We start from the raw sequence: 72089 nt of genomic DNA on the forward strand, positions 1-72089 counted from the left end.
CATTATGAGTCTAATCTGGTCTTCTTCAATATGGTAGCCTCATCATGAGTCTAATCTGGTTCTCCTTCGAAATTGTTAGCCTCATTATGAGTCTAATCTGGTCTCCTTCGACATGGTTAGCCTCATTATGAGTCTAATCGACATTGTTAGCCTCATTATGAGTCTAATCTGGTCTCCTTCAACATGGTTAGCCTCATTGAGTCTAATCTGGTCTCCTTCGACATGGTTAGCCTCATTATGAGTCTAATCTGGTCTCCTTCAACATGGTTAGCCTCATTGAGTCTAATCTGGTCTCCTTCGACATGGTTAGCCTCATTATGAGTCTAATCTGGTCTCCTTCAACATGGTTAGCCTCATTGAGTCTAATCTGGTCTCCTTTGACATGGTTAGCCTCAATGAGTCTAATCTGGTCTCCTTCGACATGGTTAGCCTCATTATGAGTCTAATCTGGTCTCCTTCAACATGGTTAGCCTCATTGAGTCTAATCTGGTCTCCTTCAACATGGTTAGCCTCATTGAGTCTAATCTGGTCTCCTTCAACATGGTTAGCCTCATTGAGTCTAATCTGGTCTCCTTCAACATGGTTAGCCTCATTATGAGTCTAATCTGGTCTTCTTCAATATGGTAGCCTCATCATGAGTCTAATCTGATTCTTCTTCAATATGGTAGCCTCATCATGAGTCTAATCTGGCTCTCCTTCGAAATTGTTAGCCTCATTATGAGTCTAATCTGGTCTCCTTCAACATGGTTAGCCTCATTGAGTCTAATCTGGTCTCCTTCGACATGGTTAGCCTCATTATGAGTCTAATCTGGTCTCCTTCGACATGGTTAGCCTCATTGAGTCTAATCTAGTCTAATCTGGTCTCCCTTCAACATGGTTAGCCTCATTATGAGTCTAATCTGGTCTTCTTCAATATGGTAGCCTCATCATGAGTCTAATCTGGTTCTCCTTCGAAATTGTTAGCCTCATTATGAGTCTAATCTGGTCTCCTTCGACATGGTTAGCCTCATTATGAGTCTAATCTGGTCTCCTTCAACATGGTTAGCCTCATTGAGTCTAATCTGGTCTCCTTCGACATTGTTAGCCTCATTATGAGTCTAATCTGGTCTCCTTCAACATGGTTAGCCTCATTGAGTCTAATCTGGTCTCCTTCGACATGGTTAGCCTCATTATGAGTCTAATCTGGTCTCCTTCAACATGGTTAGCCTCATTGAGTCTAATCTGGTCTCCTTCAACATGGTTAGCCTCATTGAGTCTAATCTGGTCTCCTTCAACATGGTTAGCCTCATTGAGTCTAATCTGGTCTCCTTCAACATGGTTAGCCTCATTATGAGTCTAATCGACATTGTTAGCCTCATTATGAGTCTAATCTGGTCTTCTTCAATATGGTAGCCTCATCATGAGTCTAATCTGGTTCTCCTTCGAAATTGTTAGCCTCATTATGAGTCTAATCTGGTCTCCTTCGACATGGTTAGCCTCATTGTGAGTCTAATCGACATTGTTAGCCTCATTATGAGTCTAATCTGGTCTCCTTCAACATGGTTAGCCTCATTGAGTCTAATCTGGTCTCCTTCGACATGGTTAGCCTCATTATGAGTCTAATCTGGTCTCCTTCAACATGGTGAGCCTCATTGAGTCTAATCTGGTCTCCTTCAACATGGTTAGCCTCATTATGAGTCTAATCCTTCAACATGGTGAGCCTCATTATGAGTCTAATCCTTCAACATGGTTAGCCTCATTATGAGTCTAATCCTTCAACATGGTTAGCCTCATTATGAGTCTAATCGACATTGTTAGCCTCATTGAGTCTAATCTGGTCTCCTTCAACATGGTCAGCCTCATTATGAGTCTAATCTGGTCTCTTTCAACATGGTCAGCCTCATTATGAGTCTAATCTGGTCTTCTTCAACATGGTGAGCCTCATTAATTGTCTGATGAAAAAGAAAACCCACACACTGCTCAGTATCAATCAGCCTTTTGTTTTCTTTCAAGTTATTAACTAATGATTAACACACACAAGTTCTCAGATGTGTGAGTGCTTTACCTATTTCTAACAGTATCATTTCAAATGGAGAAAACATCTCAGCAAAATGTAAACAATGTGGAGGATTAGCAAATGTCTGCATTGGACACGCCTATGGGCCAGCAGGTAGCCTAGTGGTTAGAGCATTGGGCCAGAAACCAAAAGGTTGGTGGATCGAATCCCGAGCTAACAAGGTAAAAATCTGTCGTTCTGCCCCTGAACAAGGCAGTTAACCCACTGTTCCCCAGTAGGCCGTCATTGTAAATAAGAATTTGTTCTTAACTGTCTTGCCTAGTTAAATAAAGCTTAAATGAATACAATAATTTTTAAATGTAGCAGAATTAAATACCCACAGTTGACTCAGTTCACAGACTGTCAGCTAGACAGTGATTGTGCAATACCATCAGACTAAATTAGAGTAACAACCAAATAAAACAGACAAACAGGGAATGCTCAATGACCCAAAAAGACACTATAGTTCATTGTGTGAATCCCCACTTTATTTCCTATCATAAAGAACACCTGTGGAAATGGGCCGTGGTTTTAGACATCCATCTGACTCCACAACAAGACATGACTGAATAGTTGAATAGTGTCTAATCCAAATAATCAGCACAATGTCAGGTGTTAGTGCAGGGCTGGAACAGAAACCTGCACACCCAGTAGCTAGATCTCTAGAAGCAAGGTTGGCCATGCAATTTCTAGGTCTATGCATCGTTGCTTTAACAGTATTGGTGTAGTCATACAACTTATTCTAACAGTAAACCAATAGCATATTTAGAGCATTTAGAAAGTATTTAGACCCCTTGACTTTTCTCACATTTTGTTACGTTACAGCCTTATTCTAAAATGTATTAAATAATATTGTTTTCCTCATCAATCTACACACAATACCCCATAATGACATCACAATACCCCATAATGACAAAGTGAAAAACAGAAATACCTTATTTACATAAGTATTTAGACCCTTTGCTATGAGACTCAAAATTGAGCTCAGGTGCATCCTGTTTCCATTAATCATCCTTGAGATGTTTCTACAACTTGATTGGAGTCTACCTGCCATAAATTCATGTCAGAGCAAAAACCAAGCCATGCGGTCGAAGGAATTGTCCGTAGAACTTCGAGACAGGATTGTGTCAAGGCACAGATCTGAGGAAGGGTGACACATTTTTTTGCAGTATTGAAGATCCCCCAAGAAGACAGTGGTCACCATCATTCTAAAATGGAAGACGTTTGGAACCACCAAGACTCATCCTAGAGCTGGCCTCCCGTTCAAACAGAACAATCAGGAGAGAAGGGCCTTGGTCAGGGAGGTGACCAAAAACCTGATGGTCACTATGACAGAGCTCAAGAGTTCCTCTGTGGAGATGGGAGAACCTTCCAGAAGGACAACCATCTAAACAGCACTCCATCAATCAGGCCTTTATGATAGAGTGGCCAGACGAAAGCCACTCCACAATAAAAGGCACATGACAGCCCACTTGGAGTTCGCATAAAGGCTTCTTAGACCATGAGAAACAAGATTCTCTGGTCTGATGAAACCAAGATTGAACTCTTGGCCTGAATGCCAAGCGTCACGTCTGGAGGATACCAGGCACCATCCCTACGGTAAAGCATAGTGTTGGCAGCATCATGCAGTGGAGATGTTTTTCAGTGGCAGGGACTGGCAGACTATTCAAGATTGAGGGAAAGATGAACGGAGCAAAGTACAAAACAATTTCCACTGATGAGGCTAATATCCATATCATGCTGAAATAATAGAACAGGAAGCAAACAATTAGGGTTCTACATTGTGACATTAAAATACTCCTACTACAATGTTAAAAAATTCTACATTGTGACATCATTAAAATACTCCTTCTACAATGTTAAAACATTCAACATTGTGACATTATTTCATTGATATCATGAAACAACTCCTTCATGTATGTATTTTCTGATGTTTGAGATACTCTGATTTTATCAGAGTATCTCTTGTCACATTGATCACAGCTATGGGATTTCTCTCCTGTGTGTGTTCTCTGGTGTATAGTCAGATGGTGAGATGTAAGAAAACTCTCCCCACATTGATTACAGCTATAAGATTTCTCTCCTGTGTGTTTTCTCTGGTATGACAACAGGTTGCTTGACTGAGTAAAACTCCTCCCACATTGAGTACAGCTATAAGATTTCTCTCCTGTGTGTGTTCTCTGGTGTACAATCCAATGGCTTGATGTCTAAAACTTTCCACATTGATCACAGCTAAAAGGTTTCTCTCCTGTGTGAATTCTCATGTGTACTTTTAGTGAATTTGATCTTAAGTAGCTCTTCCCACAATCAAAACAGTGGTGAGATTTCTCTCCTGTGTGTACTCGCTGGTGTATTTTAAGTTCTGATGAAGATTTGCATCCTTTCCCACAGTCAGATCAGCGGTGAGATTTCTTCCCTGTGGGTCTCTGCTGGTGTTTCTTGAGGTGTTCTGATCTGGAGGGACTCTTCTCTGCCTCGTCAGCATCATGATGTTGTTGAGGCTCCCCAGGGGATCCACGATAGTCACGTCTCTCTCCTGCGTGAACAACATGCCAGACAGATGGTTAAAGGCCCACAACAGCAGAAATCCACTGTGAAAGGTGATGCCAATAGCGTAGCCATGATGTTGTACAACAATTGACATCTGTAATGAATGTTAAAATTATTTGACTTAAGACAGTCAAGTGAGCAACAGTCATATTTTGTCTTGTTTTCACATTAGTAGTAACATCGATGATTGCAGGGAAGAAATAAGTTATTAAAGTTGTTGAACCCCTAAGCAGTGTGCCAGACAACTTTTGGTCTCCAATATAGGCCCCTTTCTGTGTTTACTAAAAGTGGCGCATGAGGGCGATGCGCATGCAATTTGGTTGCAGAAACTCCTCCATGCTAATGAGGAAACCACTAGTTATACCAATACCATAGACCTACTATAGGACCCATAACGTCACCTAACAATAACCTAGACCTAGGACTATAAATCATGTAATATTTCAGGTGAAACAAGGAAACTACAATGTCTTTGTCATGACATTTCACAACCTAATCATCAGATAATTTTGTCAATAATCTCACTAGGCTACTCTGTAATGTGTTGTCATTCTAAATGTCCTGAATAAAGGAAAATAGCTCTGTGTGTTGAACAATAGCCTATCCATCAAGGAACATTTCTCTACACATTATGAGGTAAGTATCTCTGTCCAAACAGACTAACGAGACCCTACTGTAAATCAATCAGACAATAACACACTATAAACATCAATTTGTTAGGGATGTTGGAGCCAACGTGGAGCATGGCATAACTGTCTTTACCAGAGTAACGAATGAAGAAGCACTTTGGTTGTTGTTGCATGTCGTGGTGTTTGTCATGTGACTGTCATTCAGAAAAGGATTTCCTGGATCAGCTCATGATAGTTGAACATGTGACTGTAACTAAACATCTACAGTATTAAGTATTATGTGTAATTATTGAAGAACCGTGTAAATGACAGTATCCATTTGGGTGTTGTCAATAAAGTTAAGGTGACTCTCGGTTAGAACCATTGGATTTAGCAAACTCTGAAATGCTTTAGGATTTCTGTGCCCATGAAAACTGTTTCCCCAGCATAACATAAGGAGACACTAAATGTTACATAGATAGAGTGCATTTCAGAGATCTGAATACAAAAAACCTGTACTAACAGGACAATAACCTAAACCACAAGGCCAAATCTACACTGGAGGAGCTTACCAAGACGACATTGAATGTTCCTGAGTGGCCTAGTTACAGTTTGGACTTAAATCTTCTTGAAAGTCTATGGCAAGACTAGAAAATGGCTTTCTAGCAATGATCAACAACCAACTTGACAGAACATGAAGGATTTTAAAAATAATAATGAATATTCACATGAAGATCTGTCGCCTATTAGATGACATCACGACTTCCCATCAAGCCAACTCCTTGAATGCTCTACTACTTGAAGTGTCGATGACATCACCACTTCCTATCAAACTAACTAATTGAATGCTCTACTACTTGACAGTTGCAGTTGTTTATTAAACACTATTTTCAAAATAATATTTGTTTCCCTTTAGTATGTTTATACATTACTGTATTTATACATCGCTTTTCAACAGGAATTTTTTTTTTTTTTAAATCACTGGAGGACTTCATGAAGAATTCCGAATGTACAAAAACATATTCAAGTGTAGAATGTCCTTTAAAAATCACACACTAGCTCAACAACTGCAGAGTTTGTGTCCCTGTTTTATAAGATAGTACTCACTGTATTTACTGGTGTTAATCAGTTCTCCAGGCTTCTCTTCTTCGTCCTCCTCTAATGTGACAGTAATCTCACCCTCTTCATCCTTCATTCCAAAAACGTCTTCATCTTCTTTCACTTCATCCTCCACTCCAAAAACTGCATCTCCCTCCTTTTCTTTCACAGTAACATCCTCCTCCTCTTTCACTCTGAAGGAGTCTTTCTCTGTAACGTCTTTCTCTTCTTCTTTCACGGTAACGGCCTCACCCTCTACTTGTTTTTGTATTGTTACAGCCTCCTCTTCCTCCTCTTTCACGAGAGCTTCTTTCTCCGTCCAGCAGAGCTCTTCTTTAGCAGGAGAGTAGCTTAGTGAGCTCATGGTCGGGGATAATAGCTAGTTAGCATTAGCGACTAGACTGCTAACTTAACCAGCCAGCTAGCTGACTTACAACGTAAATATTAAATTAAATGGGGTAGCTAGTTGTTTCCACATAAGTATATTTAAATCATAGTGGCAATTAAACCACGAAATCGTATAAAGAACTTGAATGTTCCCACTTTGATGGCTAGCGAGCTGCTAGCGAGCTGCTGAGGTGGCTGCTAGCGAGCTGCTGAGGTGGCTGCAGTTGTTACACACACACACACACACACACACACACCGACAACACACACACTGCAGTTGTTGCAGAAGCGTTCCGTCCACTAGATTATACGTCACACTAGAAACATCGCCTGAAAGACACATATCGCCATCTGCTGTCTGGAGTGAGTAAACGCAGTTGAGGAGGGAAAACTTTTTTTATTCTTCATTGAATTATAATATTATAAAGCAGTTTAGGGAACGTTTTTTTCCTCTCCATTAAATAAGAATATTATTATTAACATGTACAAAGAGCAACAAGTGTTGTTCAGTTTTTACACTGGGAGCAGTGGTAAGGCTTTTCTCCTGTGTCCCCCCACTCATTCTCATTCAGGCTTCCCAACTGAATAAAACTCCACAGTGGGAACAGTGATAAGTCTGATCCCTCTCCTACCAAAGACAGAGTATTTAGTTAAATACGAAAAAGAGAACTGAATTAAACCTCCATAAAATAAAACTTTCTTCCTGCGAGGCTAGATTCCTCAAAAACCTGAAGTCAGTTTTCAGAACATACCATAATTTTCATAACTTGGTGGCTGCCCTAATAATAATAATAATGTAGAACATTAAATATAACCTTGCTTTCATGTTTATAGGCTGAGCAGAGCTCTATAATAGGGAATGGGAAAGGAGGATACCTTGTCAGTTGTACAACTGAATGCATTCAAATGAAATGTGTCTTCTGCATTTAACTCAACCCCTCTGAATCATAGAGGTGCGGGGTCTGCCTTAATTGCCATCCACGTCTTCGGTGCTCGGCTTTTCTTCAGTGTGTTTTCTCTCATGCCTTTTCAGGGTAGCTAACACGGTAAAACTCTTTCTACACTGGGAACATTGGAAAGGCTTTTCTCCTGTGTGTGTCCTCTCATGAGCTTTTAGGTCCCCTACTCTGGAAAATCTATTTTTACACTGGGAGCAGTGGTAAGGCTTTTCTCCTGTGTGTATTCTCTCATGCTCTTTTAGGTGCCCTCTCTGAGTAAAACTGTTTCCACAATGGGAACATTGGAATGGCTTTACTCCTGTGTGTATTCTCTCATGCCTTTTTAGGTTACTTAACACGATAAAACTCTTTCCACACTGGGAACATTGGAAAGGCTTTTCTCCTGTGTGTGTCCACTCATGCTCCTTCAGGCTCCTTGACTGAATAAAACTCATTCCACAATGGGAACAGTGATGAGGCTTTTCTCCTGTGTGTATTCTCTCATGCCTTTTCAGGTTAGCTAACACAGTAAAACGCTTTCTACACTGGGAACAATGGAAAGGTTCTTCTCCTGTGTGTGTCCACTCATGAGCTTTTAGGTCCCCTGATCGGGAAAATCTCTTTTCACACTGGAAGCAGTGGTAAGGCTTTTCTCCTCTGTGTATTCTCTCATGCCTTTTCAGATTAGCTAACAGGGTAAAAATCTTTCTACACTGGGAACACTGGAAAGGCTTTTCTTCTGTGTGTGTCCACTCATGTGCCTTCAGGCTCGCTAACTGAATAAAACTCATTCCACAGTGGGAACAGTGATAAGGACTTTCTCCTGTGTGTATTCTCTCATGCCTTTTCAGATTAGCTAACAGGGTAAAACTCTTTCCACACTGGGAACATTGGAAAGGCTTTTCTCCTGTGTGGGTCCTCTCATGAGCTTTTAGGTCCCCTGATCGGGAAAATCTCTTTTCACATAAGAAGCAGTGGTAAGGCTTTAATCCTGTGTGTGTACTCTCATGAGCTTTTAGGTCCCCTACTCGTGAAAAACTATTTTTACACTGGGAGCAGTGGTAAGGCTTTTCTCCTGTGTGTATTCTCTCATGCTCTTGTAGGTGCCCTCTCTGAATAAAACTCTTTCCACAATGGGAACACTGGAATGGCTTTTCTCCTGTGTGTATTCTCTCATGCCTTTTCAGGTTATTTAACACAGTAAAACTCTTTCCACACTGGGAACAGTGATAAGGCTTTTCTCCTGTGTGCGTCCACTCATGCTCCTTCAGGCTTCCTAACTGAATAAAACTCTTTCCACATTGGGAACATTGGAAAGGCTTTTCTCCTGTGTGTGTCCTCTCATGAGCTTTTAAGTCCCCTGATCCGGAAAATCTCTTTTCACATTGGAAGCAGTGGTATGGCTTTTCTCCTGTGTGTGTCCTCTCATGGCGTTTTAGGTTCCCTAACCAGCGAAAACTCTTTTCACAGTGGGAGCAGTGGTGTTGTCTCACTGGTTTGGATGTCTCTGGGTCTGGTTCCCCTGAAGGACTCTTCCTGCTGTCATAGCGAGAGTCTGCTCTTTCTCCTGTCAAAGACAAACAATATCTAGTTATACAGAGACCTAAATGAAACCTCCACATGATAAAACTGTCTTCCTATGAGGTTTAATCTAGACTAGATCCCTCAATAAATGAGCAGAACTGGTCATCACAGAGTGGCTGTAGTGCTTTGTAGGCTGGGTAAATCCATTTGAATTCAATACATTTTTGACAGCATCCCTTTTGATTTAAAAAAAAAAGCTTTCCTTACATGTTTGCCTATGGAAGAAGTGGTAAAAAAGTGACTTTTTGTAACAATGCAAAAACATTCATGAGATATACACTATCAGTCAAAAGTTTGGACACACCTAGTCATTCATGGGTTTTTCTTTATTTTTACTATTTTCTACATTGTAGAATAATAGTGAAGACATGACAACTATGAAATAACACATATGGAATCATGTAGTAACCAAAAAAGTGGTAAACAAATCAAAATATATTTTAGATTCTTCAAAGTAGCCACCCTTTGCCTTGATGACAGCTTTGCACACTCTTGGCAGTGTCTCAACCAGCTTCACCTGGAATGCTTTTCCAACAGTCTTGAAGGAGTACCCACATACGCTGAGCACTTGTTGCCTGCTTTTCCTTCACTTTGCGGTCCAACTCATCCCAAACCATTTCAATTGGGTTGAGGTCGGGTGATTGTGGAGGCCAGGTCATCTGATGCAGCACTCCATCACTCTCCTTTTTGGTCGAATAGCCCTTACAGCCTGGAGGTGTGTGGGGTCATTGTCCTGTTGAAAAACAAATGATAGTGGGACTAAGCGCAAACCAGATGGGATGGCGTATCGCTTCAGAATGCAGTGGTAGCCAGACAGGTGTGTGCCTTTCCAAATCATGTCCGATCAATTGAATTTACCACAGGTGGACTCCAATCAAGTTGTAGAAACATCTCAATGATGATCAATGGAAACAGTATGCACCTGAACTCAATTTCAAGTCTCATAGCAAACGGTCTGAATACTTATGTAAATTAAGGTATCTGTTTTTTCTTTTTAATAAATGTGACATGTTTTCTACAAACCTATTTTAGCTTTTTCATTATGAGGTATTGTGTGTACAGTCGTGGACAAAAGTTTTGATAATGACACAAATATTAATTTTCAAAGTCTGCTGCCTCAGTTTGTATGATGGCAATTTGCATATACTCCAGAATGTTATGAAGAGTGATCAGATGAATTGCAAAGTCCCTCTTTGCCATGCAAATGAACTGAATCCCCCAAAAACATTTCCACTGCATTTCAGCCCTGCCACAAAAGGACCAGCTGACATCATGTCAGTGATTCTCTCGTTAACACAGGTGTGAGTGTTGACGAGGACAAGGCTGGAGATCACTCTGTCATGCTGATTGAGTTTGAATAACAGATGAAGTTTCAAAAGGAGGGTGGTGCTTGGAATCATTGTTCTTCCTCTGTCATCCATGGTTACCTGCAAAGAAACACGTGCTGTAATCATTGCTTTGCACAAAAAGGGCTTCACAGGCAAGGATATTGCTGCCGGTAAGATTGCACCTAAATCAACCATTTATCGGATCATCAAGAACTTCAAGGAGAGCGGTTCAATTGTTGTGAAGGCTTCAGGGTGTCCAAGAAAGTCCAGCAAGTGCCAGGACCGTCTCCTAAAGTTGATTCAGCTGCGGGATCGGGGCACCACCAATACAGAGCTTGCTCAGGAATGGCAGCAGGCAGGTGTGAGTGCATCTGCACACACAGTGACGCGAAGACTTTTGGAGGATGGCCTGGTGTCAAGAAGGGCAGCAAAGAAGCCACTTCTCTTCAGGAAAAACATCAGGGACAGACTGATATTCTGCAAAAGGTACAGGGATTGGACTGCTGAGGACTGGGGTAAAGTCCTTTTCTCTGATGAATCCCAATTCCGACTGTTTGGGGCATCCGGAAAAAAGCTTGTCCGGAGAAGACAAGGTGAGCACTACCATCAGTCCTGTGTCATGCCAACAGTAAAGCATTCTGAGACCATTCATGTGTGGGGTTGCTTCTCAGCCAAGGGAGTGGGCTCACTCACAATTTTGCCTAAGAACACAGCCATGAATAAAGAATGGTACCAACACATCCTCCGAGAGCAACTTCTCCCAACCATCCAGGAACAGTTTGGTGACGAACAATGCCTTATCCAGCATGATGCTCCATAAGGCAAAAGTGATAACCAAGTGGCTCGGGGAACAAAACATCGATATTTTGGTTCCCTTGCCAGGAAACTCCCCAGACCTTAATCCCATTGAGAACTTGTGGTCAATCCTCAAGAGGCGGGTGGACAAACAAAAACCCACAAATTCTGACAAACTCCAAGCATTGATTATGCAAGAATGGGCTGCCATCAGTCAGGATGGGGCACAGAAGTTAATTGATAGCATGCCAGGGCGGATTGCAAAGGTCTTGAAAAAGAAGGGTCAACACTGGAAATATTGACTCTTTGCATCAACTTCATGTAATTGTCAATAAAAGCCTTTGACACTTATGAAAGGCTTGTAATTATACTTCAGTATTCCATAGTAACATCTGACAAAAATATCTAAAGACACTGAAGCAGCAAACTTTGTGGAAATTAATATTTGTGTAATTCTCAAAACGTAATTGATGAGGATTGTTATTTATTTAATCCATAGTAGAATAAGGCTGTAACGTAACAAAATGTGGAAAGACAGTGACATAAATAAGGGGTTAAAGACACATTTTATTTTGTATATATCTCAGATACATTTTATCTCTTAGATACAGGTCAGACACTTCAGAACAAACTTCCTTTAGATTTTTTGGGGGAAACAATGTTACTATGGTTACTGTTGTTCCATGTTGTGAATGTTATCCAATGTGTTACTATGGTTACTGTTCCATGTTGTGAATGTTATCCATTGTGTTACTGTGGTTACTGTTGTTCCATGTTGTGAATGTTATCCAATGTGTTACTATGGTTACTCTTGTTCCATGTTGTGAATGTTATCCAATGTGTTACTATGGTTACTGTTGTTCCATGTTGTGAATGTTATCCAATGTGTTACTATAGTTAGTGTTGTTCCATGTGTTTCTACAGTACTATACTGGGGAAGCCCTTCATGTTGGAGGGTGTTTTATCTTTGACACTTCAGCAACTGGTTACAGTGTGTTATTACAAGGCGTGGAGATGGTTGCATGGAAGTTCCTTTATATAATGTGGAACTGGAATCTGACCTTTTGTCTCATTCCGTTGTCGTTGGAGTGAGGCCTAGCCTACCGGTGAAATATTGGGAAATTATTTGGCTGGAGGGAAGGTTGTGCCAAATCCTGTTGTTTGTAAGGAACTCAGAATTGAGGAACCTGATGGGTTATCAGAAAAGTACCCTACAGTGTTCCCAGCATGTGCCATTACACGTGCTCTGTCTAAGAAAGTCACCGGGAGCAAGTCTAGTGTTGAGGATGTCAGCGATCCCACCATGGTCCATCTGTCTGAGACGTTTATGGGTGATCCTGATTTCGGTAAACCTCCTGAGTTGACCTCTCCTTTGAAAACCCCAAAGGTGAGAGTTCATAGAACCTCTGAATGAAGAGAGGATCCCTACAGATGACATATGGATGTTTCTAGGAAGCAGCTGATTGCTGAACAGAGTAAAGATGTTTCTAGGAAGCAGCAGATTGCTGGAGAGAGTAAAGATGTTTCCCTCTCCCCTCTTTTTGCTGAGATACATCCAGGGGAGGAGTTTAATGAAGTTTGTGTTGGTAATTTTGACAGAAATGGCGCTCCAACGAGGAAATGGAGCTCTAACGAGGAAACGGCATTCTAATGAGGAAATGGCGTTCTCGCGCCACTTCTGGACAAGACGATTGGCCCAGTTTATATCAAATTGTTGTTCCAGTTGCGCTTCGACAAGAGATACTGAGGTTGGCTCACGATGGTAGTATGGCAGGCCACCTTGGGGTCAACAAGACGTCTGAAACAGGATGTTGTGGCTCACGATGGTAGTATGGCAGGCCATTTTGGGGTCAACAAGATGTCTGAAACAGGATGTTGTGGCTCACGATGGTAGTATGGCAGGCCATCTTGGGGTCAACAAGACGTCTGAAACAGGATGTTGTAGCTCACTGTAAATCCCGTGGCGTTTGCCAGCGGACAGGTAAACCGAACCAAGCTGTACCGGTTGCACCTTTGCAGCCTATTCCTGCTTTTGACAAACCTTTCAGCAGGGTTCTGGTGGACTGTGTTGGTCCTTTGCCCAAAGCCAAGAGTGGTAAGTATTTCAGTTAACTAGTGATAGACTATTTACAATGCAGACATGATATAGTAGTTCATATGTATCTGGTTGAGTGTACTCTTCTGTTTGAGAGATATTTTTGGCATTCTTGCCGGGGAACGTCACAATGGATGTTAAAAAAAAACACTTTCCTACATTTCCGCGCATCAGGCCAAGTAGTTCTATGCTCAGTTGGGTGCTCCCTCAACATGATCAGGACAGAGAAACCAGACATGCTCATTGCTCACATGGAGTACTCCAAACAAAAAGACAATGAAAAAATGGACAAATGTTGTAAATGATGGTTCTGAAATAAACCAAAACTGGTTTCTCACAAGCGTAGCAGGTTTTGAACAGACGTTTCCACTCCGAGAATGACAATGGTAAATGACTGTAAGGAAATTCTGAAGAGAGACTCACCTATATCTTCACCACACAACCCTCCCCTTCTTCTCAATAATCAGCGAGGCCAATTGCCACACGCGCTGCCCAAATAGGCATAAGCCTCCAAGCTTGTGATTTGAAACCAAACACAGGTATTTTTTTAAAGACGCTAATGATTCCTGATTCCTCAGTGGCAACGTCATGCTTTCTGGTGAAGTATTTTATTGATTTCTGTATAGACAGGAGTAATTATATCATTTGGGACAATTTATTTAACCTGTTTAGGATAGAGGGCAGTATTTTCACGGCCGGATAAAAAACGTACCCGATTTAATCTGGTTATTACTCCTGCCCAGAAACTATAATATGCATATAATTATTTGATTTGGATAGAAAACACCCTAACGTTTCTAAAACTGTTTGAATGGTGTCTGTGAGTATAACAGAACTCATATGGCAGGCCAAAACCTGAGAAGATTCTATATGGGAAGTGCCCTGTCTGACCATTTCTTGTCCTTCTATAGCCTCTTTATCAAAAATAGAGGATCTCTGCTGTAACGTGACATTTTCTAAGGCTCCCATAGGCTCTCAGAAGGCACCAGAACGTGGAATGAGATCTCTGCAGTCCCTGGGCGAAAAACAGTAGGGGTTTTGGAAAGTGGTCGTTCTGAGAACAATGACACTGGCGCGCCTGTGCATGTGAAGACTCCATTTTCTATTTTCAGTGTTTGAACGAAAACAAGGTCTCCCGGTTGGAATATTATCGCTATTTTACGAGAAAAATCGCATAAAATTGATTTTAAACAGCGTTTGACATGCTTCGAAGTACGGTAATGGAATATTTAGAATTTTTTTGTCACGATACGCGCCGGCGCGTCACCCTTCAGATAGTGTCTTGAACGCAAGAACAAAACACAGCTATTTGGATATAACTATGGATTATTTGGAACCAAAACAACATTGTGTGTTGAAGTAGAAGTCCTGGGAGTGCATTCTGACGAAGAACAGCAAAGGTAATCCAATTATTCTTATAGTAAATCTGAGTTTGGTGAGTGCCAAAATAGCTAGCCATGATGGCCGGGCTATCTACTCAGAATATTGTAAAATGTGCTTTCACCGAAAAGCTATTTTAAAATCGGACACCGCGATTGCATAAAGGAGTTCTTTATCTATAATTCTTAAAATAATTGTTATGTTTTTTGTGAACGTTTATCGTGAGTAATTTAGTAAATTCACCGGAAGTTTTCGGTGGGTATGCTAGTTCTGACCATATATATATTGATTGCAATCGTTCCCGAATGAGTGAGCGTTCATGTGCAAAGGATTAGCATTTCAATTGTTAATATTTATCAACTCTGTAGTGTCTTCTCAGCTGACCCCCACCCCCCCTTTTGTCTAACGAGCCACGATGCCAGTTTAGCCCACTAGGGCACATTCTCCTATCATTTCCTTGTAACCATATCTGTTTGTTTATGCATTTCTGTGAATTATTTAGTTTAGTAAATAAATGATTTTAAGACAATTGAGGTATGGATGACTCATAGTGAAGACTGGGTTTGTGCAGATAACCAACAATTTACGACATTTGGAATGAGACCAAGGTAAAGAATACGTCATTAAATCAGAAGACTCAGAGATCAGATATTATGATATCTGAAAGTTATATTAGGAAAATTATAACTTTGTAATCTGAATATTTTCCTTGGTACCCCGACCTCGTAGTTAATTACAGTTACACGATTAATCAGTTTAATCACGTAATAATAATTACAGAGAGTTATTTGATAAACATGTCTTCCGTTTTAATGATGCCAAAGACACGACATAGTGGTGGGTCTAACAGAACAGGAGAGAAATGACAGTGGTGGGTCTAATAGAACCAGTTGGACCCACCACTATTTCAATTCTCTCCTGTTCTATTAGACCCACCACTATGTCATTTCTCTCCTGTTCTATTAGACCCACCACTACGCCATTTCTCTCCTGTTCTATTAGACCCACCACTATGTCATTTCTCTCCTGTTCTATTAGACCCACCACTACGCCATTTCTCTCCTGTTCTATTAGACCCACCACTATGTCATTTCTCTCCTGTTCTATAAGACCCACCACTATGTCGTTTCTCTTCTGTTCTTTAGACCCACCACTACGTCATTTCTCTCCTGTTCTATTAGACCCACCACTACGCCATTTCTCTCCTGTTCTATTAGACCCACCACTATGTCATTTCTCTCCTGTTCTATTAGACCCACCACTATGTCATTTCTCTCCTGTTCTATTAGACCCACCACTATGTCATTTCTCTCCTGTTCTATTGGACCCAACACTATGTCATTTCTCTCCTGTTCTATTAGACCCACCACTATGTCATTTCTCTCCTGTTCTATTGGACCCACCACTATGTCATTTCTCTCCTGTTCTATTAGACCCACCACTACGCCATTTCTCTCCTGTTCTATTAGACCCACCACTATGTCATTTCTCTCCTGTTTTGTTAGACCCACCACTATGTCATTTCTCTCCTGTTCTATTAGACCCACCACTATGCCATTTCTCTCCTGTTCTATTGGACCCACCACTATGTCATTTCTCTCCTGTTCTACTGGACCCACCACTATGTCATTTCTCTCCTGTTCTATTGGACCCACCACTATGTCATTTCTCTCCTGTTCTATTAGACCCACCACTATGTAATTTCTCTCCTGTTCTATTAGACCCACCACTATGTCATTTCTCTCCTATTCTATTAGACCCACCACTATGTCATTTCTCTCCTATTCTATTAGACCCACCACTATGTAATTTCTCTCCTGTTCTGTTAGACCCACCACTATGTCATTTCTCTCCTGTTCTGTTAGACCCACCACTATGTCATTTCTCTCCTGTTCTATTAGACCCACCACTATGTCATTTCTCTCCTGTTCTATTAGACCCACCACTATGTCATTTCTCTCCTGTTCTATTAGACCCACCACTATGTCATTTCTCTCCTGTTCCATTAGACCCACCACTATGTCATTTCTCTCCTGTTTTGTTAGACCCACCACTATGTCATTTCTCTCCTGTTCTATTAGACCCACCACTGTCATTTCTCTCCTGCTCTATTGGACCCACCACTATGCCATTTCTCTCCTGTTCTATTGGACCCACCACTATGCCATTTCTCTCCTGTTCTATTGGACCCACCACTATGTCATTTCGCTCCTGTTCTATTGGACCCACCACTATGTCATTTCTCTCCTGTTCTATTGGTTTTCATATCAACTTTATTTCGTTGTCCCGAAGCCAAAAGGCACAATCCTAGTTGTTGCAGCTTTAGACTCCCCCTCTTTCTAAGTTTCTAACAGAGATTTTCATCTCTGTCAGATATGAACCTCTATCAGGTGGACTGTATAGAACGGTGTGTTCATCTCTGTCAGACATGAACCTCTACCAGGTGGACTGTATAGAACGATGTGTTCTAATAAAAACACTATAGGAGTTGTCTCCAGATGGCTATGCATATTCATGACATGAGTAGTAGCTTTGCATTTCTCTCCATTGAATACAGGCGGTTGACGTCAACAACCCTCATAGAATATATATAAAAATAGATTACAATAATAAGAAGTATCCACCAATCCAAAGAAAGGGTAGGCAGGAGCTAGAGAAACAGCAGTGGTGCTTTCTGGACAACGACTCCCCTTGTTTGGGCGGAGAGTCATCTTGTCAGTATATCCATAATCTTTGGTGTAGCCAACCCAACTCTCGCATGGCACTATTGGGGGGCACGGTGTGTAGTAAAACATCACTACACGAAAATCACAACATGCCGTGCCCCCCAGATATATATTTGAGAAGGGTCTATGTTAAGTCACTTTTTGGAAACGGAATGGAGAAAACAAGAGGTAGCTTTCTCTCCACGTCGTCTGATTCTAGACATATCAGTCATCATCCTAGGGCCCTCCGTTGAAGAGGTATTGACGAGCCAACTCCGAATATCCAAAGTTAAAAACAAATTTAAGGCGGCACTTACTGGTGTTAATCAGATCTCCTATCTCCTCCTCTTCATCTTTCAATGTGACAGTAATCTCGCCTTCCTTCTTCACTCCAAAAACGACATCCTCCTCTTTCTCAGTAACATCCTCCTCCTCTTTCACTCTGAACGCGTCTTCCTCTTCTTTCACTGTAACGTCTTTCTCTTCTTCTTTCACTGTATCAGCCTCCTCACCCGCTACTTCTTGTTTTACTGTGACATCCTCCTCTTCCTTCTCCTCTTTCACGACAATGTTCAGCCCCAGAGCTTCTTTCTCCGTCCAGCCGACCTCCTCTTCTTTAACAGGAGGGGAGTAGTTTAGGGAGCTCATGTTCGGATATGTTAGCTAGCTAGCTATCATTAGCGACTAAGCTAGTGCTAACTTAACCAGCCAGCTACTATAGCTGACTAATACAAAATAACGTAATATTACATGACATGGGTTAACAAGAAGATACGACAGAAGTGTGTCTAAACCACAGCAGCTAATATACACCGAAAGCGTATAAATAGCTTCAATATGTTGGCTAGCAAGCTACCGAGGTGATGACTAGCTGTTTTTGAACAACCGTCCACTAGATTATACGTCACGCTATCAGCATCGCCTGAAAGACGCACATCGCCGTCTGCTGACTGGAGTGGGAAACGCATTTGAGGATCATATTTTATTTTCAGACAAAGATTATTTGAAATGAATTTAATTAAATAATACCATTATATTGACACATACAAAGACAGGAATATGTTGATTGTTTAGTGCGAATAAAAAATGTTTACCACAGCATATTTAAGGCCGTTTCATTAAGTCATACTACATCTAAATTGGCAGCTAGCTACTGTAGGTCTATACTGCTCCTACAAGGTGTAACAATACCTCATATAGATGTATATAAGGAACAGACTAGGTCTATACTGCTCCTACATGGTGTAACAATACATCATATAGATGTATATAATGAACAGACTAGGTCTATACTGCTCCTACATGGTGTAACAATACATCATGTAGATGCATATAATGAACAGACTAGGTCTATACTGCTCCTACATCGTGTAACAAAAGTTTGGGGTCACTTAGAAATGTCCTTGTTTTTGAAAGAAAATCAAAAAAAATTGTCCATTAAAATAACATCAAATTGATCAGAAATACAGTGTAGACATTCTTAATGTTGTAAATGACTATTGTAGCTGGAAACGGCTGATTTCTTATGGAATATCTACATAGGCGTACAGAGGCCCGTTATCAGCAACCATCACTCCTGTGTTCCAATGGCACGTAGTGTTAGCTAATCCAAGTTTATCATTTTAAAAGGCTAATTTATCATTAGAAAACCCTTTTGCAATTATGTTAGCACAGCTGAAAACTGTTGTGCTGATTTAACAAAGCTTTTGTAAACAGTGCGTGGGCCTTGTTCTTTAACAAAGCTTTTGTAAACAGTGTTGTTGCATAACAATCAGGCAGTAGAACAACAATAATCATCACCCTCTTGACCAATCTTCCCTCTCCTTAACATTGGGTTTAATTCAGACCCTGTAAGTGTGCTAGGTTTTCACTGGGTTTAATTCAGACCCTGTCAGTATGCCAGGTTATCACTGGGTTTAATTCAGACCCTGTCAGTATGCCAGGTTATCATTGGGTTTAATTCAGACCCTGTCAGTATGCCAGGTTATCATTGGGTTTAATTCAGACCCTGTCAGTGTGCCAGGTGGACATTGGGTTTGATTCAGACCCTGCCAGTGTACCAGGTGGACATTGGGTTTGATTCAGACCCTGCCAGTGTATCAGGTGGACATTGCGTTTGATTCAGACCCTGCCAGTGTACCAGGTGGACATTGGGTTTGATTCAGACCCTGCCAGTGTACCAGGTGGACATTGGGTTTGATTCAGACCCTGCCAGTGTACCAGGTGGACATTGGGGTTGATTCAGACCCTGCCAGCATGGCCAGAAATGTACTCCAAGGTCAGTAACTTATAACCACAGAACCACCCCAGACCTTTCATGCATGACTAAAAACACCTAAGTATTAGATGTACTGCCCTGGTCTAGTATGTCACTGCCTCGGACACCATTCACAATGCTGGCTGAGGTACGAGTAAAACATGACATATTATTTCCTAATTGTAAGAAATTCCCCAATCTTTTAAAAAAAAGATCTGAAATGGCAAGGCTTTAGTTCAGTGGGCTTTTCCATTGTTGAGGAAAGCAGGGGAAGTGTTGTGAGTAACAGAACTGCCTACGATGTGGCGGAGTGGACGCTGCTCACTGATTGGCTGTAGTGACAAGGGTCCCTCCAAAAATCTATCACTATTCCAACTCAAATTCTCCCCCAAATCCACCACTAATAGGCCAAGCCTCCACAGACCCTGTCTTGTATCGACAAACAGAACAAATCATTTCACATTCAAATATATCATTTTAAATAGCTCAATTCAATCCAGCTGGGCCTTTTTAACACAGACAGTTGTTCCTGCTGTAGATGTTATGCCTTTGTACTGATCTAGGATCAGTTCTCCTCCACAATGCATACACAGTACCTTTCAATTGTTTGGACACACCTACAAATTCTATGTTTTTTCTTTATTTTAACTATTGTCTACATTGTAGAATAATAGTGAAGACAACACAACTATGAAATAACTCATATGGAATCATGTAGTAACCAAAAAAGTGTTAAACAAATCTAAATATATTTTATATTTGAAATCCTTCAAAGTAGCCACCCTTTGCCTTGATGACAGCTTTTCACACTCTTTGCATTCCCTCAACCAGCTTCACCTGGAATGCTTTTCCAACAGTCTTGAAGGAGTTCCCACATATGCTGAGCGCTTGTTGGCTGCATTTCCTTCACTCTGCGGTCCGATTCATGATAGGAGATGGAATGATGGTCAAAAGATAAAAGTAAAAGTTTAAAAAAAGTCTAAATAAAACATAATAAAAAGTACATTTCAATGACACTAAGTTGTAGTGTTTTTACAACTAATGCCGGTTTGCCTGAGGCTGATGCCGTGCAGGTGTTGGAACATATGCATATACACACACTCTCATTCAAATAAACACATACAAGAACACACACATACATGTAATAGTGCCAGACATGCACACAAACATATAAAGTGGGCATTGCTGTTATGATTTGAGTTGTCCTTGATGTCCTTTGTTTTAAATGTATTATTTTGTTTTCTTTTTTTGCATTGTTGTTTGCTGTTTTCTTCTGTCTTTTCCTTTTTTCTCTTTAGTTCATTCTCTTGGTTGTTGGTGCATTGGGGGGTTCTTGGGGGGTGGGGAATGGAATTAATTGTATTTTTCTTTTTTTCCGGGGGTGGGGGGGGGACTGTGGGAGGGGTCTCGAATGGTTGGGGGACAGCTATTGTGGAACTGTGGGGGGATCTTGAAGGGTTCGGGTTTCACAAGATTGTGATCATGAAAAAGGAAACTATGACATATATTTTATATCGCTATCATGCACACGCATCCTCACACATAAGGATGGCTCTGTTGCGGAAAGACTGATACATGTTTGATAGTGTCCTGATGCTGTATTGTTTGTCCTTCGTGTTCTAATACTTTAATGTTACCCCTTCCTTGTGTTTTTTTGTCATAAATAATAATATATATTTTTTTAAATCACTTACTGTTGAGAGTTAGAATAGAAGAAAAGACAAGGTGTAATTTCAAAATGTGGTTGTGCATCAGCAGTTTTTCTCTTGAAAAAAAATAAAGAGGGGGGGAAAAGTACATTCTACACAAATTACCTTCATTATATCAAAGAACAAATGTGTGTGCCTGAGGGGAAATTAACTTTCATACAGCCAAAAGGGGTGAGAAGTTACACCAATATCAGTGGACAAATTGCACTGCTGCTGAAAAACATCCCCACAGCATGATGCTGCCACCACCATGCTTCACTGTAGGGATGGTGCCAATTTTCCTCCAGACGCGACACTTGGCATTCAGGCCAAATAGTTCAATCTTGGTTTAATCAGACCAGAGAATCTTGTTTCTCATGGTCTGAGAGTCCTTTAGGTGCCTATTGGCAAACTCTAAGCAGGCTGTCATGTGCCTTTTACTGAGGAGTTGCCTCCATCTGGCCTCTCTACCATAAAGACCTGATTGGTGGAGTGCTGCAGAGATGATGGTCCTTCTGGAAGGTTCTCCCATCTCCACAGAGGAACTCTGGAGCTCTGTCAGAGTGACCATCGGGTTCTTGGTCACCTCCCTTACCAAGGCCCTTCTCCCCCAATTGCTGTTTGGCTGGATGGCCAGCTCTTGGAAGAGTCTTGGTGGTTCCCAACTTTTTCCATTTCAGAATGATGGAGGCCACTGTGTTCTTGGGGACCTCCAATGCTGCAGACATTTTTTGGAACCCTTCCCCAGATCTGTGCCTCGACACAATCCTGTCTCAGAGCTCTACAGACAATTCCTTTGACCCCATTGCTTGGTTTTTGCTCTGACATGCACTGTGAACTGTGGGACCTTATATAGAGAAGTGTGTGCCTTTCCAAATCATGTCCAATCAATTGAATTTACCACAGGTGGACTCCAATCAAGTTGTAGAAACATCTCAAGGATGTTTAATGGAATCAGGATGCATCTGAGCTCAAGTTCGAGTCTCAGAGCAAAGGTTCTGAATACTTAAGTAAATACATTTGTAAACATTTCTAAAAACCTGTTTTGGGTTTGTATTGTGATGTCATTGTGGGCTATTGTGATGTCATTATGGGGTATTGTGTGTGTAGATTGATTAGGGCAAAACATTATTCGATTTTAGAATAAGGCTGTAACGTAACAAAATGTGGAAAAGGTGAAGGGGTCTGAATACTTTACGAATGCACTGTATATCGCTGGCAGAGTTTTCTACTGCTGGGAGAGTTTTCTACCGCTGGCAGAGTTTTCTACCATTGGCAGTTTTGTACACAGTCATGTGATGCATGGTACAGAAAAGTCCAATCTTAGGAGAGTACATGGGAGGCACTATATTGTGTATCTGATCAAAACCACTGATACAGGTGCCCCTTCACCCTCTGGTGGGATGGATCATGTCTACAGAGAAACCTAGATTCAAATACTTAGATTTGTGTGTATTGGGTATATGTTGTGAAATTGTTAGATATTACTTGTTAGATATTACTGCACTGTCTGAGCTAGAACCACAAGCATTTCGCTACACCCGCAATAACATCTGCTAAACACGTGTATGTGACCAATAAAATGTCATTTTTATTTGAAATAAACATCTTATTTATCAAAGGTGCTTTTGGCTGGAGTCAAAATGGCTCCAAAGGATTTGAATTTGGTAAAAGTCCATATTGATACAGAAACACTAAACCATGATTTAAATGTATTAAGAACAAGTTGATTGACAAAGTCATGAAAAATTGGAAGAATTGAATGAACCACATTTTGGCTATGATAAAAGATATGCCTCTGGGGTCAAAATGAACCATGTCAGAAGTATGGTTCAATCCAAATGTGTAGTGGGTGTAAAGTTTGTTTTAAATTCTCATTCATTAAAAACGAATCAATCAACACATGCTTCTCTTTGAACGACTTAATATAATATTAAACTTTTATGAAATAAATGAAAAATAAACTTTTGGTTCCTCAACTGCGTTGCCCAGTCCATTCAGCAGATGGCGCTGTGCGTCTTTTAGGTTCAGGAGATGCTGCCAGTCTGACGTATAATCTAGTGGACGGGACGCTCCTTCAACAACAACAGCTAGTCAGACACCTCAGTAGCTTTCTAGCAAGCATAGCTACAACATTCACGCTATTTACACTGTTTTGGTGTATATTAGTCGCTGTGTATTAAACACACTTCTGTCGTATGTACTTGTTGGCCCATTTAATTATATATTTACGTTGTTTTTCAGCTAGATGGTTTGCTAAATTAGCTTAGAACTAGGCTAGTCGCTAATGCTAGCTAGCTAACGTCTCCGACCATGAGTTCACTTAGCTACTCTCCTCCTGATAAAGAGGAGGTCTGCTGGACGGAGAAAGAAGCTCCCGTGAAAGAGGAGGAAGACGAGAAGCATGTTACAATACAAAAACAAGTAGAGGGTGAGGCTGTTACCGTGAAAGAAGAAGAGAAAGCCGTTTTAGTGAAAGAAGAGGAAGACGCGTTCAGAGTGAAAGAGGAGGAGGATGTTACAGTAAAAGAAGAGGTGGCAGTGAAAGAGGAGGATGCCGTTTTTGGAGTGAAAGAGGAGGAGGGGGAGATTACTGTCACATTGGAGGAAGAGGAGGAGGTTGGAGATCTGTTTAACACCAGTAAGTACCGTCTCTGCAGTCGTTGAACCAATATGCAGTAAAGGGATTCTACACTTTAATGTTGTTCTGTAGGAATGGCTGAAGCTACACTGTAATGTGTAGAACATCAAGAGTGGACCATCAACAACACGTTAACAATTGATCAAATGCATCCAATAACAATGCCTGAAATACTGTAGTCCTCAATATCTCCTATTAGCTTAGCCCAAGATGTTCTCTTAAAGGGGCAATCAGCAGTTGTTACATCCATTTTGGGACTTTTACATTAATGATATGTACCCGTTGTTTCTTGAAGAATTCACTTATAAATGCCTCATGAGCTTAGTTCAACTGTTGTGCCCCATCAGAACCCAAAATATAAGCTTTTTGTTTTACTCCTATGTTTGTCAGTAAATATAAACAAACACTGTATATCCTCAAAACATGGTTCAAACTATAATGTTGATATCATGGATGGTTACATTTCTCCAGCCCCATCCCTCAGCTTTTTACCAAAATGGGCAGGGAGTACGCTTTGTTATTGTTTCTACTGCTGATTTCTGCCCCTGTTACTCCTCAAGGTCCAAGGACTGTACGTTATTTTCAGAGGTAGACTGGCTCTGGCAGCTAAAATAGTCAAATATTCCATCTAAATGTGAATTGATTCTCAATTGCGATACGTTTCTAGAAACATAAATCGCTGTACTTTCATATCACATCAAAATAATTTCACACTATACTTAAATACCACATCAAAATAATTTCACACAATACTTTCATATCACATCAAAATAGGTAACCAGTTGCGACGCACCAAACGGTAAACCAAATTAGTTTCTCGTCATTTCTCCTTCCTTCAGGCTTCTTTTTCTTCTTTGGACTTTATATGGCGGTTGGCAACCAACTTTAAGGTGCCTTACCACCATCAACTGGACTGGAGTGTGGACCTCAGATCATCTTTCAATCACCCATGTGGGAATATACCAAGACAGTCTGAAGAGGGCACAACAAAACCTTTTCCCCCTCAGGAGACTGAAAAGATTTGACATGGGTCCCCAGATCCTCAAAAGGTAATACAGCTGCACCATCGAGAGCATCCTGACCGGTTGCATCACCGCCTGGTATGGCAACGGCTTGGCATCTGAGCGTAAGGCGCTACAGAGGGTAGTGCGAACGGTCCAGTACATCACTGTGGCCAAGCTTCCTGCCATCCTGGACCTATATAATAGGCGGTGTCAGAGGAAAGCCCACAAAATTGTCAGAGACTCCAGTCACCCAAGTTTTAAACTGTTTTCCCTGCTACCGCACGGCAAGTGGTACCGGAGAGCCAAGTCTAGGACCAAAAGCCTCCTCAACAGCTTCTACCCCCAAGCCATAAGACTGCTGAACAATTCATAAAATCACCACCGGACAATTTACATTGACCCCCCTCCCTTTTGTGCACTTCTGCTACTCGCTGGTTGTTTGTTACCTATGCATAGTCACTACGCCCCCACCTACATGTACCAATTACCTCAACTAGCCTGTACCCCCGCACATTGACTGTGTACCGGTGCCCCCTGTTTATAGCCTCGTTATTGTTATTCTCATTGTGTTACTTTTTATTATTACTTTTTATTTTAGTCTACTTGGTAAACGTTTTCTTCTTCTTGAACTGCACTGTTGGTTAAGGGCTTGTAAGTAAAGCATTTCACGGTAAAGTCTAAGTTGGTGTCTTGACGGATTTGTAGAAACGGTTTGTCATAAAACACTATATAACTATTTAGTAAACTGAAATAAAATAACAAACCTGTTTGAAAAATGAAAACTATTCCAAAACTATCTTTGACTCCAAAACTAAAATAGCCTAAAATAATAACCAGCATGATTTATGTTCAGTTTGAGTAATTTATATCTTAACTTTGGGCAAAAATAGAATTCATTTAAAAATATGTTTTATGTGGTTTTAAAGTTTCTGAACCTGGTGGCTGGTAAATGCTGCCATGGGATGGCAATGTTTCAAATAGACCTAGCTTGTGTATCGCTATCGCTTGCTATCACCAGAAATACTTTAAGAAATGAGGATCTTGGAAACTCCTTTAGATTCGTATTAACATCTTAAAGAAAATAACATTGGCATGAATTACCCTCTGTGAACAAGAAACACAATATTACAAATATTTTCAGAGATGTGAGATAATTAACTTGTTCTCTGTAATATCGTATATCTTTGCAATCGTGACATTACGTACTTTCAAGGAAAATAGGCATGTTTCTCGACTCATACCCGACTTTAAAAAGGGGTTTTCGTGAGAATTAGCGTAGGAACTACGTGTCACAGCATGACAATGTGAACGCGATTGGTCGACAGTCTCTTGGACGTTATATACACGTTGACATTTTCTGGAATAGTTTTTATTTGAAAACGTTTTTGTTTACTTGCCTGCCCATTTAATTTGGAATGCACTGTACTGTTCATCTCTGAAACTCACTGAGATAATTCCTTTGATACAGCAGTAGCAATACAGGGATATAACATCTACAGAAAAGACAGGAATGCTTATGGGGGAGCTGTTGCTGTATACAGTGCATTCGGGAAAGTATTCAGACCCCTTGACTTTTTCCACATTTTGTTACGTTAAAGCCTTATTCTAAATTTGATTGAATTCTTTTTTTCCCCCTTTCATTTAGCTAATTTATTTGGCACACTTGAATTTGGGGAGTTTCTCCCATCCTTCTCTGCAGATCCTCTCAAGCTCTGTCAGGTTGGATGGGGAACATCACTGCACAGCTATTTTCAGGTCTCTCCAGAGATGTTAGATCGGACTCAAGTCCGGGCTCTGGCTGGACCACTCAAGGACATTCAGAGACTTGTCCCGAAGCCACTCCTGTGTTGTCTTTGCTGTGTGCTTAAGGTCGTTGTCCTGTTGGACGGTGAACCTTTGCCCCAGTCTGAGGTCCTGAGCGCTCTGGAGCTGGTCTTTCATCAAGGATCTCTCTGCACTTTGCTCCGTTAATATTTCCCTCGATCCTGACTAGTCTCCCAGTCCCTGCTACTGAAAAACATCCCCACAGCATGATACTGCCACCACCATACTTCACCGTAGGGATGGTGCCAGGTTTCCTCCAGACGTGACTCTTGGCATTCAGGCCAAAGAGTTAAATCTTGGTTTCATCAAGCCAGAGAATCTTGTTTCTCATGGTCTTAGAGTCCTTAAGGTGCCTTTTGTCAAACTCCAAGTAGGCTGTCATGTGCCTTTTACTGAGGAGTTGCTTCCATCTGGTCACTCTACCATAAATGTCTGATTGGTGGAGTACTGCAGAGATGGTTGTCCTTCTGGAAGGTTCTCCCATCTCCACAGAGGAACTCTGGAGCTCTGGTTTTTGGTCACCTCCCTGACCAAGGCCCTTCTCCCCCAATCGCTAAGTTTGGCCGGGTGACCAGCTCTAGGAAGAGTATTCCATTTAAGAACGATGGAGGCCACTGTGTTCTTGGGGACCTTCAATGCGGCAGAATTTTTTTTTTGGTACCCTTCTCCAGATCTTTGCCTTGACACAATCTTGTCTTGGAGCTCTACGGACAGTTCCTTCGACCTCATGGCTTGGTTTTTGCTCTGACATGCACTGTCAACTGTGGGACCACATATAGACAGGTGTGTGCCTTCCAAATCATATCCAATCAATTGAATTTACCACAGGTGGACTCCAAACAAGTTGTAGATACATCTCAAGGATGATTAATGGAAACAAGATGCACCTGAAAGCAATTTCGAGTCTCATAGCAAATGGTCTGAATACTTATGTAAATAAGGTATTTCTGTTTTTTACCTGTTTTCACTTTGTCATTTAAACAAGATAGCTTAACCATCAGAAAAAAAATCTTCCTTAGCCTACTCCTCCCGCTGCTGCTGGCCTGACATTATGCTCCTATAGTTTCTGGTAATAGGCTACACCTGCAATCGTTATGCTCCTATAGTTTCTGGTAATAGGCTACACCAGCAGTCGTTATGCTCCTATAGTTTCTGGTAATAGGCTACACCAGCTGTCGTTATGCTCCTATAGTTTCTGGTAATAGGCTACACCAGCTGTCGTTATGCTCCTATAGTTTCTGGTAATAGGCTACACCAGCAGTCAGCATCCTTTTCCATTTGGTGCCAATTTATCTGACCATTTCTACTGATCTGGTGCCAGTTATGGTTTTCATATTCACATTTTACTGGAACAGTTTCATTTAATTTATAATAGTATCTCAATATCATTGTCTGTGATTAATATACATTCTATCTAAATCTAAATGAAAATTATACAAATCTAAAAGTAACTTTTATTGCCATTGCCAACTATGTAAAAATAGCCTACATAAAGCAAACAAATAAAAACATTGCAGCCTGCAGGTAGAAAATATCCTATAAATAACATTTGTTCACATGGCCTGTCTACAACGAACTTGAAACATTTTATCAACTATCAATTGGGTCGGCCCAAAACTTGTGATAGCAAGCTTGCAACATTGTATAAAATATTCTCGGCCCTCAGTTTCCCGTGCCAGTGAGTTTGGGACAGACACAGCTGTCAGCTATTTTTGCAAAGAATAAGAAGTAATCAGGTATTTTATGATATTTCCACTGGATTAGAGCATTACATTTTTCCCTTTTATGCTGAGTGGTTATCGAAAGGGCGAGAGCTGGAAATCTTTTACTAAAATACTTTGAGGAACTATTGTTATTCGCAATTGATTTTGATAAGACTTTGTTTACTTGCTGTTTGAGGTGAAGAAAAAAATGTATTTTAAAAGCTCCACAACTCATTAGTGGTGGTGCGTTAAGACAATCAGAAATGCTATCAGACATCCCCAAATGGGCACATTTATAGGCCTACATTTGCACGCAGGACAGGTAGACTAGTCCCACTTCTATATGCGTAATCAGGTGTGCGTCCTTACTCAACATTGACAGGAGTGTTTCAAACAAAAGACAATAAATTAATTGACAAAACTAACGCATCTTGCGTGGTCAGGTCTGGGTGGTCTGCCATGGGCCGTTTCATTTAGTATCCGTTTGGGTCGGCATGGGGAATGATTGTATTTCCCCATAGTATGTTGTACCGAAGTTGACCGACTTCGGGAGTGTAACTTTGATTATATTTACTCTTCCCTGAAGGAGGGAAACGAGGAACAACACTTGTTTGTCCCCGCCTCTTTCCTGGGTCGGTGAAGAGCGGTATTACATTTAAAGAATAAATCTGAGCCTCACGCTCATCACCTGTAGAAGGCGGGGCTTCCAGCGAGGCACGGATTTAATAGTATGTTGTACCTAGTTTCCCTCCTTCAGGGAACAGTAGTTATTGTCATAACGTTAAGCTTGTCATATGATGAACTGGTTCTTGCTGTGGGACAGTTTTTTTGTATTCAGATCTCTGAAATGCACTCAACATTTAGTGTCTCCTTATGTTACGCTGGGAAAACAGTTTTCAAGGGCACAGAAATCCTAAAGCATTTCAGAGTTTGCTAAATCCAATTGTTCAAAAAGAGAGTCACCCAAATGGATACTGTCATTTATGCGGTTCTTCAATAATTACACATCATTCTTAATCTCTTACATCTAGATGTTCCGCTACCGGAACACCGCTCCATTATCCAATGATAGGGCGTGGCGCGAATTACAAACACCTCAGAAATCCCAAAACTTCAATTTTTCAAACATATGACTATTTTACACCATTTTAAAGACAAGACTCTCCTTTATCTAACCACATTGTCCGATTTCAAAAAGGCTTTACAACGAAAGCAAAACATTAGATTATGTCAGGAGAGTACCCAGCCAGAAATAATCACACACCCATTTTTCAAGCTAGCATATAATGTCACAAAAACCAAAACCACAGCTAAATGCAGCACTAACCTTTGATGATCTTCATCAGATGACACTCCTAGGACATTATGTTATACAATACATGCGTGTTGTGTTCAATCAAGTTCATATTTATATCAAAAAACAGCTTTTTACATTAACATGTGACGTTCAGAACTAGCATACCCACCGAAACTTCCGGTGAATTTACTAAATGACTCACGATAAACGTTCACAAAAAATATAACTATTATTTTAAGAATTATAGATACAGAACTCCTTTATGCAATCGCTATGTCAGATTTTAAAATAGCTTTTCGGTGAAAGCACATTTTGCAATATTCTGAGTAGATAGCCCGGCCATCATGGCTAGCTATTTTGACACCCACCAAGTTTGGCACTCACCAAACTCAGATTTACTATAAGAAAAATTGGATTACCTTTGCTGTTCTTCGTCAGAATGCACTCCCAGGACTTCTAGTTTACACCCAATGTTGTTTTGGTTCCAAATAATGCATAGTTATATCCAAATAGCGGCGTTTTGTTCTCGCGTTCAAGACACTATCCGAAGGGTGACGCGCCGGCGCGTATCGTGACAAAAAAATTCAAAATATTCCATTACCATACTTCGAAGCATGTCAAACGCTGTTTAAAATCAATTTTTATGTGATTTTTCTCGTAAAATAGCGATAATATTCCGACCGGGAGACGTCGTTTTCGTTCAAAGACTGAAAATGTAAAATGGACTCTTCACGCGCACACCCGTTTCATTGTTCTCAGATCGACCACTATCCAAATGCGCTACTGTTTTTCAGCCAGGGACTGCAGAGTCATCATTCCCCGTTCTGGCGCCTTCTGAGAGCCTATGGGAGCCTTAGAAAATGTCACGTTACAGCAGAGATCCTCTATTTTCCATAAAGAGGCTATAGAAGGCCATGAAATGTTCAGAGAGGGCACTTCCTGTATGCAATCTTCTCAGGTTTTGGCCTGCCATATGAGTTCTGTTATACTCACAGACACCATTCAAACAGTTTTAGAAACTTTAGGGTGTTTTCTATCCAAATCAAACAATTATATGCATATTTTTGTTTCTGGGCAGGAGTAATAACCAGATTAAATCGGGTACGTTTTTTATCCGGCCGTGAAAATACTGCCCCCTATCCTAAACAGGTTAATACTGTAGCAATTTAGTTAGTCACATGTTCAACTATCATCAGCTGATCCAGGAAATCCTTTTCTGAATGACAGTCACATGACAAACATCACGACATGCAACAACAACCAAAGTGCTTATTCATTCATTACTTTGGTAAAGACAGTTATGCCATGCTCCATGTTGGCTCCAACATCCCTAACAAATTGATGTTTATAGTGTGTTATTGTCTGATTGATTTACAGTAGGGTTTCGTTAGTCAGTTTGCACACAGAGATGCTTACCTCATAATGTGTAGAGAAATGTTCCTTGATGGATAGGCTATTGTACAACACACAGAGCTATTTTCCTTTATTCAGGACATTTAGAATGACAACACATTAAAGATTAGCCTAGTGGGATTATTGACAAAATTATCTGGTGATCAGGTTATGAAATGTTATGACAAAGACCGTTTAGTTTACATGTTTCACCTGAAATATTAAATGATTTATAGTCCTTGGTCTTTGTTATTGTTAGGTAAAGTTATGGGTCTGAAAGTCGGTCTATGTTATTGTTAGGTGAAGTTATGGGTCTGAAAGTCGGTCTATGTTATTGTTAGGTGAAGTTATGGGTCCTACAGTAGGTCTATGTTATTGTTAGGTGAAGTTATGGGTCCTACAGTAGATCTATGTTATTGTTAGGTGAAGTTATCAGTCCTATAGTAGGTCTATGGTAGTGGTATAACTAGCAGTTTCCACATTAGCATGGAGGAGTTTCTGCAACCAAATTGCGTGTGCATCGCCCTCGTGCGCCAATTTTAGCAAACACAGAAAGGGGCCTATATTGGAGACCAAAAGTTGTCTGGCACACTGCTTAGGATTTCAACAACTTGAATAACTTATTTCTAGCCTACAATCATCGATGTTTCTGCTAATGTGAAAACAAGACAAAATATCACTATAGTTTCTGACTTGACTGTCTTAAGACAATTGTCAAATAATTGTAACATTCATTACAGACGTCAAATGTTTGTACAACATCATGGCTACGCTGTTGGCATCACCTTTTACAGTGGATTTCTGCTGTTGTGGGCCTTTAACCATCTATCTGACTTGTTGTTCACACAGGAGAGAGATGTGACTATCGTGGATCCTCTGGGGAGCCTCAACAACATCATGATGCTGACGAGGCAGAGCAGAGTCTCTCCACATCAGAACACCTCAAGAAACACCAGCAGAGACCCACTGGGAAGAAATCTATTTGCTGCTCTGACTGTGGGAAAGGTTTCAAATCTTCATCAGAACTTGAAACACACCAGCAAGTACACACAGGAGAGAAACCATACTGCTGCTCTGACTGCGGGAAACGTTTCTCAAGCTCAAATTCACTAAAAGTACACCTGAGAATTCACACTGGAGAGAAATCTCACCATTGTTTTGATTGTGGGAAGAGTTACTTAAGATTAAAATCACTAAAACTACACATGAGAATTCACACTGGAGAGAAACCTTATAGCTGTGATCAATGTGGGAAGAGTTTTACTATATCTAGCTATCTGACTGTACATCAGAGAACACATACAGGTGAGAAACCGTATAGCTGTACTCAATGTGGGAAGAGTTTTACTCAGTCAAGCAACCTGTTATCACACCAGAGAAAACACACAGGAGAGAAATCTTATAGCTGTAATCAATGTGGGAAAAGTTTTACTCAGTCAAGCACCCTGGTATCACACCAGAGAACACACAGAGGAGAGAAACCTTATAGCTGTGATCAATGTGGGAAGAGTTTCACTACATCTAGCCATCGGATTGTACACCAGAGAACACATACAGGAAAGAAACCTTATAGCTGTACTCAATGTGGGAAGAGTTTTACTCACTTAGGCAGCCTGTTATCACACCAGAGAAAACACACAGGAGAGAAATCTTATAGCTGTAAACAATGTGGGAAGAGTTTTACTCAGTCAAGCAACCTGGCATCACACCAGAGAACACACACAGGAGAGAAACCTTATAGCTGTGATCAATGTGGGAAGAGTTTTACTAAATCAAGCAGTCTTATTGTACACCAGAGAACACACACAGGAGAGAAACCTCATAGCTGTGATCAATGTGGGAAGAGTTTTGTTACATCTAGCCGTCTTATTGTACACCAGAGAACACACACAGGAGAGAAACCTCATAGCTGTGATCAATGTGACAAGAGATACTCTGATAAAAGATCTCTAATCAAACATCATAAAATACATACATGAAGGAGTTGTTTCATGATATCAATGAAATGATGTCACAATGTAGAATGTTTAAACATTGTAGAAGGAGTATTGTAATGATGTCACAATGTAGAACCCTAAATGTTTGACCCCTGTTCTATTGATTTCAATATGATGTGGATATTAGCCTCAGGGGGAAAATCCAGGCTCTGAATTGAAAGAGTACTATTTATGTGATTTAGCAAAAAGTGACTAACCAAAAAAGAGTTGTGTTACACTTACCACGTTGGTGACCCACTTGAATCAAAATGTAACACTTCAAAATGTAGCTAGCTGTTTTCTACAAGTTGTCCTCTAACTAGTGATGTACACATTCCCAGATTCCGTGTGGTTTTTGAGCTGTTAGTTTTAACAGGACATGCCATCACGTCTCCCTCTCGCACAATTGATTTCAACATGATATCGATGAGTGATGACAAGTAAGTGTTGTGTTCCTTTGTTTAGCGACCCCTAAATTGAAATACGTCACTCCAAAATGTAGCTGACTGTCTTCTGCAGGTTGTCCTCTAACCAGTGAGGTCAAAGATATCTCCCAGTTCCAACCTGATTTTCCCCCCCTAATTGATATCAGTGATTTATTGCTACTTGTCAAAACAACAGCGTTTCTGGTGCTTGTGCAGTTTATAAGGTGCTTGTAATATGATTACTATTGTGGCAGATGTTTGTGTAGTAGATAGTACATTTTATATTTAGGTTTTCTATATATCACAAACTGTTTCTGCATATTGGTTATTGAATTGTACATGTTAAAACGGTGTTTTGACATTGGGGCTATCCCACCAAAATAGCAAAATGTTGTTGACAAGACGTCCAATATACGTTCGGTTTTAGTTGAAAAGATGTCGTTTTGTCAGTGACTTGAAAATAACTTAATTTCAACGTACTTGCAGCATGGACGCAGAATAATGAATTGGCCAATAATCAATTTTATGTCACTCCAGTATTTCTTGACAAAATTCAAACGCTAATTGTTTTCAGGGAAGTCAGTTGTACAACTGAATGTGTCTTCCGCATTTAACCCAACCCCTCTGAATCAGAGAGGTGCAGGGGGTTGCTTTAATCAACGTCCACGGCGAGTTAACTGCCTTGCTCAGAACGACAGATTTTTACCTTGTCAGCTCCGGGATTCAATCCACCAACCTTTCAGTTACTGGCCCAACGCTCTAACCACTAGGCTACCTGCCTAGAAGCACGACTCAAATTGCCTCATATTTCAAACATCCAACCTGACAAAAGATACATTTTTTATTATTCCATGCCTCACCATACCATGGGATGGTTTAGCTAACATAGGCTAATGCGATTAGCATGAGGTTGTAAGTAACAAGAACATTTCCCAGGACATAGACATGTCTGATATTGGCAGAAAGCTTAAATTCTTGTTAATCTAACTGCATTGTCCAATTTACAATAGCTATTTCAGTGAAAGAATACCATGCTATTGTTTGAGGAGAGTGCATAATTTGAACATGAAAAGTTATTAATAAACATATTAGGCACATTTGGGCATTCTTGATACAACATTTTAACATAATGCAATGGTTCATTGGATCAGTCTAAAACGTTGCACATACACTGCTGCCATCTAGTGGACAAAATCTAAATTGGACCTGGGCTGGAATAATACATTATGGCCTTTCTCTTGCATTTCAAAGATGATGGTACAAAAAAAATACAATAGAATGGTTGGTTTTTTCTTTGTATTATCTTTTACCAGATCTATTCTGTTATATTCTCCTACATTCCTTTCACAATTCCACAAAGTTCAACGTGTTTCCTTTCAAATAGTACCACGAATATGCATATCATTGCTTCAGGGCCTGAGCTACAGGCAGTTAGATTTAGGTATGTCATTTTAGGTGAAAATTGAAAAAAAGGGTGTATCCTTTTAAGTGAATTATTGCCAATACATATGAACAAAGGGGTGTACATTTGCTGTTGATATTTTATATTTACATTTCATGTAATATTTAGTAATCATGATTATTTATGCAACCAACTGACAATTTTGGGGTACAATTTTATTGACATTGTTGCCCTGCTTTTAGAATATCAGGGTTCATTCTCAGATGTGCCAACCCAAATGTACTAGAGAATGACATTGGGGACTGGGCCAACAACATGCCTATCGAGTGAACCCTGAAAAGAGAGAGAAGCTCCGAAGTGAGGTGGAAAGTTACTACGGATATTGCAGGAGTTTCCTCTTGAAATCAGACATGTCCGTGGTAAGGACAACTTGGTTGCTGATTGTCTCAGATGTGGGCAGTCAAAAATATTTGTGTTTTGCATTTAGCCAGTGCGTTGCCATGGATCACAATTTATTTTGACTGCACATTTTTCCGTATTGGAGATTAGTTTTATTTGGGCTCGTTCCAAGGGGACAAGAGTTCTAGAAGCTAGTGGGTTTTAGAAAGACGAGAGTTCTAGAAGCTAGTGAGTTTTAGGATTCTATAGAAATTATACAATTGTATATTATTATTTAGAAATACGTGGGTTTTTTTTTCTTGTTTTTAATTGTTGACAGCCAGTAGACACCATATTTATATTGGTGAAGGTGAAGCATTGTAGTTGATTATAATGTGAAATGGAAGTTGTTTTCTGTTGGTGGTGAGCAAACTTGTCCAACAAAAATATAGGATGTATTTGTTGTCTTAAAGGGGAAGGTGTTACAGGCTTTGGTTTTTCCATTTATGTTTTGCGGTTGGACTTTAGCACCTATAGCTCGTTAGCACGTAGGGTGCACCGATTGGTGTCACCTCGTTAGTCAATGTGTTACCTGTGCTGGCTTGTCCATCTCATTAGGGTTGGATATTGCATCCAATTGTGAATATTTTAATCAATGGATTTTCCTTAGAATGCTCATTAGTCTTTCAGTTGTTAATCTTGTTTTTTATCCTCTTATGTTTGTTGTGTAGTAAATATTTCTGTTTTTATTCGTTTTTTCCTGTGAAGCCATTGCGTTGCATCCATGTCTGAAATGTGCTGTATAAATAAAGCTTGATTTGATTTGAACATATTGCAAAAGAAATGAACCCCATGACTAACAATCAACATACTTAATTTTAATGTTACCTTTATTTAACTAGGCAAGTCAGTTAAGAGCAAATTCTTATTTACAATGATTGCCTACCAGGGAACAATGGGTTAACTGCCTTGTTCAGGGGCAGAACAACATATTTTTACCTTGTCAGCTCTAACCACTAGGCTACCTGCCGCCATCTTGAAAAACCAATGAGCACATATCTTGGTCCATCTTAGTATGAAAAACAGTATAAATTCAGTGTATCTTCCACTATGTCAGAATAGTGCATGGTATGTAAGTTTAGTATCACTTTTAGACCAACCCAGTGCATTTGTTGAAACTGAAAAGTTTTGAAGTCAACAATACATCAAAGGTTCCAACAACTGAAAACTGAAACAAACAATTGGATCAAACAGATCAATCCCATTTGACATTGGGTTTGATTCAGACCGTGCAGGACTTAGATTATGCCAGAACTAGTTAAACTAGGATATTTAAGTAGCTTTGAAAGTATCTTAAATTTGGCTTAGTTAGTCAGAGACTGGAGTCCTGGAGTAAGATAAGTAAGCCTAAATGAGAACACCTGGGTTAAGCCTGACTAGGTTCAGTATGAACACCTGGGTGAAGCCTGATTAGGTTCAGTATGAACACCTGGGTTAAGCCTGATTAGGTTCAGTATGAACACCTGGGTTAAGCCTGATTAGGTTCAGTATGAACACCTGGGTTAAGCCTGATTAGGTTCAGTATGAACACCTGGGTTAATCCTGATTAGGTTCAGTATGAACAAAAGCTGTTGGTCTAGTGGTGCTCATTAAAACCCGGAATAGAAAACGCCAATACTGGTGGGAATCTTGAGACGAAACAATGGCAGAGGCAAAAATAATTTGTTAAAAAAAACTTTAGTGTGTATGAAAAAACGCTCCAAAACCATCCAGTTATTGAAGATAAAAACCACACTGCTGCTACTGAGCAGGAGAACAAGCGGGTTGAGCTGCAATTTGCTGTGAATTCAATGGAAATGTAACCACAAGAAGAGTACAACAACTAGAGGTGAGATATCTGCATAATTATCAGGATTTCAAGAAGAAACAACAACTTCAGGTGAAATATCTGCATTATTTTCAGTATTTCACATTTCTCATATTCATATTTTTGTGACATCACTTCTATTATTAAATGATATCTGCCTTTTATAGACTCTGTGGAAGAACCTTAATTAAAATGGCTTTAAAAAGAGAGAAAGCAGAGATCAGAAGAGAGATTTACTACTGGTGGTGGACCACCAAAACAACACTGATGAATTGAGTGACTTCCTGTCTGGAATAATAGAGCAGCAGCAACCTCTGGATGGTATACCAGACGATGACCATTTGGACAGTTCAGATGAAGAACTGAGCACAAATGGTGTGTATATATACCAAAGACAGTAAATTGGTTATTTCCTTTGGTAAATATATTCCACTGTCTGTGTCAATCTTTATTCTTCTTCATTCTAATGACCATATGAGTTTATTTGTGCTTCTAACCGTGTTCTTTTTCCAGAGGAAAGGAATGTGAACAGGTTGGAAGAGCCAGTACACAGTGAGCGTGTAATGTGAACAGGTTGGAAGAGCCAGTACACAGTGAGTGTGTAATGTGAACAGGTTGGAAGAGCCAGTACACAGTGAGTGTGTAATGTGAACAGGTTGGAAGAGCCAGTACACAGTGAGTGTGTAATGTGAACAGGTTGGAAGAGCCAGTACACAGTGAGTGTGTAATGTGAACAGGTTGGAAGAGCCAGTACACAGTGAGTGTGTAATGTGAACAGGTTGGAAGAGCCAGTACACAGTGAGTGTGTAATGTGAACAGGTTGGAAGAGCCAGTACACAGTGAGTGTGAACCCTCCACATCTGCTATAACATCCCTGAGAGAAGATGCCGCCACCACCTTTCAGCAGAGAACAAAGATGACCATGCATGAAACGTTAACCAGAGAATTTCATGAGAATAAAATGAAATATCTGAAGAAGGAACATGAAATGATATGTAAAAAATAAATGTTTTGTCATTTGGATATTCATGAGGGAGAGTATTTTAATTTCCACAAACTACATTTTAAACCAGCCTTGGTTTAGTCACTCATTTCATTTTGCTGCACACTATTTGAATTTTGTACAGAACAAACATTATCAAAGAAAAAATAAGCCATAATGAACACATTTCATATTTAAATGCATCTCATCTAGTTGAAGTGCTGAAATGTGAAGCAACTCCGTGTGCAAGTCATCGTTGGTCATTACCTGCCTCAGTCATGGACACATTTACCTCAGTCACGGGTCCATCTGTTTCGGTCATGGGTAGATCTGCTTGATGCTGATCTTCCATGGGAGGATCAGAACAGCCATGGGTACATCTGCTTGATGCTGATCTTCCATGGGAGGATCAGAACAGCCATGCTGCTTCAGGTAGTTGTGCAGCACAGCTGTAGCAATGATCACCTTGCAGCATCTTCTTGTCTTGAAACAAAGTGTATTGTGAAAACACTGGAATCGATTTTTCCATACTCCAAATATACGCTCGACCATCCCTCTCGTGTGGATATGAGCTCTGTTGTATCTTTGCTGCTCAGCTGTTGTGGGATTTATGTCTGGAGTGAATAAAAAGTTACTCTGACCATGTTACTATGTAGTAACTATTAGTAGACCATGTTACTATGTAGTAACTATTAGTAGACCATGTTACTGTGTAGTAATGTAGACCATATTACTATGTAGTGACTATTAGTAGACCATATTACTATGTAGTAACTATTAGTATACCATATTACTATGTAGTAACTAGTAGTCCAGATTACTATGTAGTAACTATTAGTAGACCATTTTTCTCACCCTAATATCCACTGTCACCAAGTAGTTGTCCACTATGTTGTCCTCTCTGAAACTGAGACCAATGAAGAGTTGAGGGAAATCCTTCAATCCTGAGTTGCACCTTTCCAACAGGCAACAATGTTTGAGAACTATAAATTAGGAGTGCATCCACCCTGAACATTGATGTAAAACCAGTTGTTATGGTTACGGTACTCCTCATCATCAGGAGTTGATGGTAAACTAGTTGTTATGGTTACGGTACTCCTCAGCATCAGGAGTTGATGGAAAACCAGTTGTTATGGTTACGGTACTCCTCAGCATCAGGAGTTGATGGAAAACCAGTTGTTATGGTTACGGTACACCTCAGCATCAGGAGTTGATGTAAAACCAGTTGTTATGGTTACGGTACTCCTCAGCATCAGGAGTTGATGTAAATCCAGTTGTTATGGTTACGGTACTCCTCAGCATCAGGAGTTGATGGAAAACCAGTTGTTATGGTTACGGTACACCTCAGCATCAGGAGTTGATGTAAAACCAGTTGTTATGGTTACGGTACTCCTCAGCATCAGGAGTTGATGATAAACCAGTTGTTATGGTTATGGTACTCCTCAGCATCAGGAGTTGATGGACACTTGATGGGAACATGACATCCATCTAACCAGCCAATCACTCCTGGGAACTGCCCATATTCATCGAATTGCACTTTATAGTTGGCTTGGCCTGCAGCATCAGGACACTTGATGTAAAGACTCCTCAGTTCACAAATGGCCATGCAGACTTTGAACTATTCTATACACAGTTGCTTCATTGGCACCACACAAATCACCAGTTTCACAATGAAAGATTCCAGATGCCAAAAACCTCAAAGTGATCAGAACTTGGAGAGAATTGGGTGAAGGCCTTCCTCTTTGAGACAGAGAGGAAAGTAGGCTCAAGCAGAGATATTATCTCCAATGCATTTTCTTTGTACATACGAAAGCGGTCTCAAAGTAATTTAATGGTTTACTCCCATCCACAAGTACTGGTCTGGCTGGCCTCTGTAGTGCATGTTGGTCTTCATTTAGATATTACAAATAGTCCAGGCTTCCTCACAAACAGCACTAAGCAGAAGTTAAACCTGCCTCTTTGAAAGATTCATTTAAGCTTCCATTTAGTCCTGGAGTAGCTCTAATCCTCCCTCTTGCAATCGGCTTTGTTTAGTCCAGAACAGGCTAAATCTGCGACTATTTTAAGATAAGTCTGTGCAAGTCGCTTTGAGTTAAGCACCAGCTGTCAGAGCAGCTCACGGATCACTGCACCTGTCCATAGCTCATCTGTAAATAGCCAATCCAATCTACCTCATCCCCATACTGTATTTATTTATTTATCTTGCTCCTTTGCACCCCAGTATCTCTAATTTCACATTCATCTTCTGCACATTCGACCATTCCAGTATTTATTTAATTACTATATTGTAATTACTTCGCCACCATGGCCTATTTATTGCCTTACCTCTCTTATCCTACCTCATTTGCACATGCTGTATATAGATTTTTGTACTGTATTATTGATTGTATGTTTATTTATTCCATGTGTAACTGTATGTGTCGAACTGCTTTGCTGTATCTTGGCTAGGTCGCAGTTGCAAATGAGAACTTGTTCTCAACTAGCCTACCTGGTTAAATAAAGGTGAAATAAAAAATAAATAAATTAAAAATAAATTTAAAAAAACACAGGGTGTAGTTAATTAATGTCACCAGGTGTGGAGGTGTAACCAGGGTGTAGTGATGTAGTAAATGAATGTCACCAGGTGTGGAGGTGTAACCAGGGTGCAGTGATGTAGTAAATTAATGTCACCAGGTGTGGAGGTGTAACCAGGGTGTAGTGATGTAGTAAATTAATGTCACCAGGTGTGGAGGTGTAACCAGGGTGTAGAGATATAGTAAATTAATGTCACCAGGTGTGGAGGTGTAACCAGGGTGCAGTGATGTAGTAAATGAATGTCACCAGGTGTGGAGGTGTAACCAGGGTGCAGTGATGTAGTAAATTAATGTCACCAGGTGTGGAGGTGTAACCAGGGTGTAGTGATGTAGTAAATGAATGTCACCAGGTGTGGAGGTGTAACCAGGGTGTAGAGATATAGTAAATTAATGTCACCAGGTGTGGAGGTGTAACCAGGGTGTAATGATGTAGTAAATTAATGTCACCAGGTGTGGAGGTGTAACCAGGGTGTAGTGATGTAGTAAATGAATGTCACCAGGTGTGGAGGTGTAACCAGGGTGTAGTGATGTAGTAAATGAATGTCACCAGGTGTGGAGGTGTAACCAGGGTGTAGTGATGTAGTAAATGAATGTCACCAGGTGTGGAGGTGTAACCAGGGTGTAGTGATGTAGTAAATTAATGTCACCAGGTGTAGTGATGTAGTAAATTAATGTCACCAGGTGTGGAGGTGTAACCAGGGTGTAGTGATGTAGTAAACTAATGTAACCAGGTGTGGTGTAACCAGGGTGTAGTGATGTAGTAAATTAATGTCACCAGGTGTAGTGATGTAGTAAATTAATGTCACCAGGTGTGGAGGTGTAACCAGGGTGTAGTGATGTAGTAAACTAATGTAACCAGGTGTGGTGTAACCAGGGTGTAGTGATGTAGTAAATTAATGTCACCAGGTGTGGAGGTGTAACCAGGGTGTAGTGATGTAGTAAATTAATGTCACCAGGTGGGGAGGTGTAACCAGGGTGTAGTGATGTAGTAAATTAATGTCACCAGGTGGGGAGGTGTAACCAGGGTGTAGTGATGTAGTAAATTAATGTGACCAGGTGTGGAGGTGTAACCAGGGTGTAGTGATGTAATAAAATAATGTGACCAGGTGTGGAGGTGTAACCAGGGTGTAGTGATGTAGTAAATTAATGTCACCAGGTGGGGAGGTGTAACCAGGGTGTAGTGATGTAGTAAATTAATGTGACCAGGTGTGGAGGTGTAACCAGGGTGTAGTGATGTAATAAAATAATGTGACCAGGTGTGGAGGTGTAACCAGGGTGTAGTGATGTAATAAAATAATGTGACCAGGTGTGGAGGTGTAACCAGGGTGTAGTGATGTAATAAAATAATGTGACCAGGTGTGGAGGTGTAACCAGGGTGTAGTGCTGCTTGAGCTTTAATTAATACAATTCTATGTGATCTTAACTCACCTGTCCATTGTCTGCTGTGTCCCTTGTGACATAGGTGGATGTGGAGGCCTTCTTTCTGTTTAAAATAATGAACTGATTGAACAAATCAATCAATAAATCATTGAATAACAATCAAGTTAATAACAAATGAAAATAATAAAGTGGAAGATAAGTCTTAAAGATGCTCACCTGAACCACATGAAGCCAGAGAGACTGAGGATGGGAACCAGAACCACCACAATGATTCCTACAGATGCATTCTAACAGAAGCTTGTTCCCCTAAAGCATAAGGAATGATATGAATGTTATCATATAGCTTTAAATAAAAAATTATCTTACCGGCTACAATGATCAATTGAGGTGTAGATTTCTGGGCTCCAATTGTATTCTCAGCCTCACAGTAATATTCTCCTCTGTCCTCAGAGCTGATGTTAGTGATGCTGTAACTCTGTCCTGATGCTTTTGGTGAGGTTACGTTCTTCTGTATTTGTCTACAGGTGGCTTGGCATCACTGCTGCAGGTCAGAGTCACTGAACTGCCCTCCACTATTTTACCAGAAGGACTGACTAATACTGACACTCTCTTTGGGCCATCTAGTGTTGGGAATGACATACAAATGAACACACAGTGTAACCAAAGTATAATACTATAAGTAAATTACAGTGAGATTATATATATGTATTGTACTTACATCTGACAGTGTCATGATGTTGGCCTGTGGGTAAGGTTTATGACCCCCCCCCATAAATACCTTTCTCTCTTCCCCTCTCTTTCTGACCCTGCTGAAGGACTGTTGAATAGCCTTTGTTAAATATAGAGAGTCTGGGAACATGAAACAAATGGGGGAAAATAACCATATTTTGGTAATAAAACCAGTTGGAAATATGCTTTGGAACTTAATGAGTATGGATGTCAGTTCGGTTGTCATCTGAGACATTATGACTGATGACAGGACAACATAAACTGTACCTGGGATAGTATACACCCTCTAGTTATCAGAGTCACATGGAATTGTTATGCAATTGAAATGTTTGATATTGAAATTGTTTGTTAGGAGATTAAATGTAATTTTAGCTTCCAATTGAGAGAATTGGGTTCTCATAAGAAAAGTGCCCTGCTTAATCAGTGGCCCGCCCCTGTGAAGAGATAGGGGTTATAAACGATGAAACACACCCTCCTCCCCTCGCCACTATAAAAGACAATGACACAATGTAACCAAGAGTTCCACTACGTGAGGTCTGCAGCCTTTGCGTTAAAGGGACACACATGTCAAGTACAGAACTAAGCCAACCTCGGCGTGAGCTTTGGTTGTGAATGGAATGAACTTTGAACACTTATTCACTACAGAAGTGATACTTCCTAGCCGTTGAGTTAGCAGCGGCCGCTGTAGACGTGGGCTAGGAAAGGACGGACGGCAGATCCAGTCTAACACAGGCGAAGATACCACAACGTATCCAATTTACCACCAGAGACATTCTTCCGAGGACAGGAAGATCTCTCTTGGCCAACCCGGCCTACTATCTACGACCAATCTACCGAAGCGCAGCTCAGAGTAAATATTTATTGCATTTTCCTTTTCCAAATGGGCGGTAATTTAGAATGCATAAGATTCTGTATTTACGATAGCATAGCTGTTTCTTTGTTCCTCAGTCTTCCCGCTCTTTCATTCAAGCCCAACCCCCTTTCTTTGTGTAACAAGCCGCCATGTCGGCTCCGTCCACCAGGGACGTTTTTCTGTATGACATCATTTGTATTCTGTGTATATGTAATTCTGTGTGATTAGTTAGGTATTTAGTAAATAAATAATTAAACCCAATTTTGTATTGCTGATTCAACTTGTTAGCCAGGGTTCGTGAAGATAACCAAGAATTTACAACTTTCATTATGAGACTGAAATAAGGTGAGGATTAAGATGACGGCTATCGATGTAAAATATTACTAAGTCTTTTAAGAGTTTATTCGGAAGATAACGGCTCTATAAACGTTCTTTCGTGGTGCCCCGACTTTCTAGTTAATTACATTTACATGATTAGCTTAATCAGGTAATATTAATTACAGAGAAAGGATTTTATAGAATAGCATGTCATATCACTTAATCCGGCATAGCCAAAGACACGACAACAGTGAGAGTCTCTTTAGGAGAGTGGTGTCGTTTCTGGACTATCATTAAATGTGAAGACTTATTTTATCAAATCAATTCTCTATGTGTAATTATTATTACGTGATTAAACTAATCATGAACATTTTAATTAACTAGGAAGTCGGAGCACCATGGAAAAATTGTTTATGGAGTGTCAATTTCCCGAATATAACTCTTTACATATTTTCATGTCTTATCGATTTAGTCATTCTCATGAATGTATTATTATTACCTCATCAGTTCTCATTACTGAATGTCGCAAACCCTTGAATATCTGCACGAACCCTAGCCTATATCATGAATCAGTGATATACAAATTGACTTAATTATTTATTTACTAACTAACTAACTAACTAACTAACTAACTAACTAACTAACTAAATAATTACATAGAATTACATAACACACAAACAGTAGGTATTTGGGTTACTACGTGATGCAAAGAAAAAGTCCTGAGCAGACGAAGCCGATATGATGGCTTGGTAACAAAGGAAAGGGGTGGGGACTGAGAAAGAGCGGGAAAGACAAAATGGATTACACACACAGTTAGTTGATAATTGTGCTCATGGACATGCTAATACTTTGCACATGAATGGCACCTCATTCTGAAAGAAATTGCAATGTACATATTTACGCTGTTGTTGTTGTCTCTCCATTGAAAACACTAGATCGTCCTAAAGAGTTCATTAGAGTCTCTGGTTAACTTTCCCAGAAATTACGATGTCTTTCTTGGTTGTAGGTGGTGACAATGGATACTTCATAGTACCATTCGGAAATGTTCTCATAGATAGATGCTTTGGCGGTTGTCGGTATTCTCGTTCTAGGTTTATGTAATTTCTAGCTGCAGACTAGTAATTCGTGTCGTCTAGAATTTGCTCCTTCTGTAGTGAATCGATAGTCTCAGAGTTTAACCATTTCTAGCAATGTAGCCACCACTTCATGCTTTTCTGGTTACCTTGGCCTATAGAGTTGAAGCCATTTCAACGTGTGGACGACGTCCCGGCGTTCTCTGACTTAATGTATATTTTGTAGGAAGTGGGTTTTATAGTCTGTGGAAGAAGGGGCGGTTTTATGACGCCTAATGTGATGTCTAGGCTCACGGGGGTGTGGCCACTGACTAGTTACAGTTTAAGTTGGAAGTTTACATACACTTAGTTTGGAGTCATTAACTCATTTTTCAACCACTCCACAAATTTCATGTTAACAAACTATAGTTTTGGCAAGTCGGTTAGGACATCTACTTTGTGCATGACACAAGTAATTTTTCCAACAATTGTTTCACTTTATTATTTCACTTATAATTCACTGTATTACAATTTCAGTGGGTCAGAAGTTTACATACACTAAGAAAACTGTGCCTTTATCAGCTTGGAAAATTCCAGAAAATGAAGTCATGGCTTTTGAAGCTTCTGATAGGCTAACTGATATCATTTGAGTAAATTGGAGGTGTACCTGTGGATGTATTTCAAGGCCTACCTTCAAACTCAGTGCCTCTTTGCTTGACATCATGTGAAAATCAAAAGAAATCAGCCAAGACCTCAGAAAAACAATTGTAGACCTCCACAAGTCTGGTTCATCCTTGGGAGCAATTTCCAAACGCCTGAAGGTACCACGTTCATTTGTACAAACAATAGTATAAACACCATGGGACCACGCAGCCGTCATACCGCTCAGGAAGGAGACGCGTTCTGTCTCCTAGAGATGAACAAATTTGGTGCGAAAAGTGCAAATCAATCCCAGAACAGCAAAGGACCTTTGAAGATGCTGGAGGAAACAGGTACAAAAGTATCTATATCCACAGTAAAACGAGTCCTATATCGACATAGCCTGAAAGGCCGCTCAGCAAGGAAGAACCCACTGCTCCAAACCTGCCATAAAAAAGCCAGACTACGCTTTGCAACTGCACATGGGGACAAAGATCGTTCTTTTTGGAGAAATGTCCTCTGGTCTGATGAAACAAAAATAGAACTGTTTGGCCATAATGACCATCGTTATGTTTGGAGGAAAAAGGGGGAGGCTTGCAAGCCGAAGAACACCATCCCAACTGTGAAGAACGGGGGTGGCAGCATCATGTTGTGGGGGTGCTTTGCTGCAGGAGGGACTGGTGCACTTCACAAAATGGATGGCATCATGAGGAAAGAAAATTATGTGGATATATTGAAGCAACATCTCAAGACATCAGTCAGGAAGTTAAAGCTTGGTTACAAATGGGTCTTCTAAAATGACAATGACCCCAAGCATACTTCCAAAGTTGTGTCAAAATGGCTTAAGGATAACAAAGTCAAGGTATTAGAGTGGCCATCACAAAGCCCTGACCTCAATCCTATAGAAAATGTGTGGGCAGAACTGAAAAAGTGTGTGCGAGCAAGGAGGCCTACAAACCTGACTCAGTAACACCAGCTCTGTCAGGAGGAATGGGACAAAATTCACCCAACTTATTGTGGGAAGCTAGTGGAAGGCTACCCAAAAGGTTTGACCCAAGTTAAACAATTTAAAGGCAATGCTACCAAATACTAATTGAGTGTATGTAAACTTCTGACCCACTGGGAATGTGGTGAAAGAAATAAAATCATTCTCTCTACTATTATTCTGACATTTCACATTCTTAAAATAAAGTGGTGATCCTAACTGACCTAAGACAGGGAATTTTTACTAGGATTAAATGTCATGAATTGTGAAAAACTGAGTTTAAATGTATTTGGCTAAGGTGTATGTAAACTTCCGACTTCAACTGTAATCTTTATATGAAAACCACTCTCATTTAGAAGGTTAACATCACAATAAATCTTTTCACAAATAGTATCATGTTTAATCACATACGTTTCACAATATTTATATGTAAACCTGACAGCTGGGAAATGTACACATTAAGAGATATAGTTGTGTGTCAAACAACTTCGACAGGATTGTTCTTTAAATGTCCACGGACCATTGCCATATTCTCAAAAATAGAAATTGTTTAGTTCTCCCTTTTTGGGGATTAGGAGTTTTGAACAAAGAGAAACTCTTTGCTCTGGTAGACTCTCTCCCTCAATACTGCATGGCAGTTTCTACCAGGTATTTATGACAGTTGTAAAACCTGACAAGAGAGAGAAAAGGGGGAGCCACAATATACACCCAAAAGGCCACATCGTGACAGTGAGAGTCTCTACAGGAGAGAGGAGATCCTCATGGCCGTTTAAAGCACTGGAGTATCTGTCTGTATCCTCACTGCTGACTGGGTCTTGGTAGTTATTTTGGTATTTTTGTTGATGAGACATTGTTCGTTCTTGTACCAGATGTAGGTGGGGTTGTCAGTCAGAGTACTGGTGGTGCTTCAGGTCAATGCCATTCTCTGTCCCTCTGTCACTGTTGTTGGAACATTTGCCTTCGGGCCTGTGATTAAAAACAAACAACAAACGACAACCATTGTAATCAAATGACACAAGACATTCATATTACATCCTAATGTACTGTATAATGTCAAATTAAAACAGATTTCCAAAGGCTTTAATGTAACTGATAAAGCATTACAAAATAGTGTACCTGTGACAGACAGCCTGACTCCAGGACTGCCAGAATATCTCTCACTTGTCACACTTTGAAAGACATGACCTTGTATGATCTGAGTCTTGAAAGTGAACCAGTACTCAGCTGAGTCTCTCTCTCTCTCAGGTCTGTGATTCTCAGGGTGCAGTTATTCACTCTGTCCCCATAGTACTCCACACGATCATCATTCTGAGGTTTCACACCAGACCGTCTATAGAACCATGATGTCTCTGTGACTGTATGACCTCTGGGATATGTGTAAGAGCAGGACATATCCACTGTTGACCTCTTCAAGGCACAGATACTCTGAGGAGTGTAAGTCACACTCCAGCCATCCTGCCCCAGTATCACTGAAACACAATCACACATCAAAAGGATATTAAATTAGGCACAAACCTATTAGCTCACACAGACAGAGTTTGTCAACACTTTGTTGCCGTAGTTTCTGAGTTCAGTGTGAATAACAACCATGGAGAAGCATCACGAGATGTATTGTTGTCTCTACTTTCTTGCCCTTTGTGCTTTTGTCTGTGCCCAATGTTTGTACAGTATTTTGTGTTGCTACCATTTTGTTGTCATGTTGTGTTGCTACCATGCTGTGTTGTCGTGTGTTGCTGCCTTGCTATGTTGTTGTCTTAGGTCTCTCTTGTCGTGATGTGTGCTTTGTTGTATATTTATATATATAAATCCCAGCCCCCGTACCCGCAGGAGGCCTTTTGGTAGGCCGTTATTGACTTGCCGAGTTAAATAAAGGTTAAATAAAAAATCCCACTGTTTTATTCTCATGACTATAACACTGATGGTACTTCACATGACCTGCACACTCTGTGTCCTGGCTTAGATCTGTAGTAACTCCAGACTCCCATTTGTTGAACCAGGATACTTCTGTGACATTTTTCCAGCTGGGATGTCTATACGTGCAGGTAATGTCCACTGTTGACCCCTTCAAGGCACAGATACTCCTCTTGGTGTAAGTCACATTCAAACAGCTCTGACCATGAACACTTGAAACTAAATGTATCTGATCAATTCCTCAAACAATAATGAGATGATTTTCAAGTGTTTTAGATGTATTGGACTGGTTCATTTAACATGAATGAAATATATAGACACACACAGTGCATTCGGAAAGTATTTAGACCCCTTGACTTTTTCCACATTTTGATATGTTACAGCCTTATTCTTAAATGTATTAAAAAAATTATAATTCTAAAACAGTATAACATACCATCAGCCATTTTCTACCTTGTATATTATACTGCATCATTTCTACTAGTGTTACAGATTTGTCTGTTTTTCCCCACATGTTCGACTATTGGTCCACAGCCCTTAATGATTGATGCTTAAGATGATTATTATAGGTGAGTTCAGGCTCACACACTGTAGGAGTGAGAAAATCCTCATGGTCTTTTACAGCACAGGAGTAACTGTCTGCAGAGTAACGCCAGACCACTAGAGTATTACAGGAGTATTGTTGGGAAGTAGGGTCATCTAGACGTTGTCCGTTCTTGTACCAGATGTAGGTGGGGTGGTGGTTGTCAATCAGAATACAGGTGGTGCTACAGGTCAGTGTTCTCTTCTTTTCCTCTGTGGAGGTAGACACCTTCACCTGCAGGTCTGAATGATTCCAGTGAATTATTATAATTTGATATGTATTCCCTGTAGATATTATACACTGCTCAAAAAAATAAAGGGAACACTTAAACAACACAATGTAACTCCAAGTCAATCACACTTCTGTGAAATCAAACTGTCCACTTAGGAAGCAACACTGATTGACAATAAATTGCACATGCTGTTGTGCAAATGGAATAGACAACAGGTGGAAATTATTGGCAATTAGCAAGACACCCCCAATAAAGGAGTGGTTCTGCAGGTGGGGACCACAGACCACTTCTCAGTTCCTATGCTTCCTGGCTGATGTTTTGGTCACTTTTGAATGCTGGCGGTGCTTTCACTCTAGTGGTAGCATGAGACAGAGTCTACAACCCACACAAGTGGCTCAGGTAGTGCAGCTCATCCAGGATGGCACATCAATGCGAGCTGTGGCAAGAAGGTTTGCTGTGTCTGTCAGCGTAGTGTCCAGAGCATGGAGGCGCTACCAGGAGCCAGGCCAGTACATCAGGAGACGTGGAGGAGGCCGTAGGAGGGCAACAACCCAGCAGCAGGACCGCTACCTCCGCCTTTGTGCAAGGAGGAGCAGGAGAAGCACTGCCAGAGCCCTGCAAAATGACCTCCAGCAGGCCACAAATGTGCATGTGTCTGCTCAAACGGTCAGAAACAGACTCCATGAGGGTGGTATGAGGGCCCGACGTCCACAGGTGGGGGTTGTGCTTACAGCCCAACACCGTGCAGGACGTTTGGCATTTGCCAGAGAACACCAAGATTGGCAAATTCGCCACTGGCGCCCTGTGCTCTTCACAGATTAAAGCAGGTTCACACTGAGCACGTGACAGAGTCTGGAGACGCTGTGGAGAACGTTCTGCTGCCTGCAACATCCTCCAGCATGACCGGTTTGGCGGTGGGTCAGTCATGGTGTGGGGTGGCAATTCTTTGGGGGGCCGCACAGCCCTCCATGTGCTCGCAAGAGGTAGCCTGACTGCCATTAGGTACCGAGATGAGATCCTCAGACCCCTTGTGAGACCATATGCTAGTGCGGTTGGCCCTGGGTTCCTCCTAATGCAAGACAATGCTAGACCTCATGTGGCTGGAGTGTGTCAGCAGTTCCTGCAAGAGGAAGGCATTGATGCTATGGACTGGCCCACCCGTTCCCCAGACCTGAATCCAATTGAGCACATCTGGGACATCATGTCTCGCTCCATCCACCAACGCCACGTTGCACCACAGACTGTCCAGGAGTTGGCGGATGCTTTAGTCCAGGTCTGGGAGGAGATCCCTCAGGAGAACATCCGCCACCTCACCAGGAGCATGCCCAGGCGTTGTAGGGAGGTCATACAGGCACATGGAGGCCACACACACTACTGAGCCTCATTTTGACTTGTTTTAAGGACATTACATCAAAGTTGGATCAGCCTGTAGTGTGGTTTTCCACTTTAATTTTGAGTGTTACTCCAAATCCAGACCTCCATGGGTTGATAAATTGGATTTCCATTGATTATTTTTGTGTGATTTTGTTGTCAGCACATTCAACTATGTAAAGAAAAAAGTATTTAATAAGATTATTTCTTTCATTCAGATCTAGGATGTGTTGTTTAAGTGTTCCCTTTATTTTTTTGAGCAGTATATATTACCTGTTGATATTATATAACCTGTATATATTATATATTCCCTGTAGATATTATATATTACCTGTGACAGTCAGAGTTGTTCCAGGGCACAGATACTCTGATAGGTGTAAGTCACGTTGAAACAGTTCTGACCCAGAACACCTAAAACAGTAGGAGGCCCATTCATTTATTAAATTAGTTTATTATATTATTATTACTATACTGAACAACAATAGAAACACAACATGCAACAATATATATGATTTTACTGAGTTATAGTTCATATAAACAAATCAGTAAACTGTTCTAAATGAATTAGGCCCTAATCTATGGATTTCACATGACTGGGAATACAGATATGCATCTGTTGGTCACAGATAACTTTAAAAAAGGTAGTCAGTATCTGGTGTGACCACCATTTGCCTCATGCAGCGCGACACTTCTCCTTCACATAATTTGTTTTTGTATTGAAAACGTGTCGTGGAAATTACCACCAGGGCCTCAAAGTCAAACTTAAATGAATCATTCTTTATTATCAGCGAGCTGGAGAGGTTCCAACAAACTTAATGCACCATAGTACATGTTGGTCAGGAGCTCTTTCGGGGCAGTCCCGTTAGTTCTCATATATACTGCTTACACAGACAAGTTATACTTGCATGATATACATTATTCATCATTAACGTTTGGTTCCTGCATGTGACTGGCACGGTCTCCTATCTTAACTTATATAACATATTCTGGACGTTCTGCCAAAAGGTCTGAGGGGGTCATGACCGTCTCCCCCTCATATATCTACCCAGCAACTACAGGAACCATTGATTGTATGAGACATGATGTACAATTCAAGGCTCTCTCTTCAGACAACATTTCCCTCACACATGAATATGCACCAACTATTGTTGAAAAATTATTCTACATTATTTCATGGATAGTAGGAGTTAATGAAATAGATACAACTCTGAACACCCCCACCCCACCACACACACAGCACTCCTACTCCAAGATGCTTGATACATATCATGACCATCCTACCAATCCTCGACTTCGGCGATGTCATTTACAAAATAGCCTCCAATACCCTACTCAACAAGCTGGATGCAGTCTATCACAGTGCCATCCGTTTTGTCACCAAAGCCCCATATACTACCCACCACTGCGACCTGTATGCTCTCGTTGGCTGGCCTTCGCTTCATAATCGTCGCCAAACACATTGGCTCCAGGTCATAGACAAGACCCTGCTAGGTAAAGTCCCCCCTTATCTCCGCTCACTGGTCACCATAGCAGCACCCACCTGTAGCACGCGCTCCAGCAGGTATAGCTCTCTGGTCACCCCTAAAGCCAACTCCTCCTTTGGTCGTCTCTCCTTCCAGTTCTCTGCTGCCAATGACTGGAACGAACTACAAAAATCTCTGAAACTGGAAACACTTATCTCCCTCACTAGCTTTAAGCACCAGCTATCAGAGCAGCTCCCAGATCACTGCACCTGTACATAGCCCATCTATAATTTAGCCCAAACTACTACCTCTTCCCCTACTGTATTTATTTTATTTATTATTTTGCTCCTTTGCACCATATTATTTATATTTGAACTTTGAACTTTCTTCAAATTACAAATCTACCATTCCAGTGTTTTACTTGCTATACACTTTGCCACCATGGCCTTTTTTGCCTTTACCTCCCTTATCTCACATCATTTGCTCACATTGTATATAGTCTTGTTTTTTTCTACTGTATCATTGATTGTATGTTGTTTTACTCCATGTGTAACTCTGTGTTTTTGTATGTTGTCGAACTGCTTTGCTTTATCTTGGCCAGGTCGCAATTGTAAATGAGAACTTGTTCTCAACTTGCCTACCTGGTTAAATAAAGGTGAAATAAAAATAAAAATAAAAATATGGATCCAGAGCTGCATATCATGCTACACAGGTTACCATGGTAATCAGACTTAGTAAACTTATAGAGAAGGGGAGATGGATGACTCTTTACAATATGTTTTCTATTGAAATTCTATTTAGGGATCTGGAACCGGTGCAGGAGAGGGAGATAAAAAACAACACATTTGTGCTTCCTGGTGTTTTATCAGTGACCCTGAATGAGCAAAGCTCTTTCCACATAGACAGGAGTAAGGTTTCTCTCCAGTGTGTATTCGCTGGTGTCTAGTCAGCTCTACTGATTGAATAAAGCTCTTCCCACACTGATCACAGCTATAAGGCTTCTCTCCTGTGTGTATGCGTTGGTGTGTGGTCAGGTGTCCTGACTGATTGAAGCTCTTCCCACACTGATCACAGCTATAAGGCTTCTCTCCTGTGTGTAAGCGTTTGTGTGTAGTTAGTGATCCTGAATGATTGAAGCGCTTCCCACACTGATCACAGCTATAAGGCTTCTCTCCTGTGTGTATTCGCTGGTGTGTAGTCAGGATGGAATCTCGAGCAAAGCTCTTCCCACACTGATCACAGCTATAAGGCTTCTCTCCTGTGTGTATGCGTTGGTGTTCAGTCAGGGATCCTGAATGATTGAAGCTCTTCCCACACTGATCACAGCTATAAGGCTTCTCTCCTGTGTGTATGCGTTGGTGTGTAGTCAGGGTGAAATCTCGAGCAAAGTTCTTCCCACACTGATCACAGCTATAAGGCTTCTCTCCTGTGTGTATGCGTTGGTGTAAAGTCAGGTGTCCTGACTGATTGAAGCTCTTCCCACACTGATCACAGCTATAAGGCTTCTCTCCTATGTGTATGCGTTGGTGTCTAGTCAGGGCTCCTGAATGATTGAAGCTCTTACCACACTGATCACAGCTATAAGGCTTCTCTCCTGTGTGTATGCGTTGGTGTGTAGTCAGGTCTCCTGATCGATTGAAGCTCTTCCCACACTGATCACAGCTATAAGGCTTCTCTCCTGTGTGTATGCGTTGGTGTTTAGTCAGGGCTCCTGATTGATTGAAGCTCTTCCCACACTGATCACAGCTATAAGGCTTCTCTCCTGTGTGTATGCGTTGGTGTGTAGTCTGGGCTCCTGATTGATTGAGGTATTTCCCACAATCAAAGCAGGGGTAAGGTATCTCCCCTGTATGAATTTTCTGATGAGAATTTAATGTTTTAGATGCAGCTAAACTCTTCCCACACTGAGAGCAGTGGTACAGTTTCTCACCGGTGTGAATCCGCTCATGAATGATCAATTCCTTCTGTTTAGCAAAACTCTTCCCACAGTCAAAGCAGCAGTGGTGAGGTTTCTTCCCTTTTCGTCTCTGCTGGTGTTTCTTGAGGTGTTCTGATCTGGAGAGACTCTGTTCTTTCTTGATAGCATCATGATGTTGTTGAGTCTCCACAGATGATAAGCCCCTCCCACTGAGAGAGCAACGATTAGGGCTGTCCCCTGTGAAACAAAGACATTTAATCATTAAGTTTTGCAAATATGGGTCCATAAACAGATCGGTATTTCCATTAAATAAATGCCTTTTGTGTCCTTTTGATATTTTTCCAGTAATAATTGTGCACCAATATTCAATTTTAAATCTCTGTTATATTAAATAAAGTGTCATTTAATACACAACACATGGAGTATTTGATTAATTAGATTTTTTTATATGAATAAAGACTTGCTAAAGTGACACAATTCAGCATTTTGACAGGTCCCTCCGTCAACCCTATTTAACTTCTACAAAGATTTTAACCCACCTAATACATTAATTACTCCTAGGTTTTACCATCATTGAGTAAAGTTACAAGCGCAGAATAATATGATTATTGTGAATAGTCAATTAGTATAAGAGTTTGATTTAAATGTTGACATGCTTTGAAAGAATTACAATTTCCCTAATAAACCTGTTTACATGGACACATCTGAAATCAGGCTACCTGACGGGACTTTGATAAATGCAAAAAATAGGCTATCAAAATAAACGTTCTACAACAGCGACCATGTTATTTTAAGCATATTTGATTGAGTTCAGATAAATAAAGCTGCATACTTTCAGTTTTTCCTGAACTCACTGCCCTCGGTCAAAATAAGTTAGATTGCGCTGCTTGTGTTAGCACATACACAGATTAAACACACCTCTATAACTCTGATTAAAGTGTTCACATGTCCTAATCATTCTAAAGATTGTTCAGAAAACCAGGTATTTTTAAAGGCGTATCCTTACTTCGGTTATGACCTTACACCAATTAAGATAAGCAGAGTAAGGTGCTTACATGACTAATGCCATAATCAGTTTAATAGGAAATGATTCGCGTGCATGTAAAGCCCTAGTTATTTGGTTACATTGACAGTCATTTCTGAACATGATTTATTTCATGTGATTAGTGATTAATTTACATTTGTCCCTAATTTTAAGGTCAACCCTGTTACATGAACTGAAATCTTGTTTTAATATGGTGAAACTATTCTTTAAAAAAATAATTTTAGAAAATATTTATTTTTTGCATAAGAAACATTGAACATCTAATAGTCAAATCAGAGTAAAAGCAGCTGAGCTGGTTCTACTCTTTATCAATTTACTGCTGTTTTATGGTGCAAAACTGAGCAAGTCAACCCTTTTACCCAGACATAGACATGCTAGAAATGTTTTAACAATAACTTTATTTCTGAAAATTGCATTCAATTGCTACTCCCTGTTGCACTATACTAGGTCCATTCCTCATGTCACAAGCAGATTCATGGCTGATTTAAAGGACTATTTTACCCATGTTATTTAATGTTTACTTACCCTACATTACTCATCTCATATGTATATACAGTACGCTATACCATCTACTGTATCTTGCCATCTTGATGCAATTAAATGTATCACTGGCCACTTTAAACAATGCCACTTTATATAATTGCCTCATACCCTACATTACTCATCTCATATGTATATACTGTACTCTATACCATCTACTGCATCTTGCCTATGCCGTTCATCCATCACTCATTTATATATTTGTATGTACATATTCGTATTCATTCCTTTACACTTGTGTGTATAAGGTAGTTGTTGTGAAATTGTTAGGTTATATTACTTGTTAGATATTACTGCATTGTCGGAACTAGAAGCACAAGCATTTCGCCACACGTGCATTAACACCTGCTAACCATGTGTATGTGACAAATACATTTGATTTGATGTAATCCAGCAGTTTTGTTGTTTTCAGTAGTCCCCTGTTACGGTCAACCCTGTTACTTTATTTGGCACATTGGTACTTACTATAGGATTTATTTCCATGTAACCTCTTGAGATGGGAAACTTGTTTTTTATTTAGTTGAGCACTTGCTCTTTAAGACAGAATGTTAAAATTGTGAAATCAAACATTTTTTTTTTAAACCAAGTTACACTTCTTAAATCGACCAGATATTTTAATCAATATATACTTAAATCTATTAATTGTTACAGAAGCAGACTGTAGTCTAATCCACACACCATGGTTCTTACTTAATGAAATTAAATCTCCATGTTCCTCTTCTCCTTCTCCTCTCTTAGTTCCACTCTGCCCCGGTGTTTTCCTGCAGTCGACCAGAACCAGCAGTAAAGTACGGAGAGGCGGTCGACCTGGGGACTCAGGGTGGATGGAGGGGGACGGACTAGCTTTGTCCTGTTGGCCACAAGAAGTATTCTACATAGATGAACATTAAACCAAATATTGTATTAATTCAGTCTAAACCTCTGATTTGGGTGAATCCCTAGGATATCTCCTTTTTCCTAAAATGTTGACTCGTTGACTACAACCCACAAATCTAAGAGCATTGGCTGGTGGAGGCATGAGCTAGTTTCCACCATATTTCTTATACCAGTCATTTCCTATCAAACAGCGAGGAAGAGGCGAAGCGACAGGGATAACTCGGCCCAAAAGCTGTCTTCTGTTTTATTTGATCGAATATAAAATTCGTAACGATGTTGTTAGGAGTGTATTGATAAAAGTAGGACACTTCATATGGGAGTAGTGCCTGGTCGTCACTAGTTACCACAAACAAAGTCATAAACCACGCCCATTTCTACCATTGATCTTATTAACATGTGATTTTAACCCTAACAACACTTCTAACGTTATGCCTAATCCTAAATAAATTAAAACGCTAAATAGAAGTTTGACTCTGTGGCAACACGCATGTCTGCCCTCTCATTGGCTGTAATGGTGCCACCTGATCTTGCCTCTTTACCGATTGCCTTCCATTGTTGAAAACATTTATCTTCTTTGTTAGAACGGCCACTTGAGTATCTGGTCAAATAATGGATAATGTGTTCGAAATCAGTGAAGTTATGTGAACACTTTGTGAGGAAGGAGAGATAATTAGGTCATAGATTCCTAAACATGATAGGGTACTTTGTTGAAGAAGAAAAAAATCCCAACAAGTTTTTCCGTCATGTTTTTTTGGTCGAGACGTTTAAACCCAACACAGGAACAAAGATTATGAAAACTAGGCCTAGACATTTTGTACAACACAGCAAGCCTATACTGTTAAAACCAGACTTACCCGATTCATTGTGGAAGCAAATGTTTCTTTGTATTGCATGAAATGTTGTCGGCTACAGTACAGTCAGAATACTTTGTTGTTGTGTTCAGATAATGACTAGGGAGTTGCGGAGAGAAAATTCGATTCAAGGCTGCAACTGATGCGTCCCTAGACCAGAGCAATCAAACATCTATTTAAATATCAAAACGTAAATAAGTTAGAACAAATACATGTCTCATATAGCATAATATTACTTCAGAAAGTTCTTGGATAACATTTTACGTTAACTACAAAAGTCAAGAAAACGTTAAACAACACCCCCTTTCACTAACAATCCTGGTGTCTGCTATCGTCTACTTTTACCTGGCAGCCACTTGGAACACGTGCGCAAAGAGGGAATATCTCAACAGGCCTATCTCTCGTGAGGGAGTGTCTGGGAATTACTGGTTCCGGTCTATCACTGCTGCTATAATGGCAGCTGCTGTACACTACCAGCACAGATCGGACAAAGAGCTATGTATGCAAGTCTTTGCAATGGGTGCATCAAACCTAATTCACAAGTAATTCTCTAGTAAAAATAAACGAAAATCCAGTGGTGGAAAAAGTACTCAATTTGTCATACTTGAGTTAAAGTAAAGATACCATAATAGAAAATGACTCAGGTAAAAGTCACCCAGTACAATTCTACTAGAGTAAAAGTCTAAAAGTATTTGGTTTTAAATACACTTTAGTATCAAAAGTAAACGTAATTGTTCAAATATAAGTATGAATAATTAAAATGTCCTTATACTAAGCAAACCAGAAGGCACAATTTTCTTGTTTTTTAAATTTATGGATAGCCAGGGGCACACTCCAACACTCAGACATCATTTACAAATAAATAATTTCTGTTTAGTGAGTCTGCCAGATCAGAGGCAGTAAGGATGACCAGTGATGTTCTCTTGATAAGTGTGTGAATTGAACCATTTTCGGTCCTGCTAAGCATTCAAAATGTAATGAGGACTTTTGGGTGTTAGGGAAAATGTATGGAGTAAAAAGTGAATTATTTTCTTGTGAAATGTAATGAAGTAAAAGTTGTCAAATATATAAATAGTAAAGTAAAGTACAGATTCCCCCCAAAAAACTACTTAAGAAGCAATTTAAAGTATTTTTAATTAGGTACTTTACACCACTGCGTAAGTCTTTCTTCTAAACTAAACTACAGCCAAATATATTGCATTTATAACTAACTCCCTTCTGTCTATGTATATAACTTGTAAACAATAAAATAAAGATGTTATTTCAAAATAACAATAAACATAATGCTTTATAGCTACAATAGCGCTAACATTAGCTAGCTAATGACAAGCTCATCTCTGCTGCCTGGATGCTTTCACGTTTCTCTCGTCTGGGTTTTTGCTGTTAGTTAGCACATGGACAAGCAGTAGCCTACTGCAGTAGTAAGACTACACAAATTACCAACATTTTATTTTTATACTGCACAAATCATTGAAAACAGTCAGCCCTCGAATGCTAGCTAACGAACGTTAGTTGATTGTAACAATGACACTGCCTGTGTGCTGACTACAGGTTTAACCAACATTAGTTGATTGTAACATCGACATTGTCTGTGTGCTGACTACAGGTTTAACTAACGTTAGTTGATTGTAACATTGACATTGTCTGTGTACTGACTACAGGTTTAACTAAAGTTGGTTGATTGAAACATTGACATTGTCTGTGTGCTGACTACAGGTTTAACTAACATTAGTTGATTGTAACATTGACATTGTCTGTGTGCTGACTACAGGTTTAACTAAAGTTGGTTGATTGAAACATTGACATTGTCTGTGTGCTGACTACAGGTTTAACTAACGTTAGTTGATCGTAACATTGAGACTGTGTGTGCTGACTACAGGTTTGGAGGCCACTCTACAGATGAACCCTCTATCCTGACACCTCTGGAGCGGTGCTGCAGGTAAAACATGGTACATGATTAAACATTAAGGTGCAATAAGTTGTGTTGTCATGAATATATATATATTCAGCTAGATGAGAGAACATGATAAATGAAAAATATAATTTATTCCTCTTCTTTCTCAACTTTCACTCCATTTCTCTCTCCCTCTCTTTCTCCTTCTCTAGGATCCGTCGCTCCACCCTCCTGCTTCTGTCTGCGTCTCCTCTCCCTGCCCCAGTACAGTCTGTCATGTCATGAGGGACTCTCTTTTTCATGATCCTCTATTCTCTGTGGTCCTTCTCCGCCCTGGACCGTCGCCTAGCGACCGTGCTCAAAACCTTTGAGCCGTTGCCAGGATCAACAGTGTAGACGTCATGGAGGAGACGAGGATGATGTCACTCATTATAAGACCTTGGTTACACCTGTGACACATGCAGGGTAGTCTCTTAGAAAACAGGATCCCAAATGGGTTCTTCAGCTGTCCCCATAGGAGAACCCTTTTGTGCTCCAGTTGTGTTGTGACAAGGTAGGGGTGGTATACAGAACAGAGCCCTATTTGGTAAAAGACCATGGCCATATTATGGCAAAAACAGCTCAAATAAGCAAAGAGAAACGAAAGTCCATCATTACTTTAAGACATGAAGGTCAGTCAATCCGGAAAATGTCAAGAACTTTTAAAGTTTCTGCAGGTGCAGTCACAAAAACCATAAAGCGCTAAGATGAAACTGGCTCACATCAGGACCCCCACAGAAAAGGAAGACCCAGAGTTACCTCTGCTGCAGAGGGTAAGTTCATTAGAGTTAACTGCACCTCAGATTTCAGCCCAAATACATTCTTCACAGAGTTCAAGTAACAGACAAATCTTAACGTAAACTGTTCAGAGGAGACTGTATGAACCAGGCCTTCATGGTCGAATTGCTGCAAAGAAACCACTACTGAAGGACACCAATAAGAAGTAGAGACTTGCTTGGGCCAAGAAACACGAGGGGTGGAAAATTAAAAAGCACTTATTATACAAGAGGCCTACGTTCCTTCTGGAAGCCAAGGGTTTAAGGCAGTCAAGCTATTCTACAAGAAGGACGGGTGGAAATCTGTCCTTTGGTCTGATGAGTCCACATTTGAGATGTTTGGTTCCAACATCTGTGTCTTTGTGAGACACAGAGTTGGTGAACGGATGATCTCCCCTTGTGTGGTTCCCAACATGAAGCATGGAGGAGGAGGTGTGGGGGTGCTTTCCTGGTGACACTGTCTGTAATTTATTTAGAATTCAAGGTACACTTAACCAGCATGGCTACCACAGCATTCTGCAGCGATACGCAATCCCATCTGGTTTGTGCTTAGTGAGACAATAATTTGTTTTTTAACAGGACAATGACCTAAAACACACCTCCAGGTTGTATCAGGGCTATTTGACCAATGAGAAGAGTGATGGAGTGCTGCATCAGATGACCGGGCCTCTACAATCACCCGACCTCAACCCAATTGAGATTGTTTGGGATGAGTTGGACCGCAGAGTGAAGGAAAAACAGCCAACAAGTGCTCAGCATATATAGGAATCCTTCAAGAATGTTGGAAAAGCATTCCTCATGAAGCTGGTGTAGAGAATGCCAAGAGTGTGCAAAGCAGTCTTTAAGGCAAAGGGTGGCTACTTTGAAGAATCAAAAATATATTTTGATTTGTTTAACACTTTTTTTGGTCACTACATGATTCCATATGTGTTATTTCATAGTTTTGATGTATTCACTACTATTCTACAATGTAGAAAATAGTACAAATATAGAAAAACCCTTGAATGAGTAGGTGTTCTAAACCTTTTGTCACGTCCTGACCAGCAGATGGAGCTAGTGTTTTAGTTTTGGTCAGGACGTGGCAGGTTTGTGTTTGTTAAATGTTGGGTTGATGATTGGGACTTCCAATTGAAGGCAGGTGTGTATAGTTGCCTTTGATTGGAAGTCCTATATAGGTGTGTGTGTTTGTCTTTGGGGTTGTGGGGAATTGTTCTGTGTTGAGCCTATGCTTTGCCAGACTGTTTGTTGGTTGTTCGTTCATTCTCATGGTTTGTTATTTTGGCATTCATTTTGATAGTTAATAAAAGTCAAGATGAGCCTGCACATACCTGCTGCGTTTTGGTCCTCTTCTCTCCAGTACGACATTTTTAAGGATGAGTACAACTATTTTTATGACAGAATTCCCCACCAACAAAGGACCAAGCAGCGGAAGAAGGCTGGCGAGGTAAGGGAGACCGAGAGGCACCCCCAATAATTTTTTAGGGGGGGGCACAAGGGCTGTTTAACGGGGCAAGAGCTGCCCGCCAGTCAGTCGCCAGAGCTGCCCGCCAGTCAACAGTCGCCATCAGAGCTGCCCGCCAGTCAACAGTCGTCATCAGAGCTGCCCGCCAGTCAACAGTCGTCATCAGAGCTGCCCGCCAGTCAACAGTCGTCATCAGAGCTGCCCGCCAGTCAACAGTCGTCATCAGAGCTGCCCGCCAGTCAACAGTCGTCATCAGAGCTGCCCGCCAGTCAACAGTCGTCATCAGAGCTGCCCGCCAGTCAACAGTCGTCATCAGAGCTGCCCGCCAGTCAACAGTCGTCATCAGAGCTGCCCGCCAGTCAACAGTCGTCATCAGAGCTGCCCGCCAGTCAACAGTCGCCAGAGAGGTCAGACTGCGCCGAACTGCCGGAGTGGCCAGACTGCGCCGAACTGCCGGAGTGGCCAGACTGCGCCGAACTGCCGGAGTGGCCAGACTGCGCCGACCTGCCGGAGTGGCCAGACTGCGCCGACCTGCCGGAGTGGCCAGACTGCGCCGACCTGCCGGAGTGGCCAGACTGCGCCGACCTGCCGGAGTGGCCAGACTGCGCCGACCTGCCGGAGTGGCCAGACTGCTGCGCCGACCTGCCGGAGTGGCCAGACTGCTGCGCCGGACCTGCCGGAGTGGCCAGACTGCTGCGCCCGACCTGCCGGGTGGCCAGACGCTGCGCCGACCTGCCGGAGTGGCCAGACTGCTGCGCCGACCTGCCGGAGTGGCCAGACTGCTGCGCCGACCTGCCGGAGTGGCCAGACTGCTGCGCCGACCTGCCGGAGTGGCCAGACTGCTGCGCCGACCTGCCGGAGTGGCCAGACTGCTGCGCCGACCTGCCGGAGTGGCCAGACTGCTGCGCCGACCTGCCGGAGTGGCCAGACTGCGCCGACCTGCCGGAGTGGCCAGACTGCCCCGACTGTCCCCAGCTGCCAGACTGCCCCGACAGCCTGGAACGGCCTGCACCTGAGCCACCTCCAGGATAGGTGGGTTGGGGAGGGAGGGTGTAGCACAGTGCCGTCGTTGACGGCAGCCACCCTCCCTTCCCTCCCTTATGGTTTAGGGGTTATTGTTTGTTGGGTTTTTGTTGGGGTATTGGGGATTTTCTTGGTTTTCTTTTTTAGGTGCATTCTGGGGTCTTGAGGGGGGGGTACTGTCACGTCCTGACCAGCAGATGGAGCTAGTGTTTTAGTTTTGGTCAGGACGTGGCAGGTTTGTGTTTGTTAAATGTTGGGTTGATGATTGGGACTTCCAATTGAAGGCAGGTGTGTATAGTTGCCTTTGATTGGAAGTCCTATATAGGTGTGTGTGTTTGTCTTTGGGGTTGTGGGGAATTGTTCTGTGTTGAGCCTATGCTTTGCCAGACTGTTTGTTGGTTGTTCGTTCATTCTCATGGTTTGTTATTTTGGCATTCATTTTGATAGTTAATAAAAGTCAAGATGAGCCTGCACATACCTGCTGCGTTTTGGTCCTCTTCTCTCCAGTACGACATTTTTAAGGATGAGTACAACTTATTTTATGACACCTTTTGACTGGTACTGTATATTTTGACACATATTAAGACATTAACATGCATGACGCAGTCTTTTTGATGCAGGACAACTAATGATGTCACATAGGCCTACAGATCAGAGCCCCCTTTAATAGAGTAGATGGTTAACATTATGTAGATTACACCTGTCACGGTTGTTGAAAGGAGAAGCGGACCAAAGTGCAGTGTGTGTGTCGTTCCACATTTTATTTACACTGTGAAACTATGCAATACATAAACTAAAGAACAAACCGTGACGCAGAGTTGAAACATACACTACTCAAAAAACAATCTCCCACAAACTCAGGTGGAAACAACCCCTACTTAAGTATGATCTCCAATTAGAGACAATGAGGACCAGCTGCCTCTAATTGGAGATCATCCCAAACAAAAACCCCAACATAGAAATACAAAACTAGAACCTGAACATAGAAAACAGAGAGAAAAAACCCGTCACGCCCTGACCTACTCTACCATAGAAAATAACATCTTTCTATGGTCAGGACGTGACAACACCTCATACTGCAACTAAGCACGGGAGGGGCGGGTGGTCACTTATTCTGGCAAATGTGTAGCTCCTGTAAGACATGTTTCTCCATCAATTGTTTCAAACTTATTTTATTTTCATTATCATGACTATAGCATTGTTGTTTTGGAACTCAGGGGCACAACATATCCTGGTCTCTTCTACATAATTCAACTAAACATAATTCAACTAAACAAAACAAAATACACCACACTACAGATGTATTTTACATTTAGATTGACATGCAAGCTTTCATTCTGCAGAACAAATCACCAATAAAAAGTACAACAGTAGGGTATAAGTTATTATCGAGTGTACTTACAGAGTGAAGAGAGATCGAGAGTTTTGATAGAATACCTTATTGGCTGTGTGAAACAGAGTCTGTGGTTGACACCATCTAGATGTACAGAGAGGCTAAAATGGGAATGTGAGTCTCTGGCTGCGCCGGACTGTCGGGCGACTCTGGCTGCGCCGGACTGGCGGGCGACTCTGGCTGCGCCGGACATCGCCGGAAGCACTAGACGGGGCTCTGTCGCCGGAAGCTCTGGACGGGGCACTGTCGCCGGAAGCTCTGGACGGGGAACTGTCGCCGGAAGCTCTGGACGGGGAACTGTCGCCGGAAGCTCTGGACGGGGAACTGTCGCCGGAAGCTCTGGACGGGGAACTGTCGCCGGAAGCTCTGGACGGGGAACTGTCGCCGGAAGCTCTGGACGGGGAACTGTCGCCGGAAGCTCTGGACGGGGAACTGTCGCCGGAAGCTCTGGACGGGGAACTGTCGTCGGAAGCTCTGGACGGGCTACTGTCGTTGGAAGCTCTGGACGGGGACTGCGCACTGAAGGCCTGATGCATGGGGCTGGCTTTGGAGGCGCCAGACTATTTTCACTCGCCACAGGGCTAGTGCGAGGAGCAGGAGCAGGACGAACTGGACTGACGCACTGGAGGCCTAGTGCGTGGTGCTGGCTTTGGAGGCGCCAGACTAGAGACACGCACCTCAGGGCTAGTGCGAGGAGCAGGAACAGGGTACACCGAACAAGCACTGGAGGTCTGGAGCGCACAGCCTGCACCACCCGTCCTGGCTGGGTAGTCACAGTAGCCCTGCACGGGCGGAGTGCTGGCACAGGGCGAACTGGGCTGTGCAAAGGCCTGATGGCTGCCGTGCGTAGAGCAGGCGCAGGGTAGCCTGGGCCTAGGAGACGTACTGGTGGCCAGATGTGCTGCACAGGCATACTCCTACCTGGCTGGATGCCCACTCTAGCACGGCACTTGCGAGGGGCTGGGATCGCTCGCACCGGACTGTGCGTACGCATGGGCGAGATCGTGCGCACTTCCGCATAGACCGGCGCTCTCATGATCCGCTGCTCCTCATAGTAAGCACGGGGAGTTGGCTTAGGGCTCACCCTTGGCCCAGCCAAACTACCCGTGTGCCCCCCAAAAAAATGTTTTATTGGGGGTGCCTCTCGTGCTTCCGTCGTTGGGCTCGCTCTTCGTACTGTCGCCGTTCCTCCCTCGCTGTCTCCACCTGTTTCCATGGCAGGGTCTTGTCCCCTGCCATTACCTCCTCCCATGTCCATGACGTCCTCCACTCCCTTCTTTCCCTGGCCCAGGATCCTTGCTCCTCCTGGGCCCGCTGCTTGGTCCGTTGGTGGTGGGTAGTTCTGTCATGTTCGTCGTAAGGATGGGACCAAAACGCAGCGGGAATGTGTATACTCATCTTCTTTATTATGAAGAAAACCAAAATAAACACTTAAACAAAAACAACGACGAAAAACAGTCCTGTAAGGCACATAGCTTACATACAGAACAACTACCCACAAAAACCCATGGAAAAACACCACTACTAAATAGGAACTTCAATTAGAGGCAACGAGGAACAGCTGCCTCCAATTGAAGGTCAACCCAATAAACTAAACATAGAAATAGAAAAACTAGAACGAACATAGAAATATACTAACATAGAACATAAACCAAAAAAAAACAAAACACATAAAACAAACACCCCCTGCCACGTCCTGACCAAACTACAATAACAAATAAACCCTTAACTGGTCAGGACGTGACAAGAGCGCACACTTACATTTTTCAGAAGAAACGGTAGTTAGGTTGAAAATACTTTATCCCTGAAAACCAGAAACATTCACTTTCTTCCACGCAGCTAAGGGTGATTCACACATACCGTTGTCAGTTAGCTGATTCCAACAGACTCACCAGTCCATTCTCTGCTGTGTCTCTTCTGTCAGAGGTGGATTTGGAGGCCTTCTCCCTGTTTTTGCGAATGATGGAAAGAATAAATAAATGAACAGATGAATTAATTAATAAATTAAAATCAAGTTCAATATTGAGATCAAGGATTATAAAACAGAATATGAAAAAGGGTCAATTCCTCTCCCTCACCTGAACCACATGAAGCCAGAGAGACAGAGGATGAGAATCAGAACATCCACTATTATTCCTACAGCTGCTTCCTTCAAAAACAATTCTTCCCCCACAGACAATACAGGAGAGTGGAGATTATTGTAGCCTTCTACTGTACAGGAGTTTCTGCCTGTATCCTCACTGCTGACTGGGTCTAGGATCAGGTAGTTATCTTGGGTGTTTGAGTTGGTGAGATGTTGTCCATTCTTGTACCAGATGTAGGTGGGGTTCAGTTAGAGTACAGGTGGTGCTACTGGTCAGTGTCAGATTCCCTTTCTCTGTGGCAGGAGTCACCTTCACCTGCAGACCTGAAATGAGGTGTAGAAACATAACTTTGTCAGTACTCTGTGCCACAGACCAAGACTCCACAATCTTAAACTATTGGTGTAATATTGCCTGTAGATATTATATATTAGCTGTAAATATTATATATTACCTTTAGATATTATATATTACCTTTAGATATGATATATTACCTGTAGACATGATATATTACCTGTAGATATATATTACCTGTAGATATGATATATTACCTGTAGATATATATTACCTGTAGATATGATATATTAACTGTAGATATATATTACCTGTAGATATGATATATTGCCTGTAGATATGATATATTACCTGTAGATATGATATATTACTTTTAGATATTATACATTACCGGTAGACATATTACCTGCAGACATGATATATTACCTGTAGATATATATTACCTGTAGATATGATATATTAACTGTAGATATGATATAATACCTGTAGATATATATTACCTGTAAATATATATATAACCTGTATATATTATATATTACCTGTAGATATGACGTATTACCTGTAAATATTATATATTACCTGTGACAGTCAGAGTTGTTCCGGGGAAGCTGTACCCCCATTCTGCATACCGTGTTTTAAATCTGAACTTGAACTCAGCTGAATCTCTCTCAGGTCTGTGATTCTCAGGATGCACTTTCTTTTTAGTCCCAAGGTAATCAGCACGACCTGCATACTCTGGACCGATCTCAGGATTTTAGGCACCTCATTACATTTCTGTTGGTCACAGATACCTTAAAAAAAGGCAGTCAGTATCTGGTGTGACCACCATTTGCCTCATGCAATGCAACACATCTCCTTCACATAAGATAATGGATTGAATTTAATTTATTGATGTATTGAATATGTGTCGTGGAAATTACCACCAGGGACTCAAAGTCAAACTTAAATGAATCATTCTTTATTATCAGCAAGCTGGAGAGGTTCCAACAAATACACCATAGTACACATCAGTTGGGAGCTCTTTCGGGGAAGTCCTGTTAGTTTTCTTATATACTGCTTACACAGACAAGTTATATTTGCATGATTTACATTATTCCTTAATTCACCATTAACGTTTGGTTCCTGCATGTGACTGGCACCGTCTCCTATCTTAACTTACAGAACGTATTCTGGGCGTTCTAACAAAAGGTCTGAGGGGGTCATGACCGTCTCCCCCTCACATCTCTACCCAGCACCTACAGGAACCAATGATTGTATGAGACATGATGTACAATTCAAGGCTCTCTCTTCAGACAACATTTCCCCCACACATGAATAGGAACCTGTCATGAGAATTTTCAATCCAAATGATAACTAACAATCAATAAGCTTTGACTAATCCCCAAGGTTTGTAAGACACTGGGTTAATAATAATTAGGCAAAGACTCAGCTTATGCAAAAGGTTCGTACAGTTTATTCAGAGAACGTTCTGAAGTCCATTATACAAAGACATTCATTTTATGCTCACTCCCTACTTACGCACATACCTCCACACAAACAGTAGATATCCTACACACATACATCCACACGAACAGTAGGTGAGTTGTATCCCTCCCCGGACTTCTCACCACTGTTAATCACTACCCAGCGCTGTCCGTTCCATTCCCCCGAGATTAGAGGAACCTTGAGGAGTACTCCCTGTCCTATCATAGTGTCGTGTCTTTGGGTACCATTAAACGGAAGACATGTTTATCAATTAACTCCCTGTAATTATTATCACGCGATTAAACTGATTAATCGTTTAATTGTAATTAACTAGGAGATCGGGGCAACAAGGAGAATATTCAGATTACAAAGTTATAATTTTCCTAACATAACTTTCCTATATTATTATATAGGCCGATTATCTTCTGGTTTAAATGGTGTATTTTACCTCTAGTCCAGTCTCATTCCAAACGTCGTAAATTGTTGTATCTGCACGAACCCAGTCTTTACTAAAATCATCCATACATCAATTGTCTTAAAATCATTTATTTACTACACTAAGTAATTAACAGAAAAACATACAAACAGTAATTATCGTCACAAAGGATTGGTAGAGGAATGTGCCCTTGTGGGCTAAACAGGCAGGTCGGCCTGTTGAACAATGGGTCATAAACGGTCTGCTGAGAAGTTACACAGAGTTCATTAATATTAACAATTGACAATTGAAGGCTCACTCATTCGGGAACAATTGCAATCAATACATATTTACGCTCATGTGTCGTCGTGATCCTTGTTCGAGAGTTCTGTTCTGTTGGGGAGTTTTGTCCGCGTTCTCTCTCTCTCTCTCTCGGTTAGAATGGATCTTTCAAAGCGACATTCATTAATGTCGTCATCGAATGGTTGTTTCGTTGGTCTTCGCGTTCAATGATATAATTTACTTAGCTGCAGACTAATAATTAATATCAAAGACTTGTTCTTATTCTGTCAGTATCGATAGTCTAAAAGTTAACCACGTGGTATAGTTCACTTTCAGTAGAGTACTTGGATGGTCAAACCTCTGGCCATAGAGTGTAGGCCTGGTCTGAAGAAATGTAAATCAGGGGGTGTTTTATAGTGCCCATAGAACAGCTTGTCAAATGACGCCTGGTCCTGTATGGGTCCCTGGGGGCGTGCCTATGACTGAGTTAGATTTGGTTACAGAAATACAATTCTATCACATTACATCAGTACATAGCATCTCAATGTCTTACAAAAGCTTTATCCTTATTAATACATTCTATACAACCATTATGATGCTATTATATAAACAGTTTTATGGTAATATGGCTATATTGTCTCTTCTGAGTATCACAAAATTGTACCAAGCGGATCAGTTCTGGATTCTTCACCAATCTTCCATACCTTCTCCAGAACACAAAATGTCGCTTGGCTCTCCAATTCTATGAGTTGGAAGAATTTCCTGTGTCTCTCTATGGGCCATGTGGCCAGAGACTCTCCTGGAATTTTAGAGTTTTTACGACCCTTTACACACAGGGTGGATTGGGGGGGAAGGAAGGGGGTGGTTTTGCAAAAGGGAGGGGGTCAACTGTCCTCCCTGTACCAAAAGAGGCCAACGTCATGACAATAGATTTCTCAGTTCTAGCCAGGTCGAGACAAACACAGTCTTCATTGTTCTCGGTATTCTCTTCGGCACACACATACACACATACATTTCTCTTCATCACAGGTCTCTACTAAACCTTATGGGACTTACGTTTAGTACTTTAATCATTCATTATACATGCTACATAACTAATAATTACTAATAGTTAAGTTTCAGGGTAGAATTATTTAATCATTACATTTAAACGTATAACTCCCTTATCAGAACCTACTATTGTTGAAACATTATTCTACATTATTTAATGGATAATAGGAGTTAATGAAATAAGATACAGCTCTGAATACCCCCACCCCACCACACACAGCACTCCTACTCCAAGACGCTTAATACATACAGATCCAGAGCTGCATATTATGCTACACAGGTTACCATGGTAGTCAGACTTAGTAAACTGTTAAGAGAATGGGAGATGGATGACTCCTTACAATATGTTTTCTATTGAAACTTTATTTAGAGATCTGTAACCGGTGCCGGAGAGGAGGGAGATGAAAGACGACATGTTTGTGCTTTCTTGTGTTTTTTCAGTGATGCTGAATGAGCAAAGCTCTTTTCACATAGACAGGAGTAAGGTTTCTCTCCAGTGTGTGTGAGCTGGTGTTTATTCAGGGGGAAATCTGGAACAAAACTCTTCCCACACTGATCACATCTATAAGACTTCTCTCCTGTTTGTATGCGTTGGTGAGTAATCAGGGATCCTGAATGATTGAATTATTTCCCACAATCAAAGCAGGCCTCTCCCCTGTATGAATTCTCTGATGAAATTTTAAGGTTTTAGATGCAGCAAAACTGTCCCCACAGTCAGAGCAGCAGTGGTACGGTTTCTTCCCTATACCTCTATGCTGGTGTTTCTTGAGGTGTTCTGATCTGGAGAGACTCTTCTCTGTCTTTTTACCATCATGATGTTGAGGCTCAAATGATAAGCCGCTCCCACTGAGAGAACAAGGATTAGAGCTGTCCCCTGTGAAACAAAGACATTGAATAATTACGTTTTATAAGTATGGGTCAATAAACAGATTGGTCGTTCCATTAAATGAATTCCTTTTGCGACCCTTTGATATTTTTCCAGTAGAAATTGTGCACCAATAATGAATTTTAAATCTCTGTTATATTAAATAAACTGCCCTTTAATACAGAACGTGGAGAATTCGATGAATCAGATTTTTAATAGGAATGAACACTTGCTAAAGTGACAAAATTCAGCATTTTGACAAGTCCCGTCAACCCTGTGTAACTTCTAGAAAAGATTTTAACCCAACTAATACAATAACTTCTCCAAGTTGTACCATCATTGAATACGGTTACATGAGCAGAATAATACGAAAATTGTGAATAGTCAAATAGTATAAGGAGTTTGATTTAAATGTTGATATGCTTTGAAAGAATTACAATTTCCCTAATAAACCTGTTTACATGGACACATCTGAAATCAGGCTACCTGACGGGACTTGCTGAAAATGGCCACTCAAAATAAACGTACCACGACAGCGACCATGTCATTTTTTTAAGCATATTTAATTCTGAGTTTGGAGAAAAAAAGTGTGTACGTGAAACTTATTTCTAAGCTGCATACTTTCAGTTTTTCCTGAACTCACTGGACTCGGTCAAAAGAAGTTAGCTGGCGCTGCTTGTGTTAACACATACACAGATTAAATACACCTCTATAACTCTGATTAAACTGTTTACATGTCCTAATAATTCTAAAGATTGTTCAGAAAACCAGGTGTTTTTAAAGGCATATGCTTACTTCGGTTATGACCTTACACCAATTAAGATCATCAGAGTAAGGTGTTTACATGACTAATGCCATACTCGGTCTACTGCCATAATCAGTTTAATAGGAAATGATTAGTGTGCATGTAAAGCCCTAGATATTTGGTTACCAGTGGTGTGAAGTACTGAAGTAAAAATACTTAAAGTACTACATAAGTCGTTTTTTTGTGTATCTGTACTTTACTATTCATATTTTTGACAACTTTTACTTCACTAAAGAATATAATGTACTTTTTACTCCATACATTTCCTGACACCCAAAAGTACTCATTACATTTTGAATGCTTAGCAGGACAGGAAAATTGTCCAATTCACACACTTATCAAGAGAACATGCCTGGTCATCCCTACTGCCTCTGATCTGGTGGACTCACTAAACACAAATGCTTCATTTGTAAATGATGTCTGAGTGTTGGATTGAGCCCCTGGCTATCTGTAAATTACAAAAATAAGATAATGGTGCTGTCTGCTTTGCCTAATATAAGGAATTTAAAATTATTTATACTTTAACTTTTGATACTTAAGTATATTTTACCAATTACATTTAGTTTGATACTGAAGTATATTTAAAAC

General features: G+C 40.9%; 3 protein-coding genes across 3 annotated transcripts; 1 reads left to right on the forward strand and 2 right to left on the reverse strand.

Moving 5' to 3' along the window:
- Positions 1 to 7066: 7066 nt before the first annotated feature.
- On the reverse strand, positions 7067 to 18699 carry LOC106564406 (zinc finger protein 184-like). Its single transcript, XM_014130500.2, has 3 exons — positions 18695 to 18699; positions 17821 to 17921; positions 7067 to 9183 (listed from the first exon to the last, which is right to left on the reverse strand). The coding sequence occupies exons 1-3, from the start codon at positions 18697 to 18699 to the stop codon at positions 7646 to 7648; spliced, it is 1644 nt and encodes a 547-aa protein (XP_013985975.2). The 3' UTR covers positions 7067 to 7645.
- Positions 18700 to 31165: 12466 nt separating this feature from the next.
- LOC106564416 (gastrula zinc finger protein XlCGF17.1-like) lies at positions 31166 to 33288 on the forward strand. The gene is made up of 2 exons (XM_045692072.1): positions 31166 to 31182; positions 32172 to 33288. The coding sequence occupies exons 1-2, from the start codon at positions 31166 to 31168 to the stop codon at positions 33286 to 33288; spliced, it is 1134 nt and encodes a 377-aa protein (XP_045548028.1).
- Positions 33289 to 52909: 19621 nt separating this feature from the next.
- On the reverse strand, positions 52910 to 57809 carry LOC123725443 (zinc finger protein 501-like). The gene is made up of 3 exons (XM_045690977.1): positions 57662 to 57809; positions 56622 to 56781; positions 52910 to 54583 (listed from the first exon to the last, which is right to left on the reverse strand). Exons 1-3 carry the CDS (start codon positions 57698 to 57700, stop codon positions 53226 to 53228), a joined length of 1557 nt encoding a protein of 518 aa, XP_045546933.1. The 5' UTR covers positions 57701 to 57809; the 3' UTR covers positions 52910 to 53225.
- Between the last annotated feature and the right edge of the window lie 14280 nt (positions 57810 to 72089).

Source organism: Salmo salar, chromosome ssa12 (genome assembly GCF_905237065.1).
Source record: "Salmo salar chromosome ssa12, Ssal_v3.1, whole genome shotgun sequence".
NCBI lineage: Eukaryota > Metazoa > Chordata > Actinopteri > Salmoniformes > Salmonidae > Salmo > Salmo salar.

What these genes read in the sequence shown, in the direction of transcription:
- LOC123725443 (XM_045690977.1), bottom strand. Translation starts at nt 57,700, where the DNA reads ATGCAATACAAAGAAACATTTGCTTCCACAATGAATCGG. An exon ending in TTGCTTCCACAATGAATCGG is followed by an intron (nt 56,782 to 57,661) that starts GTAAGTCTGGTT and finishes TGTGGCCAACAG; the next exon opens with GACAAAGCTAGTCCGTCCCC. An exon ending in TGGAGATTTAATTTCATTAA is followed by an intron (nt 54,584 to 56,621) that starts GTAAGAACCATG and finishes TTTGTTTCACAG; the next exon opens with GGGACAGCCCTAATCGTTGC.
- LOC106564406 (XM_014130500.2), bottom strand. An exon ending in AGGAGATCTGATTAACACCA is followed by an intron (nt 9,184 to 17,820) that starts GTAAGTGCCGCC and finishes TGTCTTTGACAG; the next exon opens with GAGAAAGAGCAGACTCTCGC.